At 38.2% G+C, this 72089-nt stretch overlaps 2 protein-coding genes and 1 long non-coding RNA gene across 4 annotated transcripts; 1 reads left to right on the forward strand and 2 right to left on the reverse strand.

Annotated features, from left to right (window-relative positions):
* The first annotated feature begins 8843 nt into the window (after positions 1 to 8843).
* LOC110710229 (U-box domain-containing protein 52-like) lies at positions 8844 to 15550 on the forward strand. The gene is made up of 11 exons (XM_021888501.1): positions 8844 to 9103; positions 9377 to 9444; positions 9857 to 9978; positions 10345 to 10547; positions 10693 to 10753; positions 11481 to 11808; positions 12160 to 12261; positions 12739 to 13167; positions 13730 to 14132; positions 14533 to 14888; positions 15153 to 15550. Exons 1-11 carry the CDS (start codon positions 8905 to 8907, stop codon positions 15213 to 15215), a joined length of 2334 nt encoding a protein of 777 aa, XP_021744193.1. The 5' UTR covers positions 8844 to 8904; the 3' UTR covers positions 15216 to 15550.
* A 189-nt stretch (positions 15551 to 15739) lies between these two features.
* On the reverse strand, positions 15740 to 27525 carry LOC110710139 (DNA topoisomerase 1-like). Of its 2 annotated transcripts, XM_021888392.1 has the most exons (10): positions 27154 to 27525; positions 25081 to 25896; positions 24518 to 24999; positions 21085 to 22809; positions 19835 to 19946; positions 19593 to 19682; positions 17120 to 17185; positions 16861 to 16956; positions 16234 to 16375; positions 15740 to 16161 (listed from the first exon to the last, which is right to left on the reverse strand). In XM_021888392.1, exons 1-9 carry the CDS (start codon positions 27238 to 27240, stop codon positions 16247 to 16249), a joined length of 3603 nt encoding a protein of 1200 aa, XP_021744084.1. In that variant the 5' UTR covers positions 27241 to 27525; the 3' UTR covers positions 15740 to 16161; positions 16234 to 16246. The 2 variants fall into 2 exon arrangements, with proteins under 2 accessions (XP_021744084.1, XP_021744083.1); XM_021888391.1 differs by having other exon boundaries at positions 15740 to 16375.
* An 11944-nt stretch (positions 27526 to 39469) lies between these two features.
* Positions 39470 to 40647, reverse strand: LOC110710383. The gene is made up of 2 exons (XR_002509159.1): positions 40190 to 40647; positions 39470 to 39767 (listed from the first exon to the last, which is right to left on the reverse strand). It is a non-coding gene; the product is annotated as an uncharacterized LOC110710383 (long non-coding RNA).
* Between the last annotated feature and the right edge of the window lie 31442 nt (positions 40648 to 72089).

Below are 72089 nucleotides of genomic sequence, written 5' to 3' on the forward strand. Positions count from 1 at the left end.
TAGAGACGGATTTTTTTTTCCGTTGCTAATACCAGCAACAGATAAAAAAATCTGTTGCTAAAACCAGCGACGGAAATAAAAATCCGTTGCTAAAACCAGCGACAGAAATAAAAATCCGTTGCTAAAACCAGCGACGGAAATAAAAATCCGTTGCTAAAACCAGTGACGGAAATAAAAATCAGTTGCTAAGTTCAGCAACGGAAAATAAATAAAACGTCACTAGTCTCATTTAGCGACAACAGTTTTACCAACGGAGTAATTCCGTTTCAAAATCTGTCGCTACCTATATTTAGCGACAGAAAAATACAATCTAGCAACAGATTTGACCTGTTGCTAAATGTCTATTTTTTTGTAGTGAAAAAATAGTAAATCACATGTCACAAACTAGTTTCCAGGTGGCTTACCTTCATTCTGTTAGAGATGAAGGTCCAATCATCTTTCCTGCACCCTACCTTCTCAAAAACGCATTTCAAATTCCTCAGAAAATACCCCCAGCTGTCAACACTCTCAGAACCAACCACTCCATAGGCAATGAGAAAAATCTCATTGTTCCCATCAATCCAACTGCAGTTAATAATATTCCCTTGAAATGTCCACTTAGATGGGCCCCATCAATGCCAATGAAAGGTCTGCAGCCTCTTAAGAATCACCTAACTTGGGCAACAAAAGAAAAAAAAAACAAGCCTTGAATCTTGGAGGCTCAGTTGCAGTAGGTTCATCCCAAGTCACAAGAGCATAACTACCTGGGTTAGTCTCTTTCACCATTTCAGCATACCTAGGCAACAGTGAGTATGCCTCTCCAAAATGTCCATAGATGATCTCCTTGGACATTGCCCTGACCTTGTACAACAGCCTTTTCTTGACTTCAATCCTAAACCTTTCCATACAGATTCTCTGTAAAGACTCAACTGGAATGTCAGGATTGGCTTCAATGTCTGACTGCAGATGCCTACACAGCCACTCAGAACTCACTATTGGGTTTCTTTCCAACCTCCCACAACTTCTGTGCTCCCCTGTCAAACTCTTGATTGCCCAGCTAACCTTGTCCATCATTGTGGAGGCATGAATCCTCCAGTTGCAATTCTCTATAGCACACCTTGCTATCAATCTTGTTTTGTCACTCTTTTCAACATAAACACCAAATCCTTCCTGTACACAATAGTCCTTGAACACATCAAGAAATGATTGTCTGTCTCCAAATATCAACCATGACTCTAATCTGATGGATCCAAACTCTTGATAGCTCCAAATTTTACCATTCTTATAGGTCTTATCCATGGTTGAACTGCCATCAAGGTAATCCTCAAATTGCATGTCAGGAATATCATCATGAAGGCAATCTATTTCTGTCTCATCCTCTATGAATTCACCAATATCTGCCTCATCATCTTCTTCTTCACTGCCAGATAGTAGTATGTAATCATCATCTTCACTATCACCATCACTGCTAGATTCATCAGACCTCTCCTCATTTCCCACAACATCATATGTTGCTCTGTTCCTTTTTTATCTCCTTAAAGTAACACTTTCCCCCTTTTTTGAAGCACTTTTTTTTTACCAAAATCCCTCAGGTCTTGATCTACCTCCTTTTTTGCTGCTGCAGATGGTGGAGGTTGGGGTTGAGATACAACTGGTGTTGTCTCTGGTTCAGGAGAAACTGGTGGTGACACTGCTGTTGGTTCAGCAGAAGGTTGGGATGTTTGTGGTTGAGGGGAAGGTTGGGATCTTTGAGTTAGCCTTTTTTTTGGTGTGCTTTTCCTTTTCCTAGGAGTCATTTTCTTCCTAGAGCATGTGGTTTTGGGCTGGTTCATAGGAGATGTTGCTTTAGAGTGTCTAGGTGGAGTTGAGGGCTGAGTACTTTGTTCAGGCTCAGGCTGAGATGCCCCAGGGAAAACCTCATCAGCTACTTGAGTGTCAAACACTCTAAAATACTCAACATTTGAGTCATCAGCATTAACAACAGGAACCTCAATGCAACTGTAAAATGTTGTTGTTCCCTAAGCTCCCTGTCAGCTTCCTCTTCTTCAGCCATCCTCTAGGCCTTTTCCTAATCTAATCTAGCCTTCTCAGCCAATGCCTTAACCCTTTTTAGCCAACTTGCTTCAGCATCCTTAAACACCACAACTAGGACTACCCTTTTCCTCTAAGAACACTTCTATTGTTTCCCTACCTTCATACCACTCCCACATTTTCAGCATTTGACTATCCCCACATAAATCAAACTTTCTATTAGTTCTAGGTGGCAATACATACAAACTAAAGTATTTAGGGAGGATCACATTTTGCTTCACAGAATCCTCAAACATGAACTCATACAAGTCCATTAGACTAGTTATGTCAGTATCCTCAATGAATACATCAAAGCCCTGATCTTTGTAACGAACATCAAGCCACATTGTACTCATCCTATCAACAACAAATGACATATTACTTTACTGACCATCAACACACATCATTCATATCAACAAACACATACTGATCAATTCAAATAAATACATTACACTGATCATTTGAGAAAATATCCTGATCAACTCGCAAAATTTCATTTCTAGGACTCAAATACTGGGAAAAAAACACAAACCATAACATACCAATACACACATTGCCAGATTCATACACACAATTGAGGTTTTGAACATGATTATTCACAATATTTCACAAAGGTCAATTCAAATAAACACATTACACTGATCATTTGAGAAAACCCTGACCCTAACTCAATTTTCGCAAAAATAACCAGAACCAATACACGAAATGAAGATCGATAGAGAGATTATTACCTTGGGTGCTATCTCCAATCCCTCAGAAAAAAATTCAGAACTATCAACTTCCTTCTACTTCTTCCACTACTTGTGACCGCTTTTTGATTCGCCCAGAATCAACAACAACCAAAGCTTGAATCTTGTTGCGAAGGACGTTCAGTGGTTACGGTACGCTTCTTCCTTGTTCATAAATTTGAAGGTTTGAATGATGGTAAAACCTCGAAGAACAGGGGAGAAGTTAAGGAAGAACATTAATATTTGATAATCGAGGAATCAGAGGGTCAGTGTGCTTTATGGCGCCATTAAATACATTAAAGGGAAAAATGGTATTTTTGCAGTAACATCCAACTAACGTCCAGACCTCATTAATGGCACGGGGTGTCAATGTGCTATTTGTCAATGGCATTTGGTGAATTTCGAAAACCTTCATGGCATTTGGTGAATTTTGAAATTGCTCAGTGGCATTTCATGAAATATTTGGAAAATAGCATGCCCGAAAGTAGAAATCGTGATACTGGTTCGAGGGCTCAAAGGAGAGCCTACCAAGAAGACCATCCTACTAGAGCGATCCTCGAAGAGGAGCAGACACCTCGCAATTCACATCAATCTTGTCGGAGAGTGTGGACTTTGTCGTCTTGGGAGCCACACAAGTTGGTGTATTGTCCGGAGTAGCACATTTGTCATCGACATGTCATAGGGCGGGTTGATAATCTTTTGCAGCACCGCGACTCTGGTTTTGAGAGGCTTTTTCTTACTTTATACAAGTGTGTCATGGCCGATGACAAGACTTGCTCTTTGTGGTTATTGTGCGGTCTTACCGACTTTTGGCGATCTGTCACCGATTTTGCGTGTCCTCGTGAGAGTGGACCCACGATAGTTTGGAATTTATTGGATTATTTTTGGGATACTACGAATACATTCCAATTTCCTTGGGGTGAGATGACAGTGACCCCAGTTGACTTCAGCATGATCAGTGGGCTTCAATTCAGCTTGATCCCCGTGCAGCAGGATGTGGAGATGAGACTGTCATCTCCTTCGGTTTTGGACCAACTAGGTCCCATCGTTGAGGTGTTGCGAGGCCGAGAGGACAGTGAGCAGAGTACGAGGATGATTTCAGCGGCGACACTTTTAGAGGGTTTTGACCACCCTCGAGCCACCGCAGAGCAAAGGGTCCGAATCTTTGTGTTAATGTTTCTTTCTAGCACGCTTTCTCCTAATAAGGGGAGTTTTGTCATGCTTCGGTACTTACCGTCTCTTGTGGTTCTTGCCGACGTGGGCTCTTATGACTGGGGTGGTCTCGGCTATGCGAACACGTTTCTTTCCTTGAGACAGGCCTGCCGTCAAGTTGACGATACATCTGAGGTCACCGTGAGGAGCCTTTGGAGAGTTGTAGAGGTATAATTTCTCCTTTTGTCTTTCGTTTATGTAAGTTCAAAATTGAAATCTTATGTTTTGCTTTGCTGCAGCTATGGTTCTAGCTATGAGTATTCTCCCTCGCTGGCCCTGACCTGAGCTACTGGGGCCACACGCTCGTTCCCGATAGGAGCAAGCAAGCGACAATGAGGTATGTTTGCGATCACCTCCGTGGCCTCTTTGAGAGGGATGCTACATCGTGTTGGTTGTGCCAACGTGAGTATTGAACATTGTCTTTTTTTCTTAGTAATTTTTTATCTCCGTTTGTGTCTTACAACATGTCTTTTATTTCAGCCAAGGTTCAATGTACGATATCGTCCTTGGGATACTATGGGTGGTATTGAGGGGTTCGAGTACGTTTTTTATCTCTCGACCCATCGCGTGCTTTTTCTCGGGTTTCGGTTCCCAATTTGGTACCTGGGTGAGAGGGTCACCAACCAGCACAACACATACTATTTCGTGGTCCTTCATGATCCGCCAGCTTCGACGATGGATCGCCAGAGCATCTTCGCTATAGTCGATGGTAGGGGTTGTTAGGTTTTCAAGTAATTCAAGAACAAGAACTACTAACCAATGTGGGAACAAAACCTAAAATGAAGTATAATTCAACTAGATTATACAACAATCAATATTAATCAAAATATTACAACCAAACACCAAATTATCAAAGTATTACAGAAAATACTAAGAAATACACTAATGTGAAAGATATTACACTTGCCTCAACTCCAAGCCTTTAAGAACGAACATGAACATAAAAAATACTATGATTGCTTGAGTCTCAATCCTTGATACACTGTCTTAGGCGTGTGAACACTTTTCTAAAGAGTTTAATTTCCCCCACAATGGTGCTTGGGTTTAATCCGGAAATACTCTTTGAGATACAAAAGACAGCCAATCGTTCTTTGCACTAAGAATCGAGTTAAAGATGACAAATTCACACAATTTGGAATAATTGAAAGAGTTTTCTCACAAAGGTTTGCAAGAAATTTCAGAGAAAAGTGTGGAGAATAATACTTAGGGAGATGAAGAAAATCTGTGTCATATTTCTTCACGAAATAATCCTTTTAATAAAAGACTCAACCGTCAGAAAAAACCGCAAAACAGGGAGGCGCGGGCGCTCCACCAGGAGGCGCGGGCGCGCCATCAGGTGGAGCGGGCGCTCCTCATCAGAAATGCGAAATTTCCACAGGAAGGCAGAAGGGGGCGCGGTTTAGACGCGACCTGACGCGCGGGGCGCGCCAACCTTACCCTTCCAAAGTTCCAAATTCCAGAGAGGTACGCGATTTAGGCGCGCTCTCTGCGCGGCCGCACTTAACTTGCGCGGGCGCTCCTACATGGCCGCGATCGCGCAACCATCAACACTCTAAATATCCAACAGGGGTCCTTCTCTAACCTCTTGGCGCGAGTTGGTCTACATGGACCGGGACTACGTCACGGAGATACTTTTGAGGTTAGCCTCAGCTCCCCGCTTCCAAGAGGTTCGCTTCTAAGAGGTTTTTAGTTTTTCACATGGCTTTGTTTGTAGCCCCATTATTGTTTGATAACATGATTATCCAATGATTTGTAGGGTCCTTGCTGTGGTGGGATGTTCGAGCTTCCGAGTCGATCAATTCAGTATCGAGGACCAATTGGGGATATGGAAGAGCACCTCCCGGAGGCCCCGGAGGGATATCAACAGACCTAGGAATCACTTCCAGAGGAGCTAGAGCTGGTGAGTCTCATCTTTATTGCATTGATTGTGTATTTGAATATTCAACTAACATTTTTAAATTATTATTCTCTTTTGATTCACAGCTGCCGCGCGAAGGGGTGATGAGATTGATGAACATCATTGATGCCTGCAAGTACAGCTTGATGAAGTTGCAGTGTCAAATGATGTGTCACAATGATTTTGAGGACGTCCGACGTGTATAATATCTTTATTATTTTGTGTACTTTAATTTTGCTTTCATTTCTTCCTACTAACTATATCTTGTTTCATTTTAGCCACGACATTGACATCGATCTCGTTCTCGTCCAAGGCATTGTGAGTCGGACAAAGCAAGAGCGAGTCATTGTCAATCCTCTCTAGAGTTCCAAAGGTAGCCTCAGCTTCAGCCGCATCACGAGTTTCGACCTCATCAATCGTTTAAGCAGGACGTTCTTTTGCAACCTCCAAGCAAGGAACAACTTGTACCTCAACAGTTGCAGTTGTCGCAACCTCCTCAGGAGTTCGTGCCGATTTCAAGATTCAGTAGGTCATCGTCGACGATGCTTACTCCTTACAGTAGGCTTCATCCCGAGCTTCAGACTTCTGGGGGGGGGATGCCAATGGAGATACAGTTTTTTCCACCGCAGTTCCAAGAATTCGAAGGCTCCGGCTCACAGTTGACTGTGTGGAGCGGGCCACCAATTAGGATGTTGGGCCCTACGGGTGCGGAGGTCGGTCGAGATCTCACTCCATGAACACAATGATGGAGAGCATCTTTGGCCCTTTAGGTGACATTCTGCCTACGTTGACACAGGCGGCTATGCTGATGAGTTGTTTGAGAGTTCCTTGGAAGAGTTATTTATTGAGGGATTTTTGACTTTGTACAGACGTGACTTGACTTATGTTATTGTACTTTACTAATGTAGATTATTACATTTGTACATTTGACCCGATTGCATTACTTCGTGGATTTGTACATTTATTTAGCCAATTTTTTTTTTTATTGAGTTAGCAAATTAGTTGTGCTTGTTATTGAGTACAAGTGTTTGTATAAGTTGATGTAAAAAAAAAATCCTTCATTATTTATCAGTAAAAGAAGGGTTTTCAACATTATCGTAGAAAATAAATAAATAAATAAATAAAGAGATAGAAAACATATTTATAAAATTTAGTTTGCCCAAAAAGAAATATATGAAAATTAGAAATTAGGAAAATTAAATATTCCCAAAAGAAAGAAATTAAAATTAGAGTTTAGGAAAATTAATTTTCTCTAAAAGAAAATAATTAGAAAAAATCAAGGAGAATTAAGTTTCTCTGCTATTAAATCCAACCAAAAATATACAAATAAAAGAAGTGTAAACACGATAGAATTGTATATCGAGTATGAGTCGGGCGCTGATATGGAGTCCTCGGTAGCTAGCAATGCCCTAAATATTGAATTTAGGTGTTCGAATTTGAATCGAATAAAGGGAAGTATGTCACGTCAAGATGCAGGTGCGTCGCTCGCGACACAATGCGATTTGTCGTGACATAACACATTTGTCGTGGTGGGATACTCTAACGCGCCGAATTTTATACAAATTTTGTTTACTTTTTGCCTAGAGAAATCGTTTGGATTACCTCTTTAATTGCAACACTTTTTATAATCAATCATTTTTTTCAATTGCAAATTTGCAACACTCTTTTTAATGGAAATGCTCCACAACATTTTGTTATATCTCTCATTTCACACAATCCCCACTCCTACCCCACTCACACATTTTATTACTTTTACATAAAGTTTTCATTCAATATCACTATTTTTTAATCATCTTTTGATTCCCCAACAAATCCCACCTACACAATATTTTAGTAAATTCAACTCAAGCGACTAAAAATCCGTGCTGATCAAAGTGTTGCAATTATAAAAGATACGAATGGAGTATTTCACTATTATCATGTCGTGTCATGAATTTGAAAGAAATCATCACATGAGCCCAAAAAAAAATTTAAAAAAAAAAAAACAAAAAAACATGCATTTTGCATCTAAGGATATTATTAGGTTTTGCTTAAAGAAATTTAAGTATTAATATTTGTAAACCATGCATCGCACAAAAGAGATTTTTATGTACATCCGGGTGCATACACTTTGCACCTAAGGATAGTTTATTTTTTGCTCAATTTGATGATTATTACTCATTTAATCATCAAAAAAAAAATCAAAAAAAATAAAAAAATAAAAATTAAAAAATTGGTTCCACCTCGCAACTCTATATTAAAATATTCATTGTTATACTAGCTTAAAACAAATAAGCACTCAACCATTCCCTTGTATTATATTTTAAAAATTTTGGTAAAAAAAAAAAAAAAAAAAAAAAAAAAAAAAAACATTTCATGTTTTATATAAGCATTATTATTGTTTTTTTATACTATTCATTTATTAAAATAGATTCTTAATGTTAAAAAGTCACTTGTAATCATTTGCTTCCATAAATGATGGGTTCTGAGTCTCGAATCCGGATTAGCCCAAAAAAATAGGTTCGCGGGTATTTATCGGTAAAAATTATGTATAGTATGTCAAAATGTGAAATGATCTAGGTGAATTATCATGTGACGATAATATATGAGATACAAGGAAGATATAATAGAAATTAAATAAGGCATAAATATTTATGAGAAGAAACATTTATATCAAAGAAAATTTTTTATGTGTCATACTAGTGGGTATGAAGAAAATTAGGCTAGTTTTAAGGGGAGATTAGTGAATTAACAAAGAAAAGAGAGATTGTCCCACTAAAACAATAATTAGTGGGTGATTGTGAAAGTCAAAATATCAATTCCCATTAAACATGAATAAAATAAAGGGATAGATTATCTTTCGATCTATCTATCTATAGGATTGAAATCGGATTATTCTAGTAGATAACTGGAGACAAAAGAAACATTTTTTTTGTTTTACAAAATTTTTAGGACAACACCTTAAAAAAGGGGGGATGATTACATAGTGTAGAAGATAATAAAAATTAAGGATTTGAGTTTGTAAAGATTGATAAAAGAATGTGGCTTTCAAAAGAAAATTCAGAAAAAAGAAATACATCAAATCAATTGGTTGCAGTTGCAATAGACAGGGATAAAGGAAGTCAACATGCTCTAAAATGGGCAATTGATAATCTTCTTCAAAGAGGGCAAACAGTTGTGCTTGTTCATATTAAAGTTAGGCCTTCTTATGGCTCTTCTCCCCATATTGTTATCAATGGTAAGTGTAAGATTTTCGGAAATCAATGCATAATTTTGACCATGACTACTGATAGTTTATAAGGTTAATCACTATATCGATCGATAAATTCATGAAATGTTGACATTTTGAATATATGTATGCATCTATAATGTACTACATTCGTCTATTGATAGAATTATGAAATGTAAGCTAAGGTTGACATTTTGAATATATATATTGATAATTAGACATGATTTTATGTAAATTGCCCTTTTGCATCAATGGTCTTTATATATTTCTACACTTGTGTAGGTAGACAATGGGATCAACAAACAAAGGATTTGTTCCTCCCCTTTCGTTGTTTTTGCACGAGGAAAGATGTAGGTACTTGCGCTCCATTCTTGCAATTAAACAACAAATAAGTAAAAAATGAAAAATCAAATCAAGATTGATATGAAATTTTTATTTTTTAGTTGCCTCAAAAAAAAAAAAAAAAAAAAATAGCGCGCATATGTAGGATCATCGTATAAAATTTATAATACTTCTACTATATTCATTTCACCTCAAATACTTGTGTCATATACTTATTATCGGATACTTAGACACTCGAAACACTTCATTTTTAAACTAAAATATTTCATATATTCATCATAAGATGATTGAGTTTGACAATGCTACTCAAGCTTGATTAACAAACAATGTTTAAATTTCTTAGGTGTTTATTTTGATTTCATTTGTAAAATTCTTTTATTAGCTTTTTTTCTTTAAATTTATTGAAAATTTTATGGATAGATACAATGTCGGGACATCGTGCTTGAAGATTCAGATGTTCAAAAGGCATTGATAGAGTTTGTTACCCAATCCGCAGTTGAAGTTTTGATCATGGGTGCTTCTTCTAGAAATTCGATCTTGAGGTTTGTATCGACATTATTAAATTAAAGAGTTGGAGATTAGTAAAGAACCTTAAAACATTACTGATTAATAAAGGATTGATATATACAACCCTAATGGTCAAAATAATTAAGGATCTAAAACGGAAATATTAAACGTAGTCAAACATTAATAGTGATTGACACATGATTTTGTCATGCATTATTAAATTACTAACATAATACTCAGTACTAGAATATGTAACGGAAATTTTTCATGCAGTATCAAACAATCTTGTACAATATAAAAATCAAATAATAAATGATTTTGAAATTACATATAATTTTTATTTTCTTGGACTAACTTTATGTTTTCTAACATATATACATGAATTCTTAATGCTCATATAGCAAATTCACCAAGACAGATACTCCTACGGCAGTATCAAAAGGAGTACCAGAATTTTGTAGCGTTTATGTAATTTCAAAAGTAGGAAAAATCTCAAATACTCGATCTGCATCTCGTCCACCTCCAATTGTTTCGCCTCTTCGAAATCAAATTATGAATCAGCCAACAAGTGCCCCGGTTTCTCCTCCTCGCGGTAAAATAAAACGTTTCTTTTTACCTAAATTATTTATACTTCCTCCGTTCTTTAAAAATTTTAGAAAACTTTCCTTTTTGAAAAGTTTTGATATAAAGAGTATATATTTTTGTTGCAAATAGAATATGTACTTACCACCGTCTTTATCATTGACCAGGGTCGGAAAAAACAACACCATCTGGATCACCATTTAATGGATTTGAAGACATGGATTTTAAGTAAGTGCAACGTCTAGCTAAAATTTCATATGTCAAATTAAAATTGGTAGACACTGTCCTAGGTTTTCGTAATACCACTAGTCCTTTTACCTTAGAGGTGATCATTGGGCGGGCCGGGCCGAAGCTAAAATATTATGCCAACTTCTTGGGCCGGGCCAAGCTTCGGGCCGGTTTTTTTGTGCCCAAACCGACCACAATGGTCTGGCCGTGCGGGCTTTTCGGGCCGGGCCTAAAAATCAACTAAATATGCATAAAAACGCATTCCCAAACCCGCCCAAAAAAAATCGGGCCGGGCCGGGCCCAAGCCGGGCTAACTTTGATCACCTCTATTTTACCTTCCTACTTCCTCCATTTTTTTTTTTTACTTACAACAGTTGACTTTTACACTATGCACATATCTAACTTTGACTACCTTTGGTGAGTTGTTGGTTAGGAAAAATATAGTCATGTGGGATCTTGTTTTACTCATCTCGATTTATACTTTCATAATATCAAATTTTTATAATTTTTACACATTGATAATTTAAGATATTAACGATTGAAATAGTACATTGACAAGCGTGAAAAGAGAAGTGTTGCAAGTATTAAAAAACAGAGGAGGTATATAACATGGGACTACGTTCCTTGATTCATGTAAAATTGGCACAACAGTATGACCTTGTCATATAAAAATTCGTTCAGTTTTGAAAGAAGACTCTCCTGACAATTTTAAGATCTTTTTCTACAGATCGGCCTTCACTCGAGGGGGTAGACATCCACATGTTAGATCTTACGGTGACATCCTATCGGACAACGATATCTCATTCGTAAGCTCGGGAAGGGCAAGTGTTGATCGCATGCTTCCTTCAACCTATGATGTTTTTGAAGAAAGGAGGAGCACTAGTACTAATAGATTATCATCAAGCTCCGAAAATGATTTTATAAACGAAACTCCTCAACGAAGGTCCTTTGCGGACACTACGCCTTTGTCTAGCCCTCCTCCTAATTTTTCTAATTACTCTTTTCATGACAACTCTAACTCGAATTGGTCATCAAACACGCAATCCCAATCAATGGTACGTAGAAAAACGCTATCAAATTTTACTAAGTTCGACCATAGGAAAAGAGATATGACGTAACTAGAAAACAACATAGGAAGTATGTAATTTGTACATGGGATTTAAAATGCATGCATTGATTTAATATTTGTAACAAGTTAGACGAGTAATTAAATAGTGTTCAAATTTCCCTAATGCATGCATTCTTATTACTACATCCGTTTCGTATTATTAATGATTTAACATAAAGTGTGAGTAAAAAATGTCTAACCGTTGCAAATAATATAAAACGAAGGTAGTATATCACTTTATAAACAAAAAATTTTAAGAAACAATCCATAATTAATGATTCTTCTTTTCAAATTATAGGATGATGTAGAAGCTCAAATGAGAAAGCTAAAGATGGAGTTAACGCAAACAATGAATATGTACAGCAATGTTTGCAAAGAAGCACTTACAGCAAAACAAAAGGTTTTCCTCTTTTCCTATATCTATCCTTAATGAATATCCTTCAAGATTGTTTGTACATGCTGACTAGTTAGTATTACGTACTTCTTTCGTTTTTTTAATATTTGCAACACAATTTCATCTCAAGACATGCATTTGTATGTAGTAGGTGATTAGAGAAGGTAAATGAACAATTTTATTCAAAATGATTATTAACACTGGGAAGAGAGAAACTACGAGTTACTTAGGTATTAATAAAGCCTTTTTTTTTTTTTTTGCTAAACTTGTGTTGGACTATTTATTCATTAACATGATTTAATCTCTTCCTCAACGTGTGGTGTCATATTTTGGCTAATTCTAACTGTTTTGATGAAACAACTTTTATAAGAATTTAGTTTATAGTATGGTGGAAAGTATAAATAAATTAAAAAAATCAAAATCTTAGATATATGCTTGCTTGAGATTATTCAAAACATTTATGAAGGAATTCTTAACTTATAGGCCCTTGAGCTCCAACGGTGGAAAGTAGAAGAAGAGCGTAGAATGGATGAAGCTCAAGATTCCGAGGAGTCGACAGAAACATCATTCATAGAGAAGAATAAAGCTAAATCAAAGGCATCCATTGAGGCATCGGAAGCACATAAAAGACTACTCGAACTCGAGGCACAAAAAAGGATCAGTGCCGAAATGAAAGCACTAAAGGAAGTAGATGAAAAGAACAAGGATGTGGATCGTATAACCACAGCCATAAGGTATAGGAAGTATACAATAGAAGAGATAGAAATAGCTACTGAATACTTTACCGAAGCACGAAAGATTGGAGAAGGAGGATATGGCCCAGTTTTTCGATGTCACTTAGATCACACATTAGTTGCTGTTAAGGTGTTACGCCCTGATGCTGCTCAAGGAAGATCTCAATTTCAACAAGAGGTTTGCTACCAAACCAAAATTACTATCTTCATACAAATAATTTAGCAAACATATTCACCTTTTTGTTACACTGAATAATTTAGCAAACATATTCACCTTTTTGTTACACTGAATAATTTAGCAAACATATTCACCTTTTTGTTACACTGGCTCTGATACCATGTTAAAAGATCAATTCAACAAAAAAACTTAAGATAATGGTTATAGTTCATGACTTGTTATATACGCTATACACAAACTTTCATATGCGGCTAGCCACACCGTGTAGCCAACCATCATAGAGTTACTTCGTTAGTGTTATTGGGGTTACTTATTAAAGGAGTTATTTCGTCAGTGTTATTGGGATTACTTTGTTCTTTTACAAGCGGCCACATGGTGTGGCAAGCCGCACACAAAACGCATTGTACTCTATATCAAGTCGAGTATACATTAGTGTGATATCAAACCCTTCTCCTAAAGGATGGAATACAATTCATGATTTGTTTTTTATCGACATACTTTAAGTTTATTATTAGAATATACTTCACCATTTGAATTTTTTTTTGTGACAATTTTTTTGTAGGTTGAAGTTCTTAGTTGCATTAGACACCCTAACATGGTTCTTCTACTGGGAGCTTGCCCGGAGTATGGATGCTTAGTTTATGAGTACATGCACAATGGTAGCCTCGAGGATCGTCTATTCCGGCGAGGTGAGACCACGGCACTCAGTTGGCAACATAGGTTTCGTATTGCAGCAGAAATTGCCACAGGCCTCTTATTCCTACACCTAACGAAGCCAGAGCCGTTGGTGCATCGAGACTTGAAACCGGCCAATATTCTCCTAGACCGCACCTTAGTTGCCAAGATTAGTGATGTAGGCTTAGCTAGGCTAGTTCCCCCGAGTGTTGCCGACGAGGTTACGCAGTATAGGATGACCTCCACTGCTGGTACTTTTTGCTACATTGACCCTGAGTATCAACAAACAGGTATGCTTGGTTTTAATTCTTAGAAACTGTCACTTTTTCTTTTTTTATCTTACTATAGAGAATTTCTTATTAGGCCCGGTTATTTTCACTTATTTTTATAAAAAACAAGTTTAAATAAGTTTAGTTAAAATAAGTTTAGGAGAAATAAGTTTTGATAGATTAATAAGAGTTACATAAGTTTAATTTAAAACTAAAATAAGTTCTAATAAGGACTAATATGTTTTGATAAGTTTAGATTAGATAAGACAAGTTCTTGTAAGTAAAAATCAGGTGAATTGAGTATACCTTTAGCAGGTGATTGCAACATGCAATCATATTAGACATCGATCAATAGACCTTTTCTAGCAATTACAATTTTGTTAGAATTTATTCAATGTGATTGTTGTTTTTATTGTTATAGGTATGCTTGGTGTGAAATCAGATGTGTACTCCCTAGGCATAATGCTTTTGCAACTGATAACGGCGAAATCACCAATGGGCTTAACACACCATGTTGAGAGAGCAATTGAGAAAGGAACATTCAAGGATATTTTGGACAAAGAAGTTACAGATTGGCCTATTGAAGAGGCTTTAAAATTTGCTAAACTATCACTTCAATGTGCTGAGTTGAGAAGGAGAGATAGGCCCGACCTCGGAACGATTGTGTTGCCTCAACTTTGCTTTTTAAGAAATATAGCAGAGGAGAGTTTGGATGCTATGACGTTTCGCGACACATATGGAGCTTACAATTCTAAATCATCTAATAGCCAAGTCTCCGTAAGTGCCCGTTCTTAGACTCATGCTTGTTTGAATTTTTAGAAGTTATGATAAAAGTCAACGCGTGTCATTAATGCCTTTAACCTTTTGATCATGTCATTGCATTATCTCACACTTGCATGCATGTAAAACTAGTCCTTGAATCATCATCAATCAATCAAAGCCTTAATTTAATCCCATAAGTGGGATTGGCTACATGAACCAAAATTGATTATTCAAAACTAGTCCTTGAATGAATAATAAAAATGTGTTTCAAATGTGCAGGATTCATTAAGCAGTGCACCTTCTCATGAAAGTTGGAAGAGCTCAACTTTTAGTGGAGAGTAACAAAAACATATCAAATAGCATGAATATATGTGAGGGGAAAAACGAAGCTTTTAGGCTCTATTTGAAACTAGATTTTGAAGTAGAGATTAGTGGTTTGACGAGATCAAATCTCTAGTTGGAAGAAAAAGATAGATTTATGTTTTGATAAAGAAAACCTAATCTTCATAGTCGGAAACAATAATAAGTGGGTTAATGCATTAGGTAGATGGCAAAGATGATCCACAAATACAAGTGGTGCATAATTTTACACAACAAATTTTGAAATTGTAATTATTAATTTAGGAAAATTTTCAATCAATACATATATACAAGTTTGTAAGCACAATTAAACTTGAGTTTCTGTACAAGAGGTAAATTCTTGTTGTATAGACAGTTTCTTGTTGATCAATTAAAAAAAAAAAAAAAGTTTTTTTTAGATTTAATTTTGTAAACATTTGTTAGAAAAGGTAATTCCAAAAGAGGAAGTTGTTCGGTTGTTCTTTGTGATTTTCTTCGAATTCAAAGCACTGTTAAATCTCTCTCGATGTAAAACAAGAGGATTACACTAAATTTTAAATTGATCTTATTACATATTTGTATGTAAAAAAAATTACTCGTAAAAGCATATATTAATTAAAAGAAAGAAAGAACAACTATATTTATTAATTTATCAAGAAATTGGAACTTCTTTCGATTATAACCCTAAAGATACAGTCTACTTTATAGACTAAATCTATGGACAAACAATTAAAACATGCCCGTAAGCCAAAAATAGGGACCGGCGGCTAATGATGATTAAAAGAATCGGAACCATCTAACACTAATTTTCTCAACATAGCACATGATTATAGACCCTCGCAATGCTGCTTCAATTGTACATCTTACTACTAGGCAGCTCAACGCGCTATATCCAGGCTGTTATGTAAGTGTATCAGTTCTTCGAAACTGATGATCGCTGCTGAATTGCCTGAAAGCTGAATACTTGTTCAAAAAGTAACAAGCTTTTAGAAAGTCTGTCTGTATAGTAGTAGCATGTTACCTCAGGCAACATCCTAAATGTCATCGACAGCTTCTTCTTCTTCCAAGCGCTTTTTACCCTTTGGTCGACCAGATCTTTTAACATCCGGTCCATTAAGTAACAGCAAAGCTTTCTCCATATCAATATCATTAGCGATCACACTCTGCATTCATGAAGGAAATCAGACTGATCCATCAGTCACTAAAGCAATGAGCCCAAATATATATATATATAGAAAAAACTTATTCTCTATAGTTTCTTAGATAAGCAAAGTTGCAGATGGCTTCAGCCAATGAAATTCATTATTTTTAATCTTAAATACCAAGTAGAAAGACGCTCAACACCACCACCAACAACAACAATAACAATAACAATAAACACATTATGGTGAACGGAAAAGGCTCTTATCTATATGCTTCATACCCAAGAGGAAGATCTAAAATGTCAACTGGCGTCACATGAACTAGTTGACCATACAAAGACCACTTCATAGATTTTGAACATATATCATGAGTCATTAATAGATATAAGATATTATACAAATGCCTTATGATGTTCCATGATAGCAAGAAACATTTCAGAACATGCATCAGAAGCAGGTTAACCAGTTACTGTAGCACTAGGTAAAAGTTAGGATCAAAGACATACCTTTGGCACAGGAGCTATGTTACGTCGATGCCTTATGGTAAACCCTGTTTTTGAGATCTTTATTTGTATTGGCAGGCCATCTACAGGATGATTTCCCTGGACGCAATATTCACAAAATACGCAGTTCAAGAGGCTAATAAAAATAAAGGTAAAACTGAATTAAAAAATAAAATATATATATATATATATATATATATATATATATATATATATATATATATATATATATATATATAAGCTAATGAATAGAGAGATATACCAGTGTAACAGGGTAACGAAGCAAATCGATAGCATGTTCCAGTGTTATTGAGCCCAAATCCTTGATCTGAAAAGGATCCCAAATTAAAAGCAGTCTAGGAACTTTTTATTTAAAATTTATTTCTGAAAAATATCAAATACAAACTATAGCATGCTAAATACTCAATCGCCATTGTAGTAAATCAAGAAATTGCATAGTTAATAAACAAGAAAAAGAATTTTATTGATTGTGAAAAAAGAGCTTTACAGCAAAGTGGAAGGAATTTGATTGTCCTCCATCTAAGAAGCAAAATGCAGAGCACACAAGTCACAGCAAGTGATAATTACACTGAAAATAGCACATGTCACAATGTTACTCAGGACAGTCCTCACAAGTATTTAACTCAGTTTTTTTATGAACTAGAGCATATCTGTCGTAAAGCACGGGGTATATTAATAGTATACACTGTCGGATTTATTATTATCATTTATTTTTTCAAATTTGATTAGAATTTTTTTTTTTTTTTTTTTTTTTTGGTTGTTCCTGTTAAGAACTACGAAGTATGATTGGAAGAAGTTATTGTATGTTTGGATGCGAGGATAATTTTGCAAGTTATGATGAAAAGTGAGAGTATCTTATATTTAAAAAAAAAAATAGAGAGTAGTTTGTAGGATTTGAGGATTAACGGTTTGGCGGCTCGTCATTAAAAGCTGAAAAATTGACTTCGCAATTATTATATACTTCTACTACGTAGATACTTTCCATAACATTGTCCCAAATGAAGTGTCAAAGTGTTGTTATACGGCTAATACCCATGTCGCTTGTCGGGGTACATGATGTGTAATGAAAAGTCCAAGTACCATTGTTGTCAACAGCTTCTCCAGCATAAAATTAGTTAAATGATACTCCACAAGGTGGTTATGATAGATACGGTGGAAACTGCTATAATCACAATGTATAACATCCCACAAGCGTCATAGTGTTACAAAGTCATGCCATTAGGAAAGACATAAGCTACAAAACCAAAGTCTTATTTCCAAACGGATGGGGTTGGCTGCATAAACCAAGAATCTATCTCTTGCATCCACGAAGATCCTCTTCCTCCATTTGCTTATATCCAGATCAACATACTCTTGCAAACCCACTTTCTTCATGCATTTCTTAATTTCCTCAATCCAAGTCATCCTTGACCTCCCATGACTTCTTTTGAAATCATTATTATCCAACATTTCCCCTTCATTAGCGATGCATCCTCTGATTGCCACCTCACATGCCCTAACTAAAGTAGCCAATTCTCCCTTATCTTACCCTCAAGATCCAGAACTCCAAATTTCCTCCAAATTTCATACATTCAGAAATTTATCACTTAAGGTGTTCCCATACATCCATCTCTACATTCATCTTCTTTATATGCTCCTTCCTAAATGCCCAACATTCTGACTAGTATTGTAATGCCAGTCTAATGAAAGCACTTCTATAAAGTCAATGGAGAATAACGTTGCCTCAGGCTGTTTTGATGTATCCGCTCGTCATACAAAGTTGGAATACAAGAGGGAAAGTAGGAGGTGATTGCAAAATTTATGCAGGTCATAATCTCTTCTTGAACAGCATATGTCTCCGTCACACAATTACACAAATAGAGGAGGGACAAGGGCTCAATTCTAGATCAGCCTTCATGTTTTCTTCTTGTTAATTCTTATTACTTCAGATATTTTAATTATGGCCCTTTGCAGCAAATGTATGTTTCAGTGGAAATTCTTTTGGGGGCAGAAATGATAAAAAAAAATTGTGAGCCAAATTCAAGGATGAAATAAAACCATTCAACCTAACATCCAGATGATTGTCAGAGGCGCTCGCCAAAGTCACTAATGTATATACTATATTAAATCAATGGGTTTGGAATGAAAAATATATAATAAATCATATTAAAACAGGAACAGTAACATTCAACTGATTCTGATAAAAATTCAAACAATCACACTGATTGGATCTTGGCAATTTCAATTAGTTTCCAAACAAAAAAAAAGGCTTATCATGTTTATACCATGCTTCACAAAATAAAACATCTACACTTGATACTCGTTAAAGCTTTATGTTATTGCCAGAAATAATAAGAACCCAATACTATCTAGTGGCTAGCCAATCTTTTTCTTTTCTTGCCTCTACTATCAGACTTTACAATTTCTCTCCTCTGTGTTCCCCTAACATTGACATCATTGTCATGAAATTATTTTGAACAACGAAGATAGTAAGGGAGTGAACACAGGCACATAGGTTAACCTGAGGCCTACAGCCTATGGGGGATAAAATTGTATGGTCAATAGTAAGGTCTCCTTTGATATAATATCAATCCTGACTTAGAGCCTAATTTTCTTAACTAAATGAAAATAATGTGTTGTATACATGCACCCATTCCATTCCAAAGTCTTTATCTCACATGGAATAATAACACAGCATAGGACATCTCATAAGAAAAGACATTAAATGAACTAACCTGAGATGCAGATGCTCGTTTGGGTAGATATCCTTTTCTGTCTTCACCAAGCTGCACATAAGACCCATAAGGGCCTCCCTTCAAAAGGACCTATTAAAAAAAATACCATAGTTGAATAAATATATAAATAATGACAATTATTGTGGCGGCAGCCTGCCCGGGGAGAGGGGGGGGGTGGAGAAAGAAAGCAGTCCCAAATCAGTATTCACAGATTGAATAGACCATAATTTCCTGATTAATACCTTCTCACCAGAAACAGGATGAAGACCCAGCAACTTTGGCTCTTCAACTGCCAAGTTGTTCTGAGGAGCATCATCTTCATCTTCTTCCCCGTACAAAGTCTTCGCTATAAACCTACACCAAGATAAATGACAATCTTCTTCAGGAAATCAAAATATGCATCGGTTTCAGTAAATTTAAATGTAGCTCCAAAAGACATTATCAAAGATTATAAGAGTAATTCTGTCAAAAACCAAAAAAAAAAAAAAAAAAAAAAAAAAAAAAAAAATTTAAGAAATTAATTCATGACACTTCAAAAGTTCAAAGTTATAATCAGGATTAAAGGGGGGGGGGGTTTATGAGCACTATCCCAAAAGAGTGTAATTAACAGTGAACTCCGTGCTCTTTATGTTAGCAGAAATATCCACACCAATGTTCACCTTTCATTCTTTCAACATAAAAGGTCTGACCACTAATTCTGTCATTACAAGGTATTAAAATTTAAAAGCATCATCCTACAAAAATCAAGTTCATTTATGAAACACAAGATTGTGTATCTTTATTATGTTATTTAAATTCAAAAAACAAAGGGATTGTGTCCCAAGGGTGGACAATTGTGACAGAGCTGCATAACATGTACTTAAGCCACGCCATAGCCAATTTTTAAAAATAGGAATCCACATAACTTTATAGTTTGTTATATTCATGAATACAATTAATGCCTAGAACAAATCACCTAAAAAAGTCACTAAGGGACAACATAAAGTATTTGGGCTTTATCTTTCGGTGAAATTCTGCTTGACAAAAAATGTGTTGCTACTAACTATTACTCGTGCAATATTTTTCTCTGAGTTCTTAAGAAGGCCAGAAGAAGATAAAATCCACAGAAAATAGAATTGGAGCTAGCTAATAAATTTTATATTTCAGGGGCAATTCATAAAAGACAAAAGAGAATGTTCAGTGGAATGAGTATTATTTAAGCCCTTAAAAAATAATATTGCATGAGCATAATTATAAGCTTTGGTCCAAAGGCAGATGCATAAGTCTGTCACAAGTATATGACTAAGAATTTCAATGGCTCTCGAGCTATTATAATTTACAATTTACAATATTATAATATCAATCATCCTTTGAGGAAAACTTATACAAAAGACTACAGAGACCAATTTTAGTTAAAAATATAGCTTAGTGAAGACTAAATTGATTTAATGAAGTTGCTACTACACTGAATTGTCTATAGACAAAAAGATGTGATTGGATTGGTATTACTTACTTGCATTTGGGGTGTTGATCACAACCTATAAAATAGCCTGCACCATATCTGCTAACTTTGAAGATCAGAGTACCCTCCATACAACTAGGACATGATCGACTTTCTTCGGGAAGCGAGGAGAAAAGGAAGTTATCATAAGTTCTCTCTAGCATCTTCTCCACCTGATGGATGTGAACTTTGCCAGCACGCTCACAGTAAGTACTGAACCTACCCCAATAATCCTTAAGAAGCCCTTTCCATTCAGTCGATCCAGCAGAAACATTGTCAAGCTCAGTTTCCATGTCAGCGGTAAAGCTATAATCTGTCACCTCATTAAAATAATGAGAGAGAAAGGCTGAGACCATACGACCACGGAATTCAGGGGTTAGCACTCGGCTTTTTGCTGTTACATATTTTCTATCTTGTAAAACTCTAAGTATGCTTGCATATGTTGAAGGTCTTCCAATTCCAAGCTCCTCCATCTTCTTCACCAATGATGCCTCAGAGTAGCGAGGTGGAGGCTGAGTATGGTGTTGTCTTGTTTCCAAATTTCCAAGACACAAAGGATCCCCTTGTTTAAGATTACTGAGGATCTTGTAAATTTCAACACGATCAGAGGGTTCATTGTCAATGTCTCTTATAGCCCGAGTCTCCTTATCTTCATAAACTGACCTGAACCCAGGAAACTCAACTGCAGTACAAGCAGCTCGAAAGGAAATGGACCCATCACTATTACCAATATCAAGCTGTATCTGATCAACTCTTGCAGCTTCCATTTGGCAGGCCATTGTACGAGCCCAGATCAAAGTGTACAACTTTAGGGAATCTTCATCAAGAGCTCCAACAAGCATTGATGGTAATCTTCGTATATCTGTGGGTCTAATGGCTTCATGTGCTTCTTGGGCATTCTTCACCTTTTTAAAAAATTTGCGTGGACTACTTGCAGCAAACTTCGAACCATAACGTTCTCCAATTAAGGAACATATTTCCTTTACAGCTTCATCAGATATATGTAAACCATCAGTCCTCATGTATGTTATCAACCCAGCTGCCTTGCCATCTGCAAACTGAATTCCCTCATACAACTTCTGTGCCAGCTTCATTGTATAGGAAGCAGAAAAACTTAACTTATTTGCAGCATCTTGCTGAAGGGTCGATGTTATATAGGGAGTGGGAGGGTTTTTGTTTACTTTGGTTTTCTTAGCAGCAGTGACCTTAAAATTCGACGAGCTCACAACCTGCTCAATAACCTTTGCCTCGGTCTCTGAACCAATTGAAAACTGATTCAACCTTTTTGAATCAAAATGAGTCAAATATGACTTAAGAGAAGACTTGTTTGATGCCACATTTAAAGCATTGAAGGTGGCTTCTACACTCCAATATTCCTGTGCTTTAAATTCCTCAATTTCTATTTCTCTATCGCATATAAGAGAAAGAGCAGCTGATTGTACTCGTCCAGCAGACTGACAACCAGGTAGCTTTCTCCATAAAAGTGGGGAAATGTTGAATCCAATCAAATAATCGAGTGCACGGCGAGCAAGATAAGCATGGACCAAGTTAACATCAATATCTCTTGGACTTTGTAAAGCACTTTTTATTGCAGATTCTGTTACTTCTTGAAAGACAACCCTGGCAATAGTTATATTATCACGTAACGCATTCTGTTGCTGCAACATCTCAATAATATGCCAAGCAATCGCCTCTCCTTCTCGATCAGGATCTGATGCAAGAATAAGATTATCTGCTCTGAAAGAGAGTAAAATAAGATGAGTATAAGTGTAGAACCCCTTGCAATTAAGATAAAAGAGTTACTCAGATAAGAAACTCAATACACCTGTCAAAAGCAATTGAAAAAAGAAGGGCAATATAGAAATACAAACTCTTAAATAGACTTGATTCACACTAATTTATTGTAGACCACTAATATTAGGGTCACTATGTTTAAATGTTGCTATTTAAGCATAAAGGTTTTTATATTAATAAATAGTCACTATATGTTAAAATAAAGGTTATTATGTTAAATTAAAAGTTATTATGGTATAATAAAGGTCATAAGAAATAGGAAAAATTGCCACCATTAATCCCAACTTTGCTCCATCCGCCGATATTAATCCCAACTTCAGTTTATTCCCTATCACTCCCAACTTTGCACCCTATTGATTTCTATCACACCCAATTGACCTGCAACAGGTTAATCAGGTTAACATTTGTGTGTTAGATTTTTTTTTTGCACACGTGTCACTACGTGATTGGTGAAATAAAAAAAGAACAAAATTAAAAAATAAAACAGCCACCCTTAACGGCAGCCACCGTTAAAGGCAGCCGAAATCGGGGAGGGAGAAGGCCGGAATTCAACGGGGAAGTGAATGCAAGGAGCAGAAACGGTGGAAGAAGGGTGGGGGGATGTCGGAATGGGAAGGGGATGGAAGGGTTATGGTCGGGATTCGACGGGGAAGCGGCGGAAATCAGCTGGGATGGGAGGGACGTGGTTAGAATTCGACGGGGAAGGATTTAGAGGGCGGAAATCGGCGGGGAAGCGACGGAAACGAAGGGGAAGGGGGCGGTAATAGCGCGGAAGGGGGCGGAAACGGAGGTGAGGAGGAAGGAAGAAGGGGAAGCGACGGAAACGAAGGGGAAGGGGGCGGAAACGGAGGGGAAGGGGAAGGAAAGAGGCTTGCCGGGAATGGCAGGGGTTGCTGCCCGCCGGAAACGGCAGGGGCTGCCGCCTGTCGGAGGTGGCAGGGACGGTAGGGGTTAGGGTTTTAATTTTTTTTTTAAATTTTTTTTGTTTTTTTTTCGGACCTATCACGCATTGACACGTGTCTGATAACCACCTCCTACATCAGGTTGGATGACCAGTTGGGAATTAATAGGGTGCAAAGTTGGGAGTGATAGGGAATAAACTGAAGTTGGGATTAATATTGGCAAAAGGAGCAAAGTTGGGATTAATGGTGGCAATTTTTCCTAAGAAATAAATATACTACGTATATTATAATGAAAATTTTAATATACCAGTCAATATTAATAATAAAGGTCACTATGTTAAAATTATAATCACTATGTTCAAACTAACGTCAAATGACACATGTGGACCTCAAACCAGGCTCGCACAAGTTTTAATAAAGGTCATTATGTTAAAATTAGGATCACTATATTAAAATTAGGGTCACTATGTTCAACATAATGTCGGTTGGCGTGTATACACCTCATGTCCACAATAATATTATTGTGAACCAGGTCCACACAAGCTTTTTCCATATAGAAAATAACCTCAAATACAACAACAAATGACTAAACCAGAAGAGAGGAAGTGTGTAGGAATGGTTGGGTTTTGCAATAAGAGGAAAAACTTCCATAAGGTAAAAACATACTCCTTGTAATTAGTTGGTCAAAGATAAACACAAATAGTATTAACTCCTATAAGGCACAAATGTCAAAGAGAACAGCAACATACCCACTGATTGCAACTTTCATACTCTTGAGATGAGTCCAAGCAGAGGATGGAACCTCCCACACCATACTGAAGTCATCATCGGGACGTACAGACCCTGACCTAGCAGCCAAGTCCCTTACATGGCCATAACTTGGGATAACTTCGTACATGTCACCAAGGTAATGCTGAATAACCTTAGCCTTAGTGAGGGACTCCACGACCAAAACAGATTTTCCTGCAGGAGGGTACAATGGCTTTAACTTAATAGACTTGATACCATTAACAGTTGGTGGTTTTGGTTTCTGTGGTGCCTTGGGGGTAGAAGGCTCCTCCTCCACCACCTTCACAGGTTCCTGTAAAGCACCATTGATTTTTTCCTCTACGTTCACTTGTTTCGGAGATTTTCCCTTCTTCCTAGGCTTCGAGACTTTTTTCTTAGGCACAGCTTGAGGTGATTCGGAAAGGTCAACCTCTTCCTTAGGTATACTAATAGATGAGCTATTCTGCGAAACTAAAGTGTTAGTCAAAAAGATAGGCCTGGCTAACAACTATTTGTCTCAGCCAAAAGAACAAAGAATGCTTACCTCAGCAGTTGACAGACCATTCGGTCTTTTAGCTCTTCTAGAACCTTTTGAGGGAACAGCATCAGGAGAAGACAGTGTATCAGATGGCTCATCTTTTTTCTTCTTGCTTCGTGATCTTTGCTTTGATTTTGTTTCACTCTTTGGCTCTGCTTTACTGTCAACAGAACTTGGAGCAGAGAGAGGCTGTACAGAGTCTGCTTCCTTTAGCCCTTCTCTTGCCAGCACTTCAGTTGAATTTACAGAGTTGACATTTTTACTGGCAGATACTCGGCGATCAGGAAAATTCTTCCTAACCATCTGGCTAGGAAAAGTTTTCAGTGAATCACCTTCAGTACTCCCATGAGACGCAAATGTTTTTACCCGCCTTCGTTGTTTATCGGAAACAATGGGTTTTGGTATGTTCCTACTACTTTTTCCATCCTTTACACACGTGGACTCACATGTACTTGTATCACCAAGACCTGATTTTGGCATTGCCTTTGTGGAGAGCATCTTCTTAGCAAAAGCAACATATGTAGGTCTTATGCTCTTACTTGAAATCCTAAATCTTGAAGTAGAAGGCAAAGGATGACTTGCAAAACCAAGTAATGACAGAGAACAAATGATACTTCCCTTCCTTGATTCATCAACAAGTTCTCTGATACTATTAGACCCTAAGTCACACCTGATAGATCTTGACTGCTGAGCCATCATCTTACAGGCTCCTCTAACCTTTTTAAACTGTATCAATGATCCTTTTGTATGTACAAGACAACCACTCACAGATGTGCATGGGAAATAGGTGGCTGCATAACTCTGTAATGTGCTATATCGTGTCTGCAACAAATGATTCCACAGAAATACAACATCAACAAACTTATATATAAAAGGGAAGGAAATGTAAAAATACCGTGGCATATGCTGGTTTATAGGTAGCAGCACTATATGCTTATAAATTCTAGTCCATCCGTCAGCCACTTGTCCTACTACAGTAATTTATCTGGGTCAAATTTCACATTATAACCCAAATGAGAAGTGAGGATGGGAGGAACAGAGCTATTACAAGGTATAACTTCGTAAAATTATATTAATTCTTCAATAGGATGGGTGTGGAAAATGTGACAACTATTTTGGGACAAAATGAGTATTAAGTAAAGGGCACTAGGGCAGATACTTTGTTTCTACATTTTTCATTAATATGACTTATATAATTGCCTCCCCAAATGAACAAATTGTTTATATGCACTCACCATATCTCCTAGGCAAAAATTTATGATTTATCAAACATATAAGATTATATAAGATTGGGGAAAGCTTGCACATAGAAATAAACCTCCGAAGAGAAGGTTCAAGGACATAGAGAAATGTAGGGACTCTATACAAGTTCCCAACATCTCAAGGGTCATTTTTTCATTTTTCCACAAACTCTCCTAGTTGCAAAATCAAAATCAAATGGCAGCTCAGACCAAGAAACTGGTGTCAAGAGGATGGAAATGACATCATTCCATCAATATTAAACCAATAATAACTACAATATTTACTTTACTAGTACAAACAACATTTTGATATGTTCTTCATATGTGTTGTTCTTCACAATTTCACATCAACCATCTCACCCATATGACAACAGCACCTCTTCCATAAGGGTATCAAGCAAAACAAACAAAAAAAAGATGTTTACAATCTCATTTTTCATAACATTTCAACAAATAAATAAAATTAGAAACAATCCTCGACCTCAAAAATAAAATGCCATATCATCCAAATTAAAGTAGAATTACTGAATTATCACTGAAAGATGTTCTACACAGAGCCAGAAACGGCAATAAAAAAAAGACAGGATTCGATCCCATGTCAGAAATTTACATATCTTAAGCTTAAAACCCAACAATTCATCATTCCAATAACATATTAAATAAATCCCAATCCTCCTACCAATTAACCAATTCCCTACAATCTAATGCCAATAAATTAACTTAAACAAATTGAATGAATTTAACAACAATCGCTAAAAACAAAAAGAACCCATATTTTCTAAAATTAATTTATACTTACAATTAATAAGATGAAATAAGCAAGAAATGGGAGATTTACCTTAGTCAAGAAAGAGGGTCCTAAAATGGAGGAAGCAGGATTAGAAGAAGAAGCCATTAAACTCAAATGAAGTCGGTTTAACACCATTACACTAAATTAATTGAGAATAAAGATTGTAACTTTAATTAGAGAGTGAAGAGTATAGCATCGGAGAAGTTACTTAGAAGGAAGACATGGGTGTTTGAGAAAGAAGAGAGAACTGCCTACTTGTTGCAGGCGTTGGAGTGGAGAGAAAGAGAAGAAGAGAGATTAGGTGTTTTGAAGGGTTCAGGGTTTTAGACTTTGGATTAAGGAAGTTAAAAAATCTACATGTTACAACTTACAACCCTTTCAATCTTTCATCGTTTTTCATAAAGTTTGTTAAAATAATTTTTTTTTTTTTTTTTTTTTTGCTGAATTAAAATTATTTTTACTAAATTAAAAATTAATTTTGCTGAACTAGAATTTTTTTTAGTGAATATTTACTTCCTCCGTTAATTTATAATTGCAACAATTACTATAAATGGGTGCTAAGCTTTAATTGCAACCAAAAAATTTCTTTCCTTTTTTGGAAAGTTTTTTATACCAAAATTACCAAACTACCCTTATTATAAATCGATTAAGATATACTTATACACTTAAACTAAAATCAATTAAAATCTTAATCTAACATTACTACTTTCTAACCATTCCCGCCAAAAAAATAGCAGATCCCACTTCCTACTCATTTCCTTTTAATCTAAAATCCCCCAAATTGATTCAACTTCTCACCTGCATCATTTATTGCAACCTTCAACCTTCAACCACCTGCATTAACTCCATGGCTTTAAACCCTAACCAAGATCTGTCACCAACACCCCCACTCCTCGCTTTCCACACTCTTCTACCACTCTCCTCAACTTCTCTTCTCTCTCTCCTCCAAAATTCGAACTTCTTGTTTCTCAAATCTTCACACTTTCCTCCAAAATTAAAAGTTCCCCAAATAAAAAATCTTCTGATCTCTTCTCTTATGAGAATATGGGTGTTGAGAAACAAGATAACTAGGATCCACCTGCTGGGTACCAGCGCTACAGGTGCGAACGAGGAACTGGTATAATGAAACCAATTCGTCGAACCTCTTTGCGCTGGAGGAGATTCATCAAACGCAGCGGTGCTAAGCTGTCTGAGTACAACTCAGATGAGGAGGAGAGGTCTGGTAAGGCAGAACCGGGCAAGGAAGTTGAAGCGGAGAAGGTTGGTGAGCCAGATCTGGGCAAGGAAGTCGAAGCGGACAAGGTTGGTGAGCCAGATTTGGGCAAAGAAGTTGTTGCGAAGGCTAATTATCCTGCCTTAGGCCCAGATCTAAAAGGGAAGGTGATAAGTGTCATTTATGTCACTATTTTTTAGAATTTTCTAGTTAGTTTTTCATTATTTTGATATCTTTTTACTTTGTTTTAATAAAGTTTTATTTCATTTGTCGTGTTTGCATGTGAAATGTCATTGTTGATCAATTTTGGCTTTTCTTGCATATTTTTGGTTGCTTCTTGCATTAGATTAAACTTTATAAGTTTATTCTTATGTTTAGGAACACTTGGATAAGTTCATTGCTCAAGATTGAAGAAATGTAAAACATAAAAGAACAAGTAATTTAATGAAGAAATGTGCACTTGATTTGCAAAGATCAAACTTCAAACGCCTATATCTTTTGATCTACAAAACATTTCTGAGTGGTTCTAATTGGAGATGAAAGCTTATCTCAAGAGATTTCCAACGACAAGTCATATGCTCAATTCCAATATAAACCGAGGGAGTTATGTTCGTTTGAAGCTGAGCAGTTTTGTCGAGCGCGAAGGAGCGGGCGCGTAGTCTAAGAGGAGCGCCGGCTCCAAATTTTCTGGAACGATACTACTTCTCACTGCTGCAGCTAGGAGCGCTCGTGCATTGACTTTGGAGCGCCCGCTCCTATACATGCTGCTTAACTTTTTGCGGAGCTTCCTAGGCAATTTAGTAAGGGGTATAAATAGATATTTTGCTCGAATTTCATTTTTTCAATAGTTTTTAGGTTAGTTTTAGGTTTTTAGAGAGAGAAACTCTCAAATTTTGGAGAGAGAAAGTGAGAAACACAATGGTTTTCATGGATTTTGGATAATCAAAGGAGGAATTTGATGATCTAAAGATCTCCATCTTATATCAATGAGCATTCTTACTCTCTTTTCTCTTTATGCTATCTTTAATTGCTTTGTTAATCATGTTTGAGTAGATTTCCTTCTACTAGGTGTTGAGTGAAGCTTTTAATGGTTAATTGAGTTATTTGAGATAAATTTGATGATAATTGTGTAATTAAATTTATTGAATTGATGATGGCATGTTGTTTGTTTTAGATTGGATTGATTTCCGATCCCATGATAGCAAACTTAATTGCATATTGGTTCTAGTTTGACAAGGGATTGTGGATTAGAATTGATATATTTGATTGCAATTTGGGTTAATTTCTTTTATGCACCTAGTCATAGAGGGATTTAGGCTAGGAATTTGAGAGATTGCTCTTGAGTGTAATTAATTCCCATTTTAATTCTTTCTTTGCATAATTGATTATCAAATGGATTCTCATTAGCTTGTTAATTGTTCAAATTGCATCTTGCCCTAGTAGACTTTATAGTACCTTGTTCTTTATATGTGTATTAGTGTAGTTGTAGTGTCCTCTATCCATAAACCGACTTCGGCCTAACTTAAGCATTAGATAAAAAATTATCTAGCATTACCGTTCCTTGTGGTCCGACTCCGAACTTACCACTAGACTTGTTTAGGGGGTTAGTTTAGGATTTATAAATTTGTTTAACCGTGAGGAGGTTAGTCAACAACCTAATTTTCCCGTGTTCAGAAGGCCCTTGTCGCTGTTGATACCCTTGCAGTTGCTCTTAAACTTGGGCTTGAGGCTGCTAAAGCTACTCCTACTAAGCAGCAAAGCAAGGGTCCTCTTTCTGGACACAAAAGGGTTCAATCTGGGTACCTTATTGATATGGACAACGTTGATGAAAATTATTTGGCTTACCTAAAGGTCAGTTCCACCAAGAATGACAATTGATTATGCAGCGTAACTATAATCTAACCCTAATTTCCTGTTTATGTTTGTGATTATAAGTTCATTTTATGAGTCCTTGTGTTGAGTTCCTGATTTGGCATGTTTGGAAGTTTGGTGGTTAATTGTTGTTGATTGATTGCCTTTGATTACTTGCTCTTTCTGTACGCTATTGAGGAATGTAATTGGTGGATGATGATCTTGTCTGTTACTTCTGTCTACTTATTGACAGTATTAGATGGATGGTTGCCCTATATGAATATGTTCTCAATGACATTATTAGAGAGAATTGAGTCGCTTATTTGCTTGGCTAATAGGTTGACCTATATGACCAGAGTCCCTTTTGTGACTGTATTGGTGGTTGCCCTATGTGAATTGAGTCTCTGCTTTTAATGTTTGAATGATAGCAACACTCCAAATGATGAAGGGACTCCATTGTAAAGGAATGTCAATGTTTGATTTGCTCCAACAATTTCAGAAATGAAATGTTATTGAGGTAACAACTTGGGCATGTACTGTGAAAATAAAAAACCCTTCCTGATGGAGTTAGCCAATGAGAATCACATTCCCAATTATGAGGTCAGTACACTATTTCATTCATTTGATCATTGGTTTTCCAAAATGCCTCATACATGACATAACAGGAAATATACTTCTAACACAACACTTAGCACAAAAGATCTGATACATGACTGCCTTAGACCATACACATAATGTTTAACAAAATACACATAACCAGTTATCATGAACCCCCCCCCCAAAAAAAAATAAAATAAAAAATACTACGACATAGGAAATGACTAATATGTTACCATCACTTGCATATTTCTTCACTGGTTATGTGTGGCAGTCCCTGTGTTGATTGTTTGGTGATCCGTACTTGATTAGTCAGCATCCACCTCCATTTCTGTGTCCTCCACTTGGCCTTCAAAAGTTGGTATGAAAAGAGTGTTGAGATAATTTACAGCATGTTCAATGAGTTCCTTTGGTACCTCCAAATATTTAGGGAGAATTCCCAACTTGTCTAACTTCTTTTGGGCCATATATGGAGGGTTAAAATTGTTACCACCATCTTTCTCTAGGATTTTAATCATGACTGTCTGCTGACTTATCCATGTATACTTGTTTAGAGTTGGATCAAACTCCCTGTATGCTTCTTTTACTTTCTCAATAAGGTCATCAATATTCTTAGGGAAAGACTGGTATTGTAAAGATTGAATAACTTTGAACAATTTTAAGTCTAACACATTTAAATCTAGACTTTGTGATGGCCGGTACACTCGTTGTATGTTGAATCCACTTGCTTGGCATGCTGCTCTGAACTCATCATCCCTTGGGATCTGATAGGGCTTAGCATTATCCCACTGAATTATCACATCCTTTAGCAGACTTTCATGCCATTGTGTTTGTATTGCTGGAATTATATGCTCCATTAACATTTTTCTGATGGCTTCTTTGTTGACACTCTGGACAACTTTTGTTTCAAGAGTCCCTGCCTCCCTATTCTTGCTCTTTTTCTTTGCCCTTGTGGTGTACACAAAAGGGAATATCCCATACTTTCCTGAATGTAGTAGCTGACCAGTTGTGCTGTATAGGGGCTTCCCTATCATCCCCATAAACATAGCCTTAACCTTGAATCTTTTTTATTGCTGGCACTTGTATGGTTTTCCTCTTTTGGAAGAAGATAAAACCTCCTTTCCTCTAGGTTCAAGAAAAAATAATTTTTCATCAATGTGTATAACTTGTTGCATATCAACAAATGTTGGATTTGCATCTGCTGGTATGGGATTTATGTGAGATAAAGCCCACTTAACCCTTGCAATCTTGTGGTTAGAGGTAAGGGCTGGTGGTTGCTACTTGTGTGTGTAATGAGCCTCCCCTTCTTCTTCAAATTATGCAATGTGACATGAGAAATTTTCAAAGTTGTTGCATAGCTTGTTTCTGTGGTCCTCTTGTATAGTGGGACTGACATCAACCACTCATCTGAATATTATCTTGGTTTAAGACCACATCTGCCCAATTTCTTGGACCTAACATCAATTACATTCCCCTCATTCATTTGTTGCTTGATATTCTTGAATAACCTTGATAATGTGACCTGTGCACATTGAATTTGTTTGCTTGTTGAGTCAGAACCCTTGGCAATTCACCATCTATCATTGTTAATAGAATTGCATCAACAATTTGTCTTTTCTGCTCAATTGTTAGATCTTTTTTGCCATAATTTGGTATTTTTCCATGTGGGATGTCTTGGTTGGTTGCATGGTCATTTGCTTCATTATCTTCTTCATTTGCTGATTCTTCAGTTTGGCGTGAATCTAAATATTCATTCATGTCTTCTTCCATGAGTAGTTGTTCAATTCCATAGAATTCTTCTTCATAAAAATCTCCCATTTTGGCTGTTTCACTTCTTCTGTTTCAGATCAAGAAGGTGATGAAGTGGAGCTAGCGTTTTTTTGGACAAATCAGATATGCTAATGAAGATGATGTCACTAAATTAGCACTAATTTGATTTAGGATGGTAACTTTTGGGTAATTAAGAAAATAGTAGGAGTAAATTAGTGCTAGCTTTTGTGTTTTAAATGTGGATGGAATTTGGTTAGTGATAGAACATGGTGTGTACTTTTGAAATTCCCAAAAGTTTCTGTGTTGTAGTATTTATACCCTCCTTAGCAAGTGGTGAATTTGCAAGGAGGGAAATATTTGTAGGTGAATCTGAAAAATGAGACTTGAAAAGTTAAAATTTGAAATTTGGTGAAAATTTTGGGAGGTAATAGATAGAAGACTAGTAATATATAAGACCCTTATAATAATATAATAAGAAGACTAGTAAAAAGGAAAAATTAAGATTTACTAAGCAATTAACAACACTAATTTACACATGATTTTGTTATAAATTCTCAAGCTTATACCATTTAGAAAATGTATTTTATACTTGCATCCATTGTTAAAATCTCGATTTAGATCTTAGAATCTTACGATTTTACGATTCACACTATGTCACACAATTCGATTTACGATTCTACCCGATTTTACATAACTAGCGAAATCCTTACAAGTTTAAAACATGCCTATAAAGTTATTTATAAATATATATAGTGTCAGTTATTGGTTGCTTAATGGGTAAACAACTATTTTCTATCAATAATTAGGTTTTAAACTCATAATTTCAATATATTTAAGGGATCCTTTGGTTCGCACAAGGTAAACGGAATGGAATCAACAAAGGGAAAGGAGGAGAAAGTAAGGAAAGCTAATCCCTCATTTTTGTATTGTTGTTTGTTTTACATGAACAAAGGGAATCACATTTGCAACCACCACTACTCTCCTCCTTCTACAACCAGTCAACCACCACTACCCCTTAAATCTACCATTCACCTACCACCACCACCAATTTAGCCACCACCCTCCTCACAACCTGCCACCGTCTCCCCTGTCGCTTGCCCTGGCCACGCTGGTTCCCTCCCCTCTACTGCCGTTGATTCCCTCTTCTCTCTTAATTTTTATTTTTTTGGGGTGGTTTTGTGGTGGATTTGGAGGTTTTGGAGATATGGGTGGTGGTTGTGTCGAATTGGGTTAGGTGGTTTACACAAAAGGTGGGTTTTTCGGGTGGGTTTGGGTCGATTTTGGTGCGAATGTTTTCGGGGAGGGTGGATTTAGGGTGTTTCGATGGGGTGGTTTTTAGGGAGGTGGGTTTTTTCGGGTGGGTTTAGGGCGATTTGGGTGGGCAGCGATGCCGGTGAAGTTGGGTCGGTCGATGGTGGTGGTGTCGACGGTTGGGCAGTGGTTCTGGTGACGGTTAAACAATGGTGATGATGGCTAGGCGACGGCTATGGTTGCTTGGCGGTGGTTCTGGTTGTTGGGTGGTGTTTTGGTCAAAGGTAGTTACAAGTTGGTCAAGGTGGTTTGGTGAAGAGGAATTTGGGGGAAAGAGTGATTCCCTAGAGGGGGGGTGAGAATCAAAGTAGAGGATAATGGGGTAATAAGAGGGGTAAAGGGAATGATTGAATGTGTGTAACAAACATCATCAAAGGGAATTAAGGTAGTTGATTCCTTTTCCCTTTCTTGGATACCCCCAACCAAACGGCCCCTAATTATATTTAGATTTGACGTCTTAATTATGCATATCGGTAGTAGAATCTTACAATTCGATTCTTGTAGCCCCTTCCGATTCAAAGTAGAATCCTGATTTTAATAACTTTGCTTGCATCCCTAACATTTGTATGGATCAAAATCATATTACTAATTTAGTCAATTAAAAGTGTCTTATTTTTTCAATTAAAAGTATCTTATTTTTACCTCTCATAAGTCATAACCGTGGAACTCTAGAGGGCACCAATGTCTAGAATCTAGATAGTGATGAGTTTAAATTGACGATATGGTGGTGAATTTAGTTGTAAATGACAAGAAAGAAAAGATGAGTTGCAAAGAGTGATAGAGAAAGATAGAGAGCTATGTCTATGAGGGCGTGAGGGAAAAGAATATACAAATACTTTTTTACAATTTCTTACAAACACTTGGGTAGTTGAAAGTACCTGTTTACCTAGATATTTTAAATGTATTTAAAGATTGTTTATGTAGTTATTTGTTTTCAAAATAGTGATGGTCACGAGACGGGCTTTGCCCTTAAAAAATTGGCCCATTTCAATCAAGGCTTCAAATCGGGCCAATATTTTATCTAAAATTGAATTTTTAGGTTGCCTATAACCCCAAAAAAAAAAAAAAAAAAAAAAAAAAGACGAACTTGAAATTTGGGCCCAAAGAGACAAAAATTCTGCCCAAATTTGGGCCATCACGCTCAGCTAGCTTTGATCAAGTCTATTTCAAAAGTACCAAAAACAAGACAAATGTTATTATACATACTCAAATCACCTCAAACCCACAATTCCCAATAATGACCCTAAATAACCCTTAGCCCAACGACCCAAACCCAAATCACTAGTTTATAACCCCAAATTTATTACAGATTGGAGTATAATTTGCAAGGGTTACAAATTTGGATACAAATTGGAGTATGATTAAGTCACCCAAAGGATAAGGTCATCCCAGGGACGGATCCACCTAAGTGTAAGAAATAAATAGGTCCCAACTTTAATATTTATTGTATGCATGTGGTTCGATCAGTGGTTGGAAGAGCTAATTTAATACTTCGTACCTAAAGATCACAAGTTCAAATCTTGAAAAAATCATTAATTTTTTTAATACATTTGATAGTAAAAAAATTCTTTATTTATATCAATTTTATATGAATTTTTAATACGCTGCACTCACTTTTTATTTTCTTTTATATATTGACCCACTTAAAAAGTTTTTAAAATTGTCACTGGCTCATCCTACCTCTATAATTTTGTAAAATGCAACAATTTGGACAAACATTTGTTTGCATAATTAACTTTGACAATTTATATCAGTAATTGTGTATTATTAACAATAACAAAAAGTAAATACTGTGAAAATATAAGTTGTGATTAATTCAACAATACATTACGAGTACATAATAAAATCTATTTTGTTGTATATATATAATAATAATAAAAAAAAAAAGGAATTACTTCATACAAAATCACATTCTGGCCTTGTTGCATTTAGTTATTATGAAGGAAAATAACTTAAGATAAGTGAATAAGATACACTTTATCAAATCATTGGATTGTTTATCTCAAGTGAGGGATAGCTCAAATGGTTAGAGTTTCTCTCCCGATTTCAGGTGATCTTGGGATCAATTCTCATCACTCTCCCTTGTGGCTCTCTAAACACACACACACACACACACACACACACACACACACACACACACACACACACACACACACACAAAATTATTCATATAAGTGTCCGTTGGTACATTTATACCTCATGTTGGTATAGTAGATGTACCAATAATCTTAGGTCTAAATATATCAACGGTTGCTTGTTATTGTTATTGTCATTGAAGACAAGAGTAGTTATTATTTCAGACAACCTCTAACTTGAAGTACATGTTTAATTATTATTATTTTTTTTAAAAAAAATACTAGGGTGGCTCGCGTGCGGTATAGCTTGTCATATTTCGGGAGCACTTTCGGTTGAGCCTTTTTCACAATTTTAGTTATTGGTAGCATTAATTGTCCGCACACTCCGCATACAACCTCTATATATATGCACACGATATATGGTTTATATCCTTACTATTTAAAATATGATAACAAATTTAAAAAAAAAATAGAAGTATAAATGTCCGCACACTTTTCTTAAGAGTTTACAAAAAAAGACATTTTAGGGGGTATAATTGTCCAAATCCTATTCATAAGAGTTATCTCAAACTTTTTTAAAAGTAAGGATTTAGTTATTGGTAGCATTAATGATGAAAAATATGATAACAAATTAATTTTTTTTTAGGAGTATAAATGTTTGCACACTATTCTTAAGAGTTTAAAAAAAAACAAGACATTTTGGGGGGTATAATTGTCCAAATACTATTCATAAGAGCTATCTCAAAATTTTAAAATAGTAAGGATATAAACCGTATATCGTGTGCATATAAATAGAATTGCTATAAATTTTAATTCAAACATCAAAGATTTCATTCTTCCTATGAATATATATATTTATATAATTATATACACTCCGGGTAATCGGGTGCATGGTGATCGAAGGGTTTTTTTTAAACGATATTCCTAAGTGCATCGTGCACTCAGTGTGTACTCCCTCCATTATTAAATATTTGCTCTATTTCTCCATGCACGGAGTTTTAGGAGAAATTAGAGAAAATAATAAAATATGGAGGTAGTGGGGTAGGCGAAAGAATAAAAAAAAAGTAAAAATCAAAAGTAGTGGAGAGAATTGGAGGAGAGAGAATATGAAATTAATAAAATATGATTATGTTGGGTTCACTAGTTGAGAGGAATGAATTAAATATTGTAAAAACTTTTCAAATAAGGAGATGAAGCAAGTATTAAAAAACGGCCGAAAATGAAAAGTGGAGCAACTGAGCAATTATTTAAAAATGGAGGGAGTATATAAGAATTTCTCTCCATTATATTCCTCACTCCAATTCAAAGTAGTATGAAACATTCTTTCAAAAAAAAAAAAAAAAAAAAAGGAAAAATTGAAAAGAATAATCTCACCTTTGCTCCATCTGCTCAAAACAGGCCAACCTTTGCGTATTTTGGGAACAATCCCACCTTTCACCCCTATTTCTCAAAATAAGCCCTTGACCTGTTTTTTAAATTGTTAACCGGTTTTAGCAAGTGACATGCCACATGTCACTAACTAATTGGCCCAATATTTTTTAATAATTAAAAATAAAAACACAAATTAAAAAATAAAAAATATCTCCCAACACCAGCCCAGCCCCTGAACGACACCCATTCCTCAACCCCTGAGCCGCCCTTGCCTGAACGGCAACCACCATCCTCGCCCCAGCCCCACCCTGCGGGTCTAAAACAAGCCCGCCACCTAAACGACCACCCTCATCTTCCCCTTCCCTTGATAATTATTGTTGTTCATGGTTTTTTTTTTTGGCAGGTTGTTCATGGTTAATTTATTCCCCAACATTTGATTTATTTTTGTTGATTGTGAAATCTATTAACTAATACTAAAATAAAACATTGCTGACATTATCGACTCTTAAACTATCCTGCGTGTAACTCTCCCATTAAAATTTTTCCCTCCAATTCTATGTGTGGTGTCATCAATTATTAATGGTATTTTTTTTTTTTATTTATTTTTAATCTACACTTTTGACTTTAATGCATAAGTGTCTATGTAAAATTCAATTAACCAAGTTTCTCTACTAAATTATACTTTCACATACCTAATTTGTTTGATTTTTTTTTTATCATAGTTTCAATTTTTTTTTTTTTTTTTTACTTAACTTAAATGTAAATTATTTTTATATCTAACTAGGTTAAAATCCCATGCAATGCACGGTTGTTAAATATTTTTGACAATAACATTACAAAATATAAAGTATATAAAAGATATTCAAAAATTTTATTTGGATATATATGGAATATGATTGTCAAACTGGAAAGAAATTATCATAAGGTAAATATAGTTTACTTAAAGATTTTTTTTTTTTTTTAGAAAAAAAAAAAAGAGAGAGAGAGAGAAGCATAATGACATATGTCAGGGAAGGATTTGTTTTTAGTATAGGTTAATAGATTCTAATCTTCATATATACAACGTAATGCAACAAATTATAAATTACAACTTACAAGAAAGATAATTCTAACAGTAAATTATACTTTTAGATACCTAATTAGTTTGATTTTTGATCATCGTTTCAATTTTTTTTTTTTTTTACTTTACTTAAATGTAAATTATTTTTATATCTAATTCTAATCTTCATATACAACGTAATGCAACAAATTATAAATTACAACTTACAAGAAAGATAATTCTTACTGTGCATTGCACGGGGATAACCAAGTGGGGTAGATGTGAATTTTTGCGGGTATTTGAAAAAATTGAGGTTTTTATTGATTATTTTAAATTTGTAATTAAATTTTTTTTGGGTGTGTGTGTTAGAATATATGGGTAAAAGGTATAATTTGCTTTCTTGAATGTTCCATTAAGAGCTAGGGGTGGTACGTCGAATTTGTGGCGTCAGATCGGGTTTCAAGGGTTGTGGTTGGTGTTTTGAGGTGGAAGTCAATTGGTGCTGGTGGGTTTTAGGGGGTAGGGTTCGTGGGTAATGAGAGAGGCGGTGGCGGGTTGCTAGTGGAAGGATTGCAGTGGTGTGAGATGCGTCGTTGGTGGTGGTTGGTGGGTTTGTGGTGAGTGGTGACAAGGATGGATGTTGTGGAGGGAAGGGGGAGGAGAGAGAAGGTGGTTTTTTGTTCTTAACTTTAATTATTTTATTACTTTATTTTTATTTTATGGAGGAGAGAGATTAAAAAAATAAAAAAATAAAAAAAAAAAATTTACCTGTATAACAGGTTGTAGGTAAAAAGGCTTGTTTTGAGAAATTAGGGGTAAAAGGTGGGCTTGTTTCCGGAATACGTAAAAGTTAACCTGTTTTGAGCAGATGGAGCGCTGGAATTATTCTTTTCAATTAAAAAAAAAAAAAAAAAAAAAAGGAGTATGAAACAACTTTGCAACTAGGTTTGAAATTCCCGCCCTTTACACAATCACTCCCCAAATTCTCCTTCAAATCTCTCTCTCCCCCTCATCAAACTCAATCAAAGTTGCGCTTACTTCAGAATCCCAAGCAGAAGGTGAGATTTTCTCAAACCCTAGCTTCAAATTATACATAATTCAATTTCTAATGTATTGAGTTACAACTCTATTTGTAAATTTTAAGTGCAAACAATAATTCTATTGCATAGATATTATGTAATTACAAACACAATTATATATAATTAATTGGCTCCTTTTGGTACATGCTTGCGCATTTGGGAGCATCAATACATTGCATTTTTGGTATTTGATACATAGCTATATGATACAAAAATAAAACCATTGACGAAGTAACAAATTTGCGAATTCAACTAGAATGAGAAATTCTAAATGGGTAGCACCAATGTGTAATAGCCACAGTTGGTTTTATTCATCCACGATAACGATCTTTGGTTGAATTTTTGTATTCTTCATCCTGCACATTCATTAAAGAAACATAATTAAAAACTAATTTAGTTATTGTTGTTATTAGTTTTGATGTAATATTGTACAAAAATGTGTTATTGTTATTTAATGCTTGGTTAGAGAAATAATAGGGGTTGAACTGTTTGTATTCAAGGTTTATTATGTAGTATGTGCTTCAAGCAATACATGGTAGATAGTGTAATTGACTAATAAGGCTTACTAGTTTACGCCTCCTTATAGTTCACGATTTTTATTTAGATTAAAATTGGTGTGTGTGTGTGTGTGTGTGTGTGCATGGACAATGGTTTATAGTGCAAGTGTAGAGCAATAGCATAGATTCCTATACCAAAAGTTTATAGTGCAAGTGTAGAGCCATAGAAGATATTTGTGCGGTACAATGAGAAACTTCTAGAATTGGATTATAGTGCATACCTTTGGTTACATCTTCCAATTATAAGGGAAGGGCACTCGGCCTGACTCAATGTGTTGGATGTCCTCAAGGAGTTCTTGATAACGCTTCTTTACATCATCAACAGATTTTCCACCAACCTCTTTGGCAATATTGTTCCAACGATCAGGTGTATCCTTGTCGTACTTGTTAAGAGCACTTTCAAAAGCCTTGTTTTGTTGTAGGGTCCAGCCATTAGAAGACATTGAGTTAAGCTTTAGCTGGTTGATTGAAGAAATTAACAAAAAGTGAACGAAAGAGGAGGGTAGTTTGTAGTGCGCCCAAGGTAGTTACTTCTTAGTAAATTAAGGAATAGAACAAGGAGAAAAGACAATAATGAGTACCAGTTTGGAAGTAATAGGTGTTTGGAAGGGAAAAGGGAGGTTTTTTAAAGAAAAGCTATAGTCGAGAGAGGATTTGTTATGAGCTGAGAGTTTGCAATGCCTGCTATTTATAGGGTGGACTGGTGGCTGATGGCTGATGCCAACCAGGCAAAGTTTTTGCATGAGGCGAATCTAAAGATTGTGGAATTTTAGTGATTTTGGATCCTAAGAACCACAAAAAATATGCAGGATGAAAAAAGTAAAGCAGAATAGAAAGCTGAAGAAAAATATCTCTAATAATTAATTCATTTTTGTACCTGCATGTTGCTTCGCAGTTTCACAGGTGACAATTTGTTCGATTAATGCCTTAAGATTCCATTTAAGCATAATTACCTCACATAATCGTAATAAGATTCTAAAGCAATACCTTATCAAGCACACAGGCATGCTTTACATGTTGTCTTATTTTAGATAATTTGGCTGCATTTATTTTCTTTTTTTATTCGATGAAATCCATGAAAGTCTATGATCTTTGACTTAGAGTTTAAAATTAGCTAGTAGCTATACAATAATTTTATTTTTATTTTTTTAAAAAAGTGGAGTAAATCACTTTTGGTTTATGTAGCCGACCCCACTTATGGGATTAAGGCTTTGATTGATAAAAAAAATTGGAGAAAAGTTGTGGTCCTCATCATATGTTGTCACTAAAGTAACTAAAAGAGTTTGCATGTATTTGTATGAAGTTTCAAATAACTTAAACCTTATCAATGGCTGAAAAACTATACAGGATACATAAAAAAGGGATAAACATAGGTCCCAAGCTCTTTTTTGAAAGCCTTGCGTAGATCAACCAGTTTGCTTTGCTATTCTTGACTCCGCAGTATGTGAGTTTCTGCAGACACAAACTCATTCCATAGGCCATACTAATTTCATGACTGAATTATAAGCCAATTACGCATATAGGTGATGAATTCTTCGTATAAAATCTTCTAATGCTGCATCTTGCCAATGAAATTTCGCTGGACTTTGTTTTCAACTCCTTCCTAAGTTCTCCAGCTGGCCAGCTTAATCTGTACCATGATCTGATGAGATTTCTTAAAGTCCAAGTTTACAATACTAACTACTTCTTCAGTAGGGGATTGGGTCCTTTTCTTAATCATTTGTGAGCAAGAAGAGCACTAGATGGCTCTGTAGCAATTTTGTATGTGTATTTTATTGAATTTGGTTTCAGTCGGATTGAAATAGCTCAGTTTGTGTAGTTAACTTGCCTATGATCGGTTCTTAGCTTTCGCTGTCCTAAGGTCAGGGTCACATTATGGGCTAGATATGGTTGATGGCTGCTATAATCAAGCTCTTTTTATTTAAGTAAAAGTACTATCTGTTCTGTTGTATTTCTCAAAGTTCTGCGATTAACCAATCTTGAAAATCTAAGCTTATTCATGTTAACTCATAGCAGGATTTGGATGGGAACAATGTTGAGTGGCTCTTGGAGTTCTTTGCTCAGTTACTGGTATTATCAGTGACACTTTTCTCTTGTATTTTCTTGATTTTTGAAACCTTCTCTTGTCATGCAAACAAGTTTTTCTTATACTAAGTATGCATATTTTAGGTGTCATGATTCATGAATACAACATCTCTTGCATGTATCAGCTCTCATGATACTCATGCAATGGACAATATGTCATATTAGCTCATAACTTTAGATGCTCTTGATTCGATCTCATCCCTTCTTATTGATACACTTTAGCAAATAGAATATATGTAATACTGCATGCTACAAGTGTATCTTTTAATGTGATGATCAATTTGCTTATTTATATCAAAACAGTGTTGGAACTAGTTGTTCTGGCCAGTTAATTGATTATGAGATTTGTGTGTTATATTTCTGTCAGCAATTTTCAGATGTATTTTTGACATAAAGAAAAATTAATAGATAATGAAAAGGACTTCTAGTTCAGCATAATGGTTAGTATAATTTTGGACCTATACGCGTATAACACCTCTTAGGTTATGACTATCAAACTCTACCCTGGCCCATGCAATTGATACTGTGCTATCTGCATTAATTGGTTGGTCACTGAACAGAATTTCCTTCATGATAATTTTGACATTGTTTTGGTCCTCTTGTTGATATTGGATGCATGGTTCTTTGTCAGTGGTAGACATTCTGTGATACTTCATATTCGCAACCATTTTTATTTTTTTTACTTGATCAACAACCCTGTTTCTCTCCCCCGAAAAGTGTTGCAAACTTTCCTCATAAGTGCATTTTGTGCGTGTTAATCTCACTAGTTAATAATAGTCTTAATACTCCATATTCACAATGTCGTTGTTTACTTGACAACATTATTGATGTTCCTTTTAGCATGATATCTTAATTTTGATTACTACAGTACTTCACAAGTTCGTATAATTCTATTATTGTTGTTAGAAACGTATAGCTAATACGTACTTCTTGTCTCATATGTTTTGTTCCACTCTAAGAGCATATGCCACTGCAGGCCTATTGGCAGATCCATATTAGTGTTTAATAATTACGTATAGTATAAGGAACAAAGGTAATGGAAATCAATGAGTAATTATTCTTTGGTAAAAATATGGTGCTGAGTGATATTTTGGTTTTAGTGTTTGCTCCTCTGATCTTGTTTTATGTCAACACGGAAAGAGGATCTTTCGGAAGAACCTAAATATCCCCACAAAAAGTTATGGTAAAAATAAGATCATATTATCTGAAGATTGGCTATCAATATGACAAGAGTCTGATTCGCTCTGCAAGTTGCTTAAATGAGCCCCAACGTATTAGGCTTTTTTTTGGAATAATCTTACAAGTGGACATGATATGTATACTGGAAATTACAAGTTGGAAGGTTGTGAGTTGTGACTGCGATTGGATTATTCCTTTGGGCTTGTACCTGTGGCATCTTCCTTTCAGTAAAATAATACGACAAACAAGATCTTATTGTCCTCCCTAAATCTCTTGAGGGTAATAACTGATTTGCCGAAACTAATATTGGATGAAACTGAAACATTCTGTTGAATGAGTTTTTTGTGCTGTATTGCATTTGGTTTTTAGTAAAATTTGTTATACTTAGGTTTTACTGAAATTTATTTTTGGAGCAGTATGACGATACCTACCCATTGACTCAATGTATACTTCCCAGGAATCTCTCTAGAAAATGAGCAAGAGCTGCATCAAGATACTCCTTTACCACAGAAGGTTGGAATGGATCTTTGTCAACTAGTCGTCTTCATATGTAAAGTAGCTGGTAGATTCTTCTCCATCTGCTTTTCCATTCTCCTGGCGGTGGTCCATAGTTTAGACTAGAGATAATATACCTTACAACTGTGCTTTGGAGCACTAAATTTTTTATACAGCCTCATTATACTTTTTAGGCAATGGAAGCAGGAACCTCAACTTTTTAGCAGCAGGCTAGCAGAATGGAATTTTTGGGTGGGCATGAGAAAAATCTTGGATTCTATGTTATTAATGAGAACTGCATCAAGTAAATGGTAAATACTATGATAATGTCACAATTGACACCTTAGATGTAAGAATTGATAATTTTGGAGGGTGACTGTAGATACTTGATAGATACACATAAAACTATACTATTGCATCAGAATATACAATTCTTAACATCTTCTGACAAGTTTAGAGGGTGACTGTTAATGGTGTAGTATGTATCAATCATTGAAACGACATTTGGCATGCTGTACATAATTATTAGTCACATTATTCATATTGTTTGCATTACAATTTGGGGTGATGAATTTTTTGTTTATATGGTGAACTCCATCCAGTGGAGATAAGGGCTTGGACTTGATCCTGCATCTTGTGGGTGGAATACAGGTAGTAGCATCACTGCTACATCCCCTAAGTCCTCACTTCGAAGAATAAACTGCTAGTATTCTGAATGTGTTGTTAGACCTCTCGTTTTCTTTCATTTTGTAATTATTTTTCCTTTTGTTTCTATGCATCCATCTATTATCACAGAGATGTCAGACTCTCAGGAATAATTAAGCTCATTATATTGTGGCAGGTCTAGACATAAATTTTAAAGGCGCGAGGAAAAGGTATTCCATTTCTTATAAAGGGGTGAGCCTAGTGAGTAGTAGTGATGTCAGCTACTTTATCAGTAACTGTAACCTCTGAACTTTCCAAGTGCCTGATACATTGTTTTGAGCTTATTGTTTCTGAAACTAAGGTGAGTATTTCAGGTATGAGGAACATTATACTTCCATCAGTACTTGTGATTCTAGCTACGATGGTACGACCAAACCGCTGCAAGACCTTTTTGTACTTTTTATTTGTGTATGAATGTTGCATTATCACCTTTTCCTTACAGTCACACTCATAAAGGTCCTATAATGGCATATTATTAAGCTTCTGCTCTATTCAGTTCTCGATAGCTTGAGACAAAGGCTTCTACCTTTTATCTTTGATTTTACATTTCCTTCTCCCCTTTTTATCCCAATTGCTAGACAATATTCTCCTAGTGGAACATGATTTATGATTGTTTTTTGGACCATTCTAGATGGCTTTAACCTTAAGCTTGTCTGCTATTAGTATGTTCACAATTATCTTAAATTTCTTAATCTTTCTTTGGATTAAATTTAGGCGTTTAGGTACATTTTCGTGAGGATCTATTACTGGTGCATTCTTTCTTTGCATCATTTGTCCTTCGTGATTCTCTATCGATAATTTTGTTTGTTCTGATAGCAGGGAAGGGCTTACAGCTGTTACAGGTTGCTGTTATTGACTTCATGAATAGAAGATCAGATAGGCATACGGTTATAGATACGGTCATACGGATACAATACATTGGTGAAAAGATTATAGAATACCTTGATATTGCATCAAGTTGATGAAGCAATTATACTGATACGGCTTTGTACCAACGCCTTTTCAATTTTTCATGTTCCAACTATTAGATTCCTTCCTAGTGATCCAACACTGAAGAATTACATACCTTATTCTAAAGAGTGACTGATATTATCCTCATATTTTAATCATTTTGGGAGAGTAGATGGAGTAGTGGAGTGAGGAGAAAAGAATGAGCATCTTCTATATGTGCCTCAAGTTGCTTAGATACTTGGATGTTCTTTGTATAGGCCAATCTGACTTTCGAAATATATGACATACGTTAGCTTGAGGTTGAGGTGATGGAGTAGTGGCATCGCTCGCACCTCGTATCCCTGAGGTTTAGGGATCAAAACTCATGGGACTCATTTGAGGGATTCCTTTATCTCTCCCGGCCTCAAATGAGCCTCCTTATCTTACCCAAAAAAAAATAAAAATGACACATGTTAGCAGTAATTGATAAAATTTGTCCATGGCCTCATATGTAAAACAGTTCGACGACTAATAGATGGTACAATTTTGGATATATGGGGGCGGTGCTACGCTAATAAAGATATCCCCAATTATAATAAATTGGAATTCCTCATGAGGACTAAGGAAAATTAATCAAAGTACTCATTAATAATTTACTAAAAATACGTATTGGTAACATTCTTTATTAATCCGCCTCCAAGTATAAACATCATTCACATTTAGAACTTAGACAATATATAAACATTAAACCAGTGCAGTGATCATAGCGCAAGCAAAGAACACCATACACCTCCATTCTAAGCTATGAGTAGTTTCATACTGACTATCTGAAAGCTAAAAAACCATAAACTACTCTGCAGTTAAAGATTAGCTGTCTAGTTTGAAATTGTTGTCTGAAGAGGCAGAATGCTTTCGACTTCTTGCTGTTCAGCATTCTTTTCTTTCTCTGCAACTTTCCTTGACAACCCAAACATCTGCAATAACAGGGAATTCTAACGTGTTAAGAACTCAGGTGAAACATATCAGCTCAGAATGATGACAGAACATAAGTCTAACATATGATGGAAGGGATATGTAATTAAACCTTATTGATGGTTTTTTTGAAGCATGCCTTGTGTTCATCCATTGAGGCATGGACAAACTCGTCAATGTGGTCCTTTATATCCTCAAGAAAAGCTGCTTCTTCACTCTTCTTCTTCCGGCATGAAGTGGCTGCTGCAGAAGGTGCACTTGCAGAAGGTTCCGTTGCAGATTCACTCTTTTGGGCTTCCATGTTGACCTGTGTTCAAAGGTTTGACACTTAAGTGATTACGCTCAGATATGAGACATTGAGTGAAAATTATGCTCAATCATGCTCATCTAAAAGGAGATAAACCGTATGCTTGCTATACATAGCTTTAGCTAAAAATGACAACTTACAGAAGCACAGTACTGTTTTATTTTATTTTTTCCTCTGGTAAGAAGTGAAAATCATGCAAATGCATCTTTCGGAATATGCTTCGTATTAGGCAAGGATAATTTTACAGCATGATTTAAGATACAGTAATATAAAAGAAGTTATAAACCTTCATTTGGTAGAACTATAAGAAGTTTTCCTAACAAATTTGCTAACTGTATCTATTTCCCCTCAACAAATTTGCTAACTTCAATTCTCTCTTCAAAACACTAAGGGCATAGCAGCTCCATGTATACGTTCCCCTACCAGTCCCTGATCAAGCTTAGTGATACATTTTAAGTAGACCAAGTTATACTAGTATTCTCTAAGAATTTTCCCATTTAATATACGTATACACTTAACTGCACCTCAAGTAACATGATACATGACCAACAACGCTCAACAGCTCAACACTAAGTTATATTGGTATTCTTTATAGATATTGTTTAAGATATATTTACAATCTAACCGCACCTCAAGTAACATGATGAATGTTCTTCAGCAGTCAAAAACTAAGGTGGGCTGTGGCCACATACACAATGTTGCTTACTTTTAATCCACAATCTATCAGACAACACCATGAAATCATATGCTTCCACTCTTACATTTGACATTACAATATTAGAATGTTAGCATTAATTATAACCCCTCCCCTCACTCAACAAGAAAAAAACATTTTCTAATTCGAATGCAGGGTTAATTTCAGGGATTCCCACTCACCCCAACAAACCAAAGTAAGCAAATAAATTCAAAGCATTCACCCAATATCTCACATCTTAATCAAGATGAAACAAATCCCATAAGCAAATTCAAAATTTTCAACAATAATTTTCAACTTCCCTATATAACCCAAAAATGAGTCCTATAAGTTCCCAAGATCCCCAAAATACCCCCATGATATGCTTTTGGTTATAACCTTAAAACCAACCAATAAGCTTATTATGACTGTCTTAGGCTCTGTTTGTTTTGATTAAAAAAAAAAAAAAACATTACCTACGATAATGATTTTCCCATTTTTCATAGCTTGGTTTGTAATTTTTTATTGGGTAGAAACAATTTCCTAACCAATTTTCTTAGAGGTGTACAATAGTTTTCCCAAGAATAAAAAGCACTGCCACCAACTCCACCCAAATCATCACCGCCTCACTGCCCTTAACTTCAAAACTCACCCACAAACCACCATCACCATGACATTTAGGGGTGAGCAAAGACCCAGGTGGACCCGGAACCGATTAGGACCCGTCGGGTCCGAACCCGGAACTAGTCTCACCGGTTCCGGGATCGGGTCCAAAATATTGAATCCGGTTATAACCGGTTCCGAGACCGGATCCTAAAAATTCAGACTCGGTACCCACTGGGTACCCGGTTCAGTTATAAATTTTTTTAAAAAATAGCCCATATATATATACTGATATACACTTATACAACTTGCTAAATTGCTAACCCTAAAATAAAAACAGCCTACAGCCGCCCCTTTCTTCCTTTATCCTCTCTACTTTCTCTGTACTTTTCCGGTTTTCCCCCTCTTCATTAGATCCACTTCTCTCCTCTTCCTCCTCCCTTCATCTTCTTCCTTCTTTCACTTTCTTCTTCCACCCTCTTTACGTTAGAAATCGCTGCTTTATTTCAATCTTAGAACCCTAAAATTGCAGAAGCCTATCACAATTTGCTGGAGGAGCGACTATCGGAGACCACCTACAGTCGACACCGGCGACCGAACATGCTGCTTCATTCAATTTCTCGAGCACTAGCGAACCATCAAACGATTTAGACCCAACAAATTGATTCGGTCATTGATAATGAAAGGTTCGTTGTTGAAATGGAGGTCGAGTATGAAGAATGCATAATATTCTATAATTAATTATTAATTCGAAATTTAAGGGTTTATCAATTCAAAATTTTGCATGTAAAATTTTAGGGTTTATTAATTCCAAATTATGTAGTTATGTAGATTATTAAAAATCTATTTGGTGGGTATGACATTGTAATTCTGCAATTATAATTCTGGGTATGAAATTTAATGTGTATATATGGTTTGCTATTGTCTTGAATTGGCTAATTTTGGTTCAACTTTGTTATTAGTTGAGTGTATATTGAAAATTAGTGGAGTATTCTGGTATTTTGAGCATTAATATGTTTAGGTTTGATTTTGATTTTTTTTAATCATTTTTGTTTGAGGGACAACGTTGATTTTTTTTACTTTGTATAAGCCAACCAAGGACCCGGTACTAAACGGTTCCAGGACCGGGTCTTTAGTTTTACAGCGGGTACCCGGTAGTGCTCACCCTTAATGACATTCACCTACCCAACCAAAAACACCACCGATCCTCACCACCGGAAACCCCACCCACCCCTCATAAGTTCACCTCCACCCCTTGAAACCCCCCCCCCCCCCCAAACCCCGTTAGTTCAACTCCACCCTCCTGAAAAATCTACTCGCCCCCTTAAATTCACCTCCACGGCTCCACCTTCTCGAAAAACCCACCCAGCCACCCTTACCATTGATTAGCCACCTCCACCCAACGAAAATCCACCCTGACCCCCATAAATCCACCCTTACCTACCTGAAACCTCCCCCCAACCTTAGAATAACAAGATCTAATAAGAGACCTAAACTGAAATGGAGATGGTGGTGCAGTGCTTCGATTAGTTTTCCCAAGAATAAAAAGCATTTTTTTCTTTTGAAAAGATGGAATGTCACATTATCCTCTCTACTACTAACATCCTTTTCGGCTTTTCCTCTCCTCCCATCCATCTTTTCCCTTCCACTCCCCTTTTCTTCTTCACTATACATGTAGCTATTTTTACAACGTGTTTTTTTTATTAAAATTTTTTTCAATGAAATATCACGGAAAATATTTTCCATCAAAACAAACGGAGCCTTAATATGATCCTCAAAACTGCAATTCCATCTTTTTTTTTATTAGCTTGCCTAATTAATCTCATGATCTTGCTTCTATACAATACAGGGTAAAATCACTGAAACCTAATTAATTAATCATATTCATGACTTTGAAATTTAAATTACTAAAATCACTCTTATAACATCCAAGAATTGCAGGACCTAAATAAATTGCGGTAATCTATACATACAAATTGAATAATCCTTATAATGCACACCAGATGCTCGACAAAATGTCACAATGAAAAATCAAACAAAAAACAAAACATTTTCTTAGAATGAACATAATCAATTGCAGAAAGAAAGCAACAATTTGGAAAAATTACTACCAAAAAGTAAAGAAAGATCTAAAACATGATTAAAGTTGAACTAGGAGACTTAATTACGGAAATAAAGCAGAAATTTACCTAAAGCAAACGAGATTAATGGGGAATAATGAATAATTTTGAGGCCAAATTGGTTTGGTCGTTGTATAGAAACGTGGTACGGTGTAGTAATCTGCAATTTATTGTGCTTTAGAAGCGTCTTGTGCATTTGTGCTACAGTATAGAAAGTCTTTCTGAGCAAGAAAGACCGATTCTTTTTTTTTTTTTTTTTTTAAAAAATTCGATAATTACTCACCACCTATTATAGTTCACATTTTACTAGAGCAGTTCATGGACGGGAATACGGGACGGCCCGCTAAGCCCGCCCAACCCAGCCCGCAAAATAGGCGAGCTTGGACAACAATTTTATAAAAAATTGAATATTTGAACGGGTTAGGACCGTTTCGCAAATATAAATGGGCGGACATGGACAATACAATTTGTGCAGCGGGCTAGCCCGTCCGGCCCGTTTATTAAAAAATAATTTAATAAATTTTTGTAAATAGTTAAATTATGTACGTATATTTTAGAAAAAAAAATACAAAATAAAGTATATTGGATTCTAAGCTCTTATTAGCTACAATAACTATTTGTTCTTTTTTTTTTTTTTTTTTTTTTTTTTTTTTTTTTTATCATCGGAGACTCATTATATAAGTTCTTTCATATTTTTCACTAACATATGTCACAATTTTAACTTTTATTTATTTCTTTATCATTTGTGTTCAATAAATTTTTAAAACAACTTAATCAAAATAATCGTAATATATTATATATATAAATAATAAAAAATGTTAATTATTGTTTATAAAAATTAGAACAAAGTCCTTAAAAAATAAATATAAGAACAAAGATTTAAAGCCCGTTAGCCCGCGGACAAGCCCGGCCCGTCTACTAGGGCGAGCATGGCCCGTTAGCCCACATAAAAGGGCTTGGGTTTGCTATATTAAGCCCGTTGGACAAAATTAGAACCATAAGCCGGCCCAAGCCCGTAAATGATCACCTCTAGTAATTACTACTAATAGTAAGTTTTTTTTTTTTTTACCACCAACAATTGTTCAAAATCTTAAATTTTATCACCATTTTGCCCAACCGCCCTTGCTAACGTCATTCCCTTCAATTTCCCTCTTTTTTCCCCTTTTTATCTCGATTTCTTCTACTCTTTTCTTAAACTTCCAATTTCTTTCTTCTTTAATTCCTTTTAGTGATGCTAAACCACCAATTTTTCCCCACTATTTAGATCCCACTGCTTATTTCTCTTTCCTCTTTCCTTTTCAATTTTTTTTTGGTAAATTTTTCCAAAAATTATCATTATTCATGAATATGTGATTTCACTGTAAAAGAACACAAGACGAGGACCAAAAATGAACATATATCAAAGACAACATTAGAGGGGCACCAAGCGTTGGAAACCTATTATTTTCAAACTCAAGCATATCGGACAAAAAGTTAGGTAAATTGAGGTTATATATTGATTGTGGTAGATCAAACATAAATGACAATCATAATTTTGTTAATCATAATGAGATTTTCATGAAATTAGAGTTAATTTTCTCGAATGCCTCACTATAATCAAATCCCCAATTTGATTTCAAACCCTAATTTTATTTCAAAACCCGCAATTTAAGTTTCCGAATGCATGAAATAACATTACATACCCTATTCCTCAATTGCATTTGAGTATTGAAGCTAGGAGAATGATTTTTGAAACCCTAAAATTTGTTCTCTTTTCGATTTTTGTTTATTGCCCAAATTTGAGATAGATTAACGATAGTTTTTTGCACGGCAAAAAATTATAAAACGGGGCACTTACATTATTTTTTGCCAATTTCGAGCTCAATTTGGAACTTTAAGGGCTAAAATGACCCCTAAAACCTTTACGAAATAATTTTCAACACGCAAATCGAGGAAAAATTGATTTGGGTGGCAATTAACAAGTTATTAGTACTTTTGGGCTGCAATTTGCAATATTTTCTTTAAATGACTGTAATTTGCAAAGTACAAACTGTAAATGGCGCAATTGGCAAATTTTCCTTTTTAAAAAAAAAATGAAAGTATAAACAAAGTTAGGAAAGTCTTCTCTTGAGATAGAAATACTAAAACTTAAGTTTTCAAAATGAATTAAAAAAAAAAGGGAAATTTACTAACTACAAAAGGGTCTATGTCTTGATGGGCTTGTTTGAAGTCAACTAACAATGCAAAATAATCTGTTGCACAATTAGCGTCTTGATAGATATACTTCACCAAAAGAAAAAAAAAAGCTTCTTGATAGATATATTGAGATTGGACTGTTGTACAATCACAATAGTAATCCCTTCAAGTTGCCATAAAAAAAAAAAAAAAAAAAAAAAAAAAAAAAAAAAAAAAAAATTACAAGTACATAAGACTAGCTAGTAGCCTCAGCATTGATGAAGAAGAAGTTCAAATATTATAAAAACGACTAGCCAAGTTGTTACTCTAACCTTAAAATTAAAATTAAAAGATGTTTTTATTTTGTCTCATTTATCTAAATTTAGTCTGTATTTTCTTCAACTTAAAAAATTTACCTGTATTTCACATTATTTTCAACTTTAAAGAGAGCACGAATTCCTAGGCAAAATTTATTTGTAAGTGTAAAATCATGAGAGAAACATATGAATGCATGTGACCTATTCAAAAAAAAATATGAATGCATGTGAGGTAGAGAAAGATAGAAAGAAGGGTAATGCTATATGTTGCCCTAACAACTACAAATAAGCATTTAATATATTTTCAAATTTAGTATTAATTTAGAAATGCATGGCAAAATCACGCGTAAATAAGTGTAATTAATGTTATATTTTCATTTGTTTTTTTTCCCCCCATTTTTAGCTTCCTAAGGGCTATATATATCATTCTCCTAAAAAGAAATGATAACCTAAAAAGGAAATAAATTATTTATTGCAAATATTGTGTAATATCCATTTTTAACAAAAGTTGCAAATAATATGAAATGAAGGTAGTACTCCGTATATTGTACTCGTAATACGAAATAAATACTCCGTGTTTTGTAAAAATAAGATGAAGAGAACATATGTTTCGGGGTTTTTTGATGTCCTACGGGAGAGTTACAATTCCGAGACTGGAACCGGACGCCTGTACCTGCAAAACAAACGGATGCTCCGGATGATTGGAGATCCGCCTCCAACGGTCAAGTTAGTACTTGATTAAGGAGTAATTAATGCGAAAATAAATGTAATTTGGTCTCTCTAGGTGAGAGTGTTTAATGTGTGTAATCCCCCTTAATGAGGATTAATGGGCATATTTATATGCCTTGGGATGCGTGCCAGTACTAGGTTTAGGTTAAACCTAAGGCTGACTAGGCTTCCCCCAAAGATTGAGCCTCGTTGGCTGATTTATCCATTTGGCATGGATGGACACGTGTCGCATCGCAATTGGTCCATGGAGGACGTAACTCTGGTTGACACGTGGCAGACTCCTATTGGCCTACGTGAAGGACACGTGGCGGAACCTGACTGGTCCACGTGTCAGATGCTGATTGGTGGATAAAAATCCCCTAATCATTTGCCCCTCACAGGTGGCACGTGACTGGTCACGTGTTACCTGTGACAGGTGTCGCACCGTAACAGGCGACGGCCTGCTACAGGTGTCACTCGGTGAAAGGCCGAGAGATTTTCCCGCCCAAATTTTGAATTTGGGAGTGACCCTTCGCCTTCTCATTTTGCCTATATAAGGGTGTGTTGACTTCAGTCATTTTCACACTTGAGAACTTTTGAAGAGAACATTCGGACCCCTGAACTTGCTCTGACATTCCGGACTCTTTCTGCCTACCGTCTGCTCTGACAAGCCGGCTACTCAGAATTTTCAGAACTTCGTCAACTTCACTCGTTCAGGTAACCGTCGGTTCTCATTCTTTTATTTTTCTTTATTTTTTCCTTTTTTGAAATGGCACCACGGAAGCACACGACACGACCTAGGTTAGTGATCAGCCGGTCACCGGGGACGGCTGAATCTAGGACTAGGAGTGCCGCCTGCCCTTTTCCGGACCCATCTTTGCCCTTTATACAAAGTCCGACTGTCTCTGTGTCTATGCAGAACATGATGGCCAGAACAAAAAGAACTGCTAGGATCTCGAACTCAGACGGCTCCTCCCACAGGGTGCCGATTAGTGAAACATCTGACCAGGCGCCAGATGCTGAAGTGAACCAAGGCGGCTTGACCGCCGACAATTCTGAGGGAGGGGTCAAGGTGGTCCCTTCCCATTTTACAGTTGACATGTCTACCTTCTCTCCTACTCCCATTGAAGGAGAGGAGGCGGGTCCCTCTGGGAGAGGGGAGGAGTCGTCCTCTTTGGATTCGTCAGAGGACGAGTCCGAGTCTAGTTCTTCTGGTCATGCTTCTCTAGACACAGAAGAGAAAAACAGCCGCCTACAAGAGGCGAGGCTTTCTCATGCAGTTGAGAAGGGGGACAATTGGGCGGAGCCGTCCGCCTCTTACAGGGAGCAAAATACCCCTTACTATTGCACTATCCCACAGGGCCGGATCAAGGCCATGCAAGAGAAAGTGGGGAGCTTTATTGCGAACCACACAATGGGCCCCGGCTTTTTAGTTTTTGTGCCGGATCCAGAAGACACGGTTGTCTGGCCGGCTGGTACTAGCTACGGCAGCGCCTGCTTTGGCTGCTACGAGGCGGCCATCAAGGCCGGGCTGCGCTTCCCTCTACATCCGGCTGTTCAGCGGATCTTGGATGGGTATGAGTTGGGGTTATGGCAGTTAGCCCCAAACTCCTGGTTCAACGTTCTTGGCTATGTGGCCGGGTGCGAACTGCACGGGGTGGAGCCAAACTTCGAGGCTTTCGCCCATATGAACTACCTCAGCCGGACCCCTAAGGCAGGCGGTACCGGATGGTATCAATTGACGAGCCACCGTGGCTACCTCATGACAAGAGGTAAAGAAAATAAGTGGAAGGATTGGCGAAGCACCTTCCTTATCATTGAAAGTTCAGACACAGAGCTGAACAAGCGCTTCAACAGGTGGAACAGGGATCCGCCTCTTCTTGCAGGCGGCCGCAGCATGCCGCCTGTTCCCCCCAAAGCCAAGAAAGAGATCCTGGATAAAGGACTCTTCAAAGTAGAGTCGAGGGTCGACTCTACTACTAGGGTGCGAGAGCAAGTACCCCTGCACTGCGTTCCGAGCTTTAAATGGCTCTATGACGAGTACTTTTTGGCCGCCTGCGGCCTCAGCAGTCGGTGTTCTAGAGGTAGCCGGCCTGTCGAATACTCTCTTTTGCCATGCGTTACTGTTTAACTTTTTATTAACTTGGTATTTTGTCCTTGCAGCGGACGCCATGAGCAAGATCACCGCTTCCAAGACTGCGGCAGCCATGTTGCGAGCCTCTATTATGCAACAATCCTCAACCGACTCCCCCAACAAGGAGGCGCCCTTGGTGAGTTCCAAGCCTTTCACTCTCTTTTTGGAGTTGGGCTTATGCATATATTGACCGAGTGCTCTCTTTTTTTTTTTTAGACGGGCACTCCCAGAACTTCTTCTTCCCAACAGCCGGACTCCAAGACCCGGAGTACGACTGTTGCGAGCTCTCCTGGCACAGCCAGGAAACATGCGGCGACTGAGAAACAGTCGGCCACCCCCTCTCAAACTCCAATCAGGCCGCCTAGGAGTATGAAACTGTCCTTGTAAATTCAGACTTGCTTTCCTTTTACTAGGTCTAACATGCTTGTTTATGCTTGATACAGCCGGCCCTCAGGAGCCAGACTTGGTCGAGGTGGCCAAGTCTATGATCAAAGTCGTCCCTCCGGCTGAGAGGGAGGCGGTCAGGGGTGTCGGCACCCTTGACCTAGACGGGATCGCAGGGGTCCTTGCTGAGGTATACTTAGCATATTTTTGTCATTTAAATTCCAGAACGCCTGTTTTTTGTTTGAAACCTGACGCCTGTTCCCTTTTACCTAGGCCCTGCTCCGAGTAAACGGCCTTCGCAAGCCGCTTGACAGGAAGAACAAAGAGGTAAAGGCTGCAAAAGCTATGGCCGCCTCTGACTGTGATAAGGCAATGTTTCAAATTGTCCAAAATGAGATTTTGACAACTGATATTCTTTATTATCAGGTGCAGGCTACTTCTGCTATCCGGACTCAGTTGGAGGCGGCCCAGAAGAGGAACAATGGGCTGGAGGCGACCATCAACAGCCTCAAGACCGAGCTGAAACCTCTTCGCCAAAAAATGAGCTCCTACGACACCTTGGAGAAATCCTTGGCGAGCGTTAAGGAACGCCTGGCGACTCAAGAGAAGAGCCTCACTCAGGAGCTCTCGGCAAAGGCCGAGTAGGAAAAGAAGGAGCTGGTCCGAGAGATGATGGAAGACTCTGCTCAGATCCAGCGCCTGACCTGGGGCCGCCTCTTCCCCAATGCTGACTTTTCCTCATGGGAGAAAACGTACCGCCAGTGTTCTGATAGATATAATCAAGAGATCCTAGCGGCTTCTGAGGACGAGGCGTTGGAGGAGGAGGATCCGGTAGTGGCGCTTGTGCCGCTTGGGGTGGATGCATCGAAGAAGGATGCAGCTGAAGCCGAGTCCAGCAAAAAGAATGCTGACCAGGCGGCAGCTGCTATTATTGAAGATCTTCCCCCTTCTTAAGCTTTTTGTCTTCTTTCTACGGCCTGCGTGCCGTTTGTTTCTGTTTACCCGGCCAGGGGGTCGGGGTTCTGAATATTTTGCCGGTCTTAATGACCGGCTTCTTTTTGTATCTTTTACCCGGCCAAGGGGCCGGGGTTTTGAATGTTTATGCCGGTCTTTATGGCCGGTTGTTAATAATACTTAGGCGACCATTATTTTAGGTCGCCTTTTTGCCAAAATGTTTCGAATTTGTGCTTTTATTTTGCTAAGTATCGAAACTCTGATATCCAATTACATACTATACCGACTGTTCTGCATGGCCGATAGTTGCAGACAGGTAAGAGGTAGTCACGCCGCCTATGCCCCTGGACGACTGGTTGTCTGTTTCCAGGCTAGGCGATCAGTCGGCCATTTATCCAATCGGTATTTGACTCATTTTAGAGACTGGATCCCCTTTAGGCAGGCGGTCCTGTCATTTGTAAAATTAACTAAGTAGGAAAGTGGTTTCCTACCTGCCATGTTTTTAGGCTAGAGACTCTAGGCGGTCTAGGCCGACTGGTCCCTGCTATATTTAACTTAGCGTAAATAGGCGCTATGTGAACACCTTTTTAGTTTCATACTAAGTTTTAAGGAGTGGCCAAGTAAACATGGTTGTTACTTAGTCGCCGAGTGACTGAGTAGTAGAGGTTTCAAGCGGTGGGTACCGGTTGTTCCCCTTGATTCGCCAATGTTTGTTGGCTATTAACTCATAAGGTACCGACTGTTCTTATCCCAAGTAGTTTAGTCGGTTAATTGACACGGATGGGTACTGCAAACACTTGTTTGACCTGATTAGTCGGTTAAGTGAGAGGTATCCTTGTCTGAGAAACGGCTACGTGGTTGTCTTAGTTAGACAGTCGTATAGGTGCCGTGTAATGATTTTATAGAACAATGTTCCACCCAAAAGGGAGCTGCTCTTTGCGACGAATTTCATCCGGATGGATGCCGCCGGACGCCTGCTATAATGTTGGGACAGGTCGAATTAATTTAATATTTGGACCAGTTGGCCTGGCGCCTGGTCTGATCATTTCGGCCATGAGCCTTTGATAGTTCTTGGTGAACTGTGTTATGGGAGAGTAGCCGGTTGTGTGGAACAAACGGCATGCCCCTCTTAAGTAAGAATGAAAATAAAACATGGAGAGTAGCCGACTGTTTGTCAGTAGGCATGCCCCTCTTAGTACAAAATTGAATGAAACAGCAAACTTTTATTAAGTAGCCCTCGGCTATTTGCATCATTCAAAAGTAATATTTCTTAAGATTATCTACATTCCAGGTTCGAGGCAACGGTTGGCCGTCTGGTGTTTCCAGACGGTAGGTACCGTCCCTGACCTCTTCATAGATTCGGTAGGGTCCTTCCCAGTTGGGAGTTAATTTGCCAGACTCATTAGCCCTACCGACTACTTCCATTTTTCTTAGTACAAAGTCCCCCACTTTGAGTGGACGCCTGTGTACTTTTTTGTTGTATGATCTGGTCATTCTCAGGCGGTAAATTTCATGGCGCAAGACAGCATTGCCCCTCCTTTTTGGGAGCGAGTCTAATGCCAAGCGCATGGCTTCCCAGTTTGCCTCTTCGTCATATAACATTACTCGAAGAGTCGGCTCGTAGTGTTCAATTGGAAGAACAGCTTCCGCACCATAGGTTAGGAGGAATGGAGTTTCTCCAGTCGCCCCTTTTTCAGTCGTCCTAATGGCCCAGAGAACATGTGGTAGTTCATCCGCCCATAGGCCGCCTGCTCGTTCAATCTTTTTCTTGAGACCGTCTGAGATGATTTTATTAAAGGCTTCTACCTGGCCGTTTGCTTGTGGACGGTCGACTGATGCAAAGTGGTGTGCAATACCTTGGTCACCCAACCAGCTTTTGAGAACAGACGTCTCAAATTGGGGACCATTATCAAAAACCATAGACATGGGAACCCCGAACCGAGTGATGACATTTTTCCAGATGAATGAAATTACATCCTTCGTCTTGATTCCCTTTACAGCCTCCGCCTCCACCCATTTAGTGAAGTAGTCGACTGCAACACGTATGTACTTCCTACCGCCTGTAGCAGGCGTATAGGGACCCAGAATATCCATGCCCCACTTAGCAAACGGTAGTGGGCTATGAATGGTAGTGAGGTCAGTAGCCGGACGGTGAATTAGTAGCCAAACCTTTGGCACTTGTCACATTTTTTCACCATCTCCGTTGCATCTGCTTCTAAAGTAGGCCAAAAGTAGCCCTGCCGCCTTGTCCGTTGGGCAAGCGACCTGCTGCCTATATGGGAAGCGCAGTAACCAGAGTGAAGATCGTCTAGTATCTCTCGCCCCTTTTATGGAGTAACACACTTTAAGTAGGGTTGAAGGTACCCTCTTTTGTGAAGTTCTCCCCTTATCATTTCAAAATTGGCTGCCCGTTTTTTCAGCGCAGCCGCCTGGTGATGATCATCCGGCAAGGTACCGTCTGTCAGATATGCCCTGATTGGATCCATCCAGGTTGAGCTTCTGTCTAGGATTCCAATGGGGTCTTCCTCGATGCTTCTTTTCTCCATTACTTCCCATAAAACAGTTCAAGGAGTATCACAGGAGGCCGAGGATGCTAATTTTGAAAGAGCATCCGCCTGGTTGTTTTCTGATCTCGGCACTTGAGTCAGATGGAAATCTTCAAGGGATCCGACTGCTTGTCGTATTCGCCATTATACTGACTCACTATCAATTGTGAATCGGAACAGGCGTCTATCTTTCTTGCCCCTGCCGCCTTGCACATGCGGATTCCGGCTAGTAAAGCTTCATATTCTGCCTCATTGTTTGAGGCCTGAAAACTGAAGCGTAGAGCATACTCGTACCTGTCGCCCTCTGGCGACTGACATATGACGCCTGCTCCACAACCATTTGAAGTAGAGCTTCCGTCCACATATACCTTCCAGACTTGGTCTGGAACTTGAGAGTCAGGGGGACGAGTCATCTCAACAATAAAGTCAGCAAAGGCTTGCCCCTTCACTGCTTTTCTAGGCTCGAAAGTAACTTCGAGGCTCTGAATTTCTATGGCCCATTTGATCATCCGGCCTGACGACACCATGGTGGTCAGTGGCCGCTTGATAGGTTGATCTGTATACACGACGACTGCATGTGCCAAAAAGTAGGGCTTCAATTTTTTAACAGCCATGAAGAGTGCAAGACCAAATTTCTCCACTAAGGGATACCTCAACTCGGCATTTTTCAGTACATGACTGACAAAGTAGACCGGGAGCTGACAGCCGTCTCTTTCAGCAAGAAGAACAGCGCTTAACGCATGATCAGAGACGGCCAGGTACATGTAGAGTACTTCTTTGGGCAAAGGGCTGACTAGCCTCGGCAAGGAATGCAAGTGAAATTTCAATTTCTAGAAGGCCGCCTCAGCATCCGGCCCCCATTCAAACCTTGCCTTTTTCTTAATGGCCTGGAAGAAGTATAAGCATTTGTCGCCTGATCGGCTTAGAAATCTTCCCAAGGCCGCCAGACAACCTGTTAACTTCTGAACCTCTCGGACGGTACGAGGCGACTGCATGTCGATGACCGCCTGCACCTTCTCAGGGTTCGCCTCTATTCCTCTCTGATTGATAAGGAATCCGAGAAATTTCCCAGACTCAACTCCAAATACACATTTCTTGGGATTGAGCATGACATGGTGCCGCCTGAGTGTGGCGAAAGTTTCTCGGAGGTCCGACAGATGATCTGTCTGAAGCTTAGACTTAACGATCATATCATCAATGTATGCCTCGACGTTCCTCCCAATCTGGTCAAAGAACATAGTGTTTATCATTCGCTGGAAGGTGGCCGGGGCATTCTTCAGACCAAACGGCATGACCGTGTAACAGTATAACCCTTGATCAGTGACGAAGACCGTCTTCTCCTGATCTTTCTTCCATAAAGGAATTTGATGGAAACCAGAGTAGGCGTCCATAAAGCTCATTAGAGCATGGCCGGCTGTTGAGTCGACCAAATTATCAATTTTAGGCAGAGGGTAACTGTCCTTGGGGCACGCCTTGTTCAAGTCTGTGTAGTCTACGCACATTCGCCAGGTACCATTCGGCTTTTTAACAAGCACTACATTTGCAACCCAGTCTGGGAAGTAACATTGCCGAATGAACCCCGCATCAAGTAATTTCTTAACTTCGGCGGCTGCCGCCTGACTTCTCTCTTCGCCATGGTTCCGTTTCTTCTGCCTTACCGGCTTCTTTTTCGGATCCACAGCCAGTTTATGTACCGCCAGGTCAGGAATGATGCCTGGCATTTCATGGACTTCGAATGCAAAGATGTCTTTGTATTCTTTCAATAGTTTGTGAAAGTCGTCACCCAGGACTCTCAGAGCAGTCGTCCCAACCTTGACTGTTCGGTCAGGACGCGAGTCGTCTAGGATCAGGTCCGTATGCTCACCAGCCGGCTGAGGGAGGAATTCATCCGACCGCTCCTTTGCCAATGATTGCTATTTTTTCTCTTTTCTTGCGGCCCCCATCTGGGAAGCCTTTCTCTTCTTGCCGCCTGCTTCTTGAACAGGCGCACTCTCCTTGACATTGTCAAGGTCTGTTTTCCCACCACTTGACCCAGTGGACATGACAGTGGGCTTAATATCCGAGAGATAACACTCTCGGGCCATCTTCTGATCTCCCCTTAGGGAGCCGACTGTTCCATCATCCCTCTCAAACTTGAGCAACATAAGAGACGGGATTATAACAGCCTTGGAATTATTCAGGGTTGGTCGTCCCAGAATCATGTTGTAGGCCGAGAGTTCCTCAACTACCAAGAACCGAACCACCATGTGTCGACCTTCCCCTTTTTCACCCAGACGGATGGGTAAATCCACTCGTCCTACTGGGTGGACGATTCCACCTCCAAACCCTACTAGAGGGTGGGATACCGGATGTATGTAATCAGTCTGATATTTGAGCTTTGAGAGACATTTGCTACTGATAAGGTCTGAGGAGCTGCCGATATCTATGAGGATTCGGCCAACTCTCTGGTTGGCCACTTTACATTCAATAACAATGGGGTCGTCATGCGGTCCCCTTAACCCTCCTAAATCTTCTTCAGTGATGACAATCTCAGGAAAAGAATATTTGGAGGGCCGTTCTTGGTGAACGGAATTGACGTCTAGCCGCCTGATATTGTCTTTATTGCCCCAAATAGTGGGACCGCCTCTTGAGAAGCCGCCTGCAATGGTGTAGACGACTGCATCATCTGTATCAGAGCTGTCGGCCTGTTGATTCTTTTTGGCCGACTGCTTCTTCGAGGAAGAGCTCCCCTTAGATTTCTTGACATAAGAGTCAAGATCGCCTTGTTCAGCCAGGCGGTCCAGATATTGCATGAGGCTGATGCATTCGTTGGTTTGATGACCAATATCTTCATGATAATCACAAAATTTTTCTTGGTTCCGGTTGCTCGCAGAACCCTTCATGGGGGCCGGCTTCTCAATTGAGACCCATCCCTTGATTTCTTTTAGGATATCTTGGCTATCCTTGTTAAACGCATACTTTGGGGAGTATGGTTTAAACTCTTTCTTCTTTTTCTGGGCCGGCTGTTTAGAGGAATCAGCCGCCCAGACCTCTTTTCTCTTTTTCTCATCTTTGTTGGACGACTGTTTCTGTCGTCCTTCTTTTTTGTCGAACCTTTTCCCGTCCGACTGTTTTCCCGTACTACAAAGATCAGTCGCCTGTATATAGGCTTCCGTTTCAATCAAGGCTTCTTGAAGAGTCGCCACCCTCTTTCGAACCAAATCAAATTTGAAGGTCGACCCGTCTTTGAGGCCTCTGAAAAAGTCAGTGTAGGCTACCTCTTCCGGTAGCCCTTGAATCTGTATTCTCATCAGGTTAAACCGCCTGATGTAAGAACGAAGCCCCTCCTTCTCGCCCTGCTGAATCGTCCCTAAATCAAGGGTCGTCTTCTTCGCAGGTATGTTCATGGCAAAGTTGGAGGTAAATAAGTAAGCAAGCGTCCTGAAGTTATTTACACAACCAGTCGGCAGGTTGCCGAACCATTGTTGGGCGATTCCTTTGAGAGTCGCTGGAAAACACTTGCACCAAGTGGGATCATCCAACCCTTGAAGATACATCAGGTTGGTGAATGCCATCAAATGGTCTTCTGGGTTAGTAGTGCCATCATAGGCGCCTACTAACACATTTTTCACTTTGGCCGGCTGAGCGGCTTCTGTAATTTCCTTGGAGAAAGCCGACGGCTGTTCCCCAAGTCTAAGCAACCGTAGCTGCCAGTCCAAAGGTTGGACATTCTTTGCCGCATGTCCTCCAAACAGAGGTTGCTGCAAAAAATATTGTTGTTGCGGTACAAATGGCAAGTTTGGTACCGCCTGGTCACTATGAAAGCCGGACTGACGGGAGGTACCGCCTGACTGACTCTCATGATGTGACTGAGTATACCTCATAGAGGTATTGCACAGACTGTCTTGGAAGTCTGAAGTAGAGGCCGACTCTGACAGTCGGTCATTCTTCTTCTGCTCGAGCAGTAGCCGAGCGTTTGTGTATGTTTTCTTCGACCCGTCCGCCTGAATATGACGAACGGGTTTCCTCTTTCCTGGAGTAGGAAAGCGGTACTTTGTGAAATCAAGGGCAGGCGGCTCCCACTTCCTAGAGTTGGGATGAGGGGTCGCCTCTCGCCCTTGAACAAGCTTCCTCTTCCCTGAAGAGGAAGGCTTTTTAGCCGACTGCTCCTTGGCCAGAGCAGGCGTTTTTCTGTTGAGCAACTCTTGAATCTCTCCCTTGAAGCCTCTCATGAAGGTCATGAGTTCGTTCCTTGTAATGGGAGCAGACCCATCAGCCGGCTGCTGCTGAATAGGCGGTGCGCCAACTGGACCACTGTGTCCAGTTTGGAGATCTTCCCGTTCTCTCCTTTCGGTATGACGGGTGCGCCGGGCCCTTAGGGTCCCGTCTGAAGCTGTATGAGCTTCAACTTCAAGTTCTTCTTCAGTATCATGGTCCGACTGAACTTGAGGGTCGTCCAGGGGAAGCCTCTCTTCAGGAGTCGGTACAGACGTGGATGCCATCTCAGAAGTACTCTCCCCACAGACGGCGCCAAAATGTTTCGGGGTTTTTTGATGTCCTACGGGAGAGTTACAATTCCGAGACTGGAACCGGACGCCTGTACCTGCAAAACAAACGGATGCTCCGGATGATTGGAGATCCGCCTCCAACGGTCAAGTTAGTACTTGATTAAGGAGTAATTAATGCGAAAATAAATGTAATTTGGTCTCTCTAGGTGAGAGTGTTTAATGTGCGTAATCCCCCTTAATGAGGATTAATGGGCATATTTATATGCCTTGGGATGCGTGCCAGTACTAGGTTTAGGTTAAACCTAAGGCTAACTGGGCTTCCCCCAAAGATTGGGCCTCGTTGGCTGATTTATCCATTTGGCATGGATGGACACGTGTTGTACGCAATTGGTCCATGGAGGACGTAACTCTGGTTGACACGTGGCAGAAACCTATTGGCCTACGTGAAGGACACGTGGCGGAACCTGACTGGTCCACGTGTCAGATGCTGATTGGTGGATAAAATCCCCTAATCAACATATATTGGAGATTTGGAGTACTTAAAAAGTGGTTAGTGTTAATTAAAATATTAGCGGTAAAAAAAGGTAAAGTCCCTCGAGTAGGGTTTCAGAGTAGGGTTTGAAAGTGCTCTGCTAGGGCTTGCTTGTGTATTCGTAACTTTGAGTATTTTGCCTTGATTTTCATCACTTTTGCTCGCTGATTTCAATTAATGTGTGTTTGCTAACCTAATTTTTCATAATTATGGCTGATGATCTTATGAAAGACTGGGAAAAACTTCGCTTGACTGAGGAAGAGGACAAAGTTTATGGACGGGATTTTGAGGAACCTAATGATAGGGTCTCTAAATCTCGAATTGATCTCTCTTTGGTTGGAAAATTATTGACCAAGAAACCCTTTAATGTTGAGGCAATGAAAAGGGTATTGAAAAACCTGAGGTGTCTCATGGATAATGTGGCTATCCGAATGATCGAGACAAATTTGTTTGTCATATATACAATCTTTTGATGAAGATGATAAAAAAAGGGTGTTGGATTGCAGGTCGTGGGCTTTTGATAATCAGATTCTTCTTCTCCAAGAACTCAATGGTGATGAGCAACCATCCGAGGTATCCTTCCAATATTCCCCTTTCTGGATTAGGTTACTGGATGTTCCGTTTAGCAGGCGCACTATGAGTTTTGCAAAGGAGATTGGTGATAGCTTTGGTTGCTTTTTGGAGTTTGATGATTCTGACTCGCTGGGGTGGGAGAAGTTTATGCAAATTAAGGACATGATTGAGGTAGAAAAGCCGTTAAGGAGGGGGATGAAAATTGATGTTGGTGGGGATAACACTAATGGGTTGGCTTTAAGTATGAGAGCTTGGGGGATTTCTGCTACTATTGTGGAAGATTAGGGCACTTTGATAAGGAATGCCATTATTATGAAGAGGAGGAGGAAGAGACCAGGGTTGTCCTCTCAATATGGTCTCTTCTTGGCGGCTTCCCCACTTCAACACTCTCGATATGCCGCGTTGACCGTGAGAAGGAAAGGCAGTGGGTTGAAAATTTGGCTCGGGGAAAATATGCTCGCCGACTTCACTATAATGATCCGAAAGCTTTTCGGTTAGGACCTCCTAGTGCTGCTCGTAAATTGCTTTTCAACTCCCTAAGCTACAAAAGTACTGATTCTCCTAAGGCTAGGAAAGCTTTTTTGAGGATTGTGGCTGATCCGAGGAGTAATAAAAGTTGTGCTTCTCTAATACTCCGTATTTTTATAATATTTTTTATATATAAATTATTTATTTTATCTATAAAATAAAATGATTCATTTCATTTAATTCATTATTTAAATATAAAATAAGTGTGTATAAAATAATATGAGCTAATAATTGGGACAATAAAGTGTTTTAAATTGGGTCAACATCAATAAAAGTGTTAGACTAACTTGTTGGGAGTAAAGGGGTTTTTAAGGCCCCAACAAGTTAGCCCCAAAGGAGAATTCAAGGAGGAATTAAATTAGTAATGACAGTTTTGTAAATAAGTATATTTGTTTTAAAAGGGGATATAAATACTTCCAAAACTCAAGAATTTCACAATTAAAAATCACATTGTCAGATTTTACAAAACCCCAAACTTTTCCTCTTATTTTTCTCTCTCCTTTTTCCTCTCTTTTTCTCATCTCTTTTCCACGCCTCTCTCTCCCTCTCCACGCACCACTGGCGCCACCACCGACCACCGGCGACCATCGGCGGCCAGCAACAGCATCGACGCACCTCCGGCAGCCGACTACCCTCCTCTTCTCGGTTTTGTACAAAACCCTTTCTTCTCCTAATTTAATTTCTAAGTTGTTTTAATTAATTGAAGGTAGATTTTAATTATATTTTGATGTTGTTTTGGGTAGTTAATGTTAATTTATTCCTATAATTTTCAGATTTTAATTTGATTAAAAACCCCAATTTACAAACCCTAGAATTTGGAATTTAATGTTTATGATTAGAGTTTGATTCTAGGTTGTTATGGTTGTTAAATTTATGATTAGAACATGTTTTTAATGAGTTTTAAGCCCTCAATTTATGCTGAAAATTTATTATACATACTACTTTTTAATTATTATGCTAGGGTTATTTGATTACCCATAAAAGTAAAAAGGTTCCTGATGATTTAAATATGATTTTCTAGTTGATTAGTAATGTTTTATACTAAATAAGTATGCTGGAATATTATTTAAGTCATGAAAACTAAGTCTTTTTGAAAGGATTTTGAGTACCCACTTAAACTAAAAGGTTTTTAAACCATTAAATTGGGTTAATTAGTAAGGTTTAAAGTATGTTATAGTTGTTGGAAATTTGTGAGAATAGTGGATTAATTATGGTTATGTATTTTTATTTGTAGGAAGCTTCACTACTACATTTTTAATCTAATACAACGGTACAAAATTATCTAATACAACGGCTATATCGTTGTATTAGATGTAGTCTAATACAACGGTTTATACTAAAATAGGTCTAATACAACGGTTTATACTGACCGTTGTATTAGATAAACTCATCCGTTGTATTAGCTCAGCTAATACAACGGATTGAGGAGTCTAATACAACGGATTGAAGAAACCGTTGTATTAGACCCTCTTGGTTTTTTTCTTGGGCCTTTTATTCTCTCTTATCCGCTCATTTTCTCATTCACTCTCATTTTCATTTCACTCTATCTCAAAACCTCTCTGTCTCCCCTCATTCTCTCTCTCTCTCGAACCCTCTCTCGCCTCTCATTCTCTATCTCTCCTCAACTCTCTCGTCTACCCTTTCTCTTTCTCCTCAACTCCCTCATTCTGGGTTTTTTTTCGTTTTCTTGATTCTTCATTCGTTTTATTCATTTTTTTTGTTGGTTTTTTCAAATTCTTGTTTTTTTTTTCGTTTTTTCTGGGTTTTTATATTTTTTTTTGGGTTTTTATTTGGGTTTTTATTGGGTGTTTCTGGTTTTTTTTTTTTTTTTCCTTTTTTTGGGTTTTTATATTTTTTACTTGGGTTATTTTTTTTTTTTGGTTTTTTCTTGTTTTTTTTTTCTGGGTTTTTTTGGGTTTTTATATATATTTTTTTCTAGGTTTTTTCTTGATTTTTTTTTCGGTTTTTTCGTTTTCAAATCTTCGTTTTCAGATTCATGTTTTCGTTTTGTTGTTTCGTTTTCAGATCTATATTTTCCGGATCTTTGTTTCGTTTATAAGGTATTATCCGTTGTTTTTTTTTTTTTGGTTTTTTAGATCGTTTGCAAATCTTGTTTTCGTCTTCGTTTTTCTTGTTTTTAGATCGTTTTCAGATCGGTTTTTTTTTTCGTTTTTCAGATCGGTTTTTTTTTTTCGTTTTTCAGATCTTGTTTTCGTCTCCGTTTTTCGTTTTTTTGTTCTTGTTTTTTCAGATCGTTTCTCGGTTCGATTTCTGGGTTTTTTTTTCTGGGTTCGATTTCGTTTTTTCTGGGTTCTTTTTTTTTTTTCGATTTCTGGGTTCGTTTTTTCTGGGTTCGATTTCGATTTCAATTTTTTCGATTTCGATTTCGTTTTTTTTTCGATTTCGATTTCGGTTTCGTTTTGGTTCGATTTCGTTTTTTTTTGGGTTTGTTTTTTCTGGGTTCGTTTTTTTGTTCGTTTTTTCTGGGTTCGATTTCGTTTTTTCTGGGTTCGTTTTTTTGATCGATTTCTGAGTTTTTTTTCTGGGTTTTTTTTTCCAGATTTGGGTTCGATTTCTGGGTTTTTTTTTTCTTCAGATTTTCAATTTTTCAGATATTCGTTTTCAGATTTTTCAATTTTTCGTTCTTCGTTTTTCGTTTTTTCAATTTTTCATATCTTAGTTTTTAAGATTTTCAAATTCTAATCATCTAGAGATACAATACCAAAATTAAGATGCAAAGTTGCAAACTAAGAAGACATTGATCAGTTGACACTTCTGGACTTGGACAATATGGACAGGACTTGGACAATATAATAATAATAATACTAATAATAATAGTAATAGTAATAGTAATAATAGTAATAGTAATAGTAATAGTAGTAGTAGTAGTAGTAGTAGTAGTAGTAGTAGTAATAACAATAATAACAATAATAATAATAATAATAATAATAATAATAATAATAACAACAACAACAACAACAACAACAACAACAACAACAACAACAACAATAATAATAATAAAATAAAAAAATAAAAAAAAAGAAAAAGAAAGACCTAATACAACGGAAGAAAGATCTAATATAACGGATTGGGGAGCAATCCATTGTATTAGGTTCAGTTATTCCAAAAAAAGAAGAAAGGAACCTAATCCAACGGATTGGGCAATCCGTTGGATTAGGTTTCTTTTACTGTTGTTGTTTAGGGTAAAAATACCCTATGACACGTGGCCCAATAAAGGCCTGCCACGTGTCAAGTTTGCAACGGTCAGCAAAGGCCCAATCCCTTTGTGACACGTGTCATTGTACCCTAATTGAGGTACAGTTCTCCCTACTATAAATAGTAAGGGCAGACCTCATTAATGGGGATCGAATCATTTTTCCCACAAACCAACAAAACACAAATCCCCTTGCAAACGCTCTCAAATCGAGAAGCATTTATTGTCTTATTTCCACATTCAGAAGGAGACTTACTTAATCTTCGGAGGCGGAACACCCCAGCCCCAGCCGGAGTATTCCGTTATTTGTGCAGGTACCGACAAAGGAAGGAGCATACTAGGAAATTGTAACTCTCCCGAAGGACACATAAAAAACCCCCAAACATCTGGCGCCGTCTGTGGGGAGAGTACTTTTTAGATGACTTCAGAACCGGTACAGCCGGGTAAAAGTGGTCAACCTGCTGGTGAGGTTGAGGTCCACTCGGACCAAGACACAGCCGACAATCATGAGATTGAAACTTACACAGCAGCCGATGGTTCCTTCAGAACCAAGCATACTCGTTCCAAAGACAAGAGGGAACGGGCAGAGCAGCAGGCATACCCAAATCATCCTACCAGGGGACCGCTTGGGTTGACTCCTGCTTCAGAGGGAGCCACCCCAGTCTCCAGAGATGAACTCATGAATATGATGATGAGCTTCAAAGGAGAGATCAAAGGTCTTCTGGACAATACAGTCGGCCCCCGTAAAGGTCAGGCGGAAGAAAGGCGTCTCGGTAAAAAGACTGCCAAAACAGTTAAGGGTAGAGCATCTACCCCGCATCCGAAGTCAAATATGCCGGCTAGGCCCTTTGATTTCTCAAAGATACACACTCCCATAGATGGAGTCAGAAAGCCCGTCCGGCACATTCATCCGGATGGAACAAAGAAAGTCTATTCTGATGCCCGGACGCTCATACAAGATAAAAAGACTCAGCAGCGCTCCGAGTCAGCATCAACGTCGACCTTTCGAGACAGCTTCAATGCCACATCAGGGAGGCACTCGAGAACAAACAATGACAGCCGGACGAGCGAGATTTTCGCTCGATCCGGCCCTCATATGATCCAACCGGCATTGCATGGAACACCATACACGCCCTTTGGATCCCCCTATGTGCAGGCGGGTCTTTTCGGGGGGCAGCATCAGCCGCCCGTCCAGCCTATGGACTGGCAGCTCCGGCTGCTCAACCTTGGGGAACAGCCAACTGCGTTTTCCAGGGAAATCACCGAGATGACCTAGCCGGCTAAAATAAAAAACGTGTTGGTAGGCGCCTATGATGGCACCACCAACCCGGAAGATCACCTCATGGCATACACCAACCTGATGTATTTGCAGGGTTTGGATGACGCCTCATGGTGCCGGTGCTTCCCGGCAACGTTGAAAGGGATTGCTCAACGTTGGTTTGGTAACCTCCCAGCCGGATGCATCAATAATTTCAGGACCTTGGCCTACTGGTTTACGTCCAACTTTTCTATGAACATCCCTGCCAAGAAAACAAGCCTTGATCTAGGGGCAATCCAGCAGGGAGACAAAGAGGGGCTCCGGTCATATGTCAGGCGGTTTAACCTGATGAGGATCCAAATCCATGGATTGTCTGATGACGTTGCCTATACTGATTTCTTCAAAGGCTTAAAAGACGGATCAACTTTTAAGTTTGACTTGGTTAGGAAGAGGGTCTCCACTCTTCACGAGGCGCTCATGAAGGCGGAGGTCTACATTCAGGCAATGGAGTTGTGTGCTGTGAAACTTCCAACGGATTACAAAAGATCCGATAAAAAAGAGAATTGGCCTACCCAGTCGGCCAAAAAGGAAGACAAGAGGAAGGGGGTATGGGCGGCAGACCCATCCGGATAACCTTTCCAGAAAAGAAAGAGGTCGGATCCGTATGTGCCAAAGTACGAGTTCAACAAGGATTGTGCCTCCATTCTCAACGAAGTAAAGGACCGGTTGAATCTTGAGAAACCGGCTCCTATGAAGAGTCCCCTAAGCGCCCGGGATAAGAGCAAATATTGCCTTTTTCATGAGGAAATTGGCCATGACACTAAGGGTTGCTTTAGCCTCAGGCGGCTCTTTGACCGGCTGGCTGATGAGGGGGCTCTCAAATCGTACCTTTCCAAGTCAAAGGGTGCTCCCAAACAAGCAAAAGGACCACCCCCAAAGAAGCCGGCTACTCAATCGGATACGGATGAGGAAACCATCCTGACCATAGCCGGTGGATTTGCGGGAGGTGGGCCTACCATCCGGGGCACGAAAGATAACATTCGGAAACTGGTCAACTCAGTGGATGAGGGCCAGTCGTCCGAATATTCATTTCCGGAGGTTAACATCTCCGAGAAAGATAGAGGAGAGGTCAGGCGGCCTCATGATGACCCAATAGTCATCGAGTGCAAAATCGCCAATCAAAGAGTTGGCCGGATCTTGATTGATACCGGGAGCTCATCCGACCTCATCAGCTACCGGTGCTTGGAAAAACTCAAGTACAAGCCCAGTAGCATGCATCCGGCCTCATATCCTCTTGTAGGTTTTGGGGGAGGAGTAGTACATCCGGTGGGCATGATTGATCTACCCATCCGGTTCGGAGAAAAGGGGAAGGGCCGGCACATGGTTGTCAAGTTTCTTGTTGTAGGAGAGCTGACTGCCTACAACTTGATTATTGGCCGCCCAACCCTTAACATCTCAAAGGCAGTCATCATCCCATCGCTAATGTTGATTAAGTTTGAAAGGGATGATGGCACAGTCGGTTCCTTGATTGGAGACCAAAAGATGGCGAGAGAGTGTTACCTCTCGGACATCAAACCAACGCTTGACACAGACGGTCAAGAGAAACAAATAGTTGAACTTGACGACTGTGATCAAAGCTTACCGGCTACTAAGCCAGCCGGTAAAAAGAGGAAGGCGGACCAACTGGCGCCTGTGAAGGAGAAACAATAGCAATCACTGTCAGGGGAGAGGCCAGACGTCCTTCGCCCCCAGCCGACTGGAGAAATAATTGACATTGTCCTTGAAGACAGCCGGCCAGACAGAACGGTCAAGATTGGAACGGTTGCGTTTGAAAGTTTGGGATCAGATTTACTCCTTTTGCTGAAGGAGTTCAAAGATGTGTTTGCCTTTGAAGTAGAAGAGATGCCGGGTGTAAGTCCGGACCTTGCTATTCATAGACTCGTTGTGGATCCTAAGAAGAAGCCGGTCAGGCAAAAGAAAAGGAACCATGGCGAGGAAAGGTCCCAGGCGGCAGCAACCGAGGTCAAGAAACTCTTAGATGCTGGGTTCATCCGGCAATGTTACTACCCGGATTGGGTAGCCAATGTCGTCCTTGTGAAATAGCCGAATGGAACCTGGCGGTTTTGTGTAGATTACACGGACTTGAACAGAGCTTGTCCAAAAGATAGCTACCCGCTTCCAAAGATAGATCATTTGGTAGACTCTACAGCCGGCCATGCCCTGATAAGTTTCATGGATGCCTACTCCGGCTTCCATCAGATAC

The sequence above is a fragment of the Chenopodium quinoa genome, unplaced genomic scaffold (assembly GCF_001683475.1).
Source record: "Chenopodium quinoa cultivar QQ74 unplaced genomic scaffold, ASM168347v1, whole genome shotgun sequence".
NCBI lineage: Eukaryota > Viridiplantae > Streptophyta > Magnoliopsida > Caryophyllales > Amaranthaceae > Chenopodium > Chenopodium quinoa.

Coding starts and splice junctions, on each gene's coding strand:
- LOC110710229 (XM_021888501.1), top strand. CDS start 8,905: ATGTGGCTTTCAAAAGAAAATTCAGAAAAAAGAAATACATCAAATCAA. Junction 9,445..9,856: donor GTTTTTGCACGAGGAAAGAT/GTAGGTACTTGC, acceptor TTTTATGGATAG/ATACAATGTCGGGACATCGT. Junction 10,548..10,692: donor TCCTCGCGGTAAAATAAAAC/GTTTCTTTTTAC, acceptor ATCATTGACCAG/GGTCGGAAAAAACAACACCA.
- LOC110710139 (XM_021888392.1), bottom strand. CDS start 27,240: ATGGTGTTAAACCGACTTCATTTGAGTTTAATGGCTTCTTCTTCTAAT. Junction 25,000..25,080: donor ATGGTCTGTCAACTGCTGAG/GTAAGCATTCTT, acceptor TTAGTTTCGCAG/AATAGCTCATCTATTAGTAT. Junction 22,810..24,517: donor ATGAAAGTTGCAATCAGTGG/GTATGTTGCTGT, acceptor ACTCTCTTTCAG/AGCAGATAATCTTATTCTTG.